The sequence below is a fragment of the Miscanthus floridulus genome, chromosome 18, assembly GCF_019320115.1.
Source record: "Miscanthus floridulus cultivar M001 chromosome 18, ASM1932011v1, whole genome shotgun sequence".
In the NCBI taxonomy this organism is placed as follows: domain Eukaryota; kingdom Viridiplantae; phylum Streptophyta; class Magnoliopsida; order Poales; family Poaceae; genus Miscanthus; species Miscanthus floridulus.
This window is the reverse complement of record NC_089597.1, coordinates 84,275,222-84,347,310: the sequence shown is the minus strand read 5'-3', so window position 1 is coordinate 84,347,310 and position 72,089 is coordinate 84,275,222. Positions and strand designations below refer to the sequence as shown.

At 44.3% G+C, this 72,089-nt stretch overlaps 1 protein-coding gene and 1 pseudogene across 1 annotated transcript; both read right to left on the bottom strand.

The window, feature by feature from the left end:
• Positions 1 to 24,406: 24,406 nt before the first annotated feature.
• LOC136522010 (protodermal factor 1-like) lies at positions 24,407 to 25,798 on the bottom strand. Its single transcript, XM_066515791.1, has 3 exons — positions 25,581 to 25,798; positions 25,269 to 25,413; positions 24,407 to 25,133 (listed from the first exon to the last, which is right to left on the bottom strand). Exons 1-3 carry the CDS (start codon positions 25,684 to 25,686, stop codon positions 24,806 to 24,808), a joined length of 579 nt encoding a protein of 192 aa, XP_066371888.1. The 5' UTR covers positions 25,687 to 25,798; the 3' UTR covers positions 24,407 to 24,805.
• A 17,821-nt stretch (positions 25,799 to 43,619) lies between these two features.
• LOC136524114 (uncharacterized) lies at positions 43,620 to 46,267 on the bottom strand (annotated as a pseudogene).
• Positions 46,268 to 72,089: the final 25,822 nt, after the last annotated feature.

The window sequence follows — 72,089 nt, the reverse complement described above, 5'->3', positions numbered from 1 at the left end:
GGTAGTTTATGAGGTAGAGCAGCCCCCGGGCGTATTTTGCAGTTCTTGTATGTCTTGCCATAGCTAGAGGGAGTCTTGTGATAGGGATTAGAGGTAGGCTAATCCCGCAGCGGCAATGTACTAGGATGTACGTGGTGGTAGTTGGAGGAAGTCTTGTGATGTGGGCTTCGTTCCTTCATCTGGCAGTTCTAGGTTGATCCTCGCCGCCTGCCCTGAGACTGTTCGGTGCAGATCAACACCATATCCAGCATCACATCAGACTTGGGTAGATAGATGCCTGCCGGCCTTCTCTGCTCCATGTTGTCCCATCGTGCTGCTGATCTCCGCCTTGGATGCACTGTGTCCGTCCTTTGAAGAAAACAGTGCAGCCGAGTGCGGTTTATTCTACCGAGTAGCAATTTGGAACACATAGTCATTCTAGAGCCTAGCTGTGTCTGGGTTCCTCTTTGTTACCTTGCTTGTCATAGTACCGAGTTTGTTGGGTCTTGTAAGATGTGTAATCTTCTATTTTTTGAAACTATTTATAATGGAGAGAATCTTGTCCTCTGAGTTCTTTCTGTAAGGATCGGGTTGTTGCGCTCCTTGTGAGTTAACCCTTCTTTGCTTTATTGTTGATGAGTTCTTTTTGTGGTAATATGATAACTCCGCCGTGGTGCTGGATGGATAAGTCTGAAATCTGCCCGTTGAAGTGTACCATTGTGTGGATTTGAGCCGTTCGCCTTTTTAGCTGCGTCGTTAAATGGACCGTTGCGTCTTCATGCTGTGTTAAAACGGGCCTGGTGGGCCATGTTTTTATTGGTGTAAAATCTATTTAAAGGCCTTTCTCCTCCTTTTTTTGGTACCCTGCCTTTGCCTTGAAACCCTAGCATTCACAACTCTGCCATCGCCATTGTCGCCGTCATCTGAGCGCTGCCATCTGAGCCTTCTCTTTCCCTAGTGCCTTTTTGCTTCTGCTAGTACATGGGTAGGAAGAAAGCCACGAGCAAGTCCTAGGCAGCCTTTGTAGACGAGGAGTCATCCCTTTCCATGATCGAGAACCAAGAGTTCATGGCCATGAGGGCTGCCTAGAAGGTTTGGCCGGCTCTGACAACGACTGAAGACTAGCTTCGCGAGCTTGTTGGTGATGGTCTGATCTAGAGCAAGGACATTGCTGAATGGAGGGCTCCGGGCGAGCATCAGGTCCCTGCTCTAGGTCCTAGTGAGATTATTCTCTTCGTTTCCTTTATCTATGCTGGACTTTGCCTCCCAGCTTCTCCTTTTCTTCATCGGTTTCCTGGCTATTTTGGGATTAGCCTGAATCACCTTGCCCCCAATGATGTCCTTCATCTTTTCGTTTTTGTTCATCTTTGTGAAACCTTCCTTGGAATTCCTCCTTCTCTTTCTCTCTTTCATTATTTCTTTCGCCTAAAGCTGCAACCCCGCCGTGATGACACCAGTGTTCTTGGTGGCTGCAGGATCCAATTTTGCCAGGGTCTTTAGAGAAAATTCTTTGACTATGACCTGGTTGATTCTGTAAGGGATTGGCATGCTAACTGGTTTTATGCTGCCAACTTGATTCCTCCTCTTTCTATTCACTCTGGATCTGGTCCCTTGGTTAATGACCGATGGGATAAGAACCCTATGATGACTACTGAGCTCTAGACGATCGAGCCTTTTCTCGAGAGGATTTGCACTCTGAAACAGCAAGGCTTGACTGGCTTTGGGATTATTTCAAGTTTTATTCGCCACCGAGTTCAACCTTTGAAGGAGCGCGAACATTACCGTTTTGAGTACTCTAGGGCAGAGGACCCTTCTCGTATGGTCCTCGCCCTTGAGTTGACCGACGAGGAGGTGCTCGAGCGTCTCCAGAAGATGCTGAAAGGAGTAAGCATTGTTCTGCTTGCTGTCCTTGAGTACAGCGCTAAGAACCCGCCCCCCTGCTGTGAGTTGTTCTTTTCCTTATGTGGGTACTCTTAATTCTCTTTCGTTGTATCCACTTTTGCCTAATCTTCCTTGACTTGTTGTTTTACTTTTTATAGGAATTGGGGCATAATTTTGCTGATCTAATTCCCCTTGATGATCTCCCTGCAAATGTGGAGGCTAGGGGTAGTCTTGCTGGGGCGTCCTTGACCAGTAAGTCTCAAACTACCATGATGCTTCCTGGTGTTTCTTCCACATTTTCTGACATATATGAAGAGTATGTTCCTCATCTAGTTCCTCGAGCTCCTCGTACTTTCGGAAAGAGGGGGCGAGTGGATAGTTCTTCTTCTACTCCATCTGCTACCAAGAAGTCTCGCCAGTCGAGTACTTGTCCAGGTACTCCTGTCGTAGCTAGCATGCTCTTAGGTGAGTATATTAATACGCTCTATCCCTTTGGTGTTTGTTTTTATCTTTGACCGAGTACTTTTGTCCTCTTTTCAGCTAGAGCTATGGTGGCCTTGGTCGAGAGTGAGGAGGAAGACGAGGCTGATGATGCGCCTCTTGTCACACGTCGGTGAGTTCTTTTCTTGTTTTCCTGTTGTTGAACCCCTCCTTTGTTCTGACTTTGGTCTTGATTTCTTTGTAGTAAGCGGTCGTTGGGTACCAGTTCTTCTGGGGCTCCAGCACTGAGTTCTTCTGTAGCTCTAGTACTGAGTTCTTTTGGGGCTCCGGCACCGAGTTCTTTTGTAGCTCCGGTACAGAGTTCTTCTGTAGCTCCTGTATCGAGTTCTTCTGGGCCTCTGGTACCGGCTACGCCGCTCCTGCCGCCGAGTGGCAGTGACGTTTTTGCTGCCGTGGTTCCCCCTGCGAGGTCTTCTTTTGGTTTTATAAAGAAGAAGATAGCTGAGTGAGTGAATTCTGGTTTTATTTCTCTGCTTCTGTTCTCCTTTTTTCTTATTCTTTTTGATGAGTTTCCTTGTCAACTTTCAGGCCTTCGTCTTCCCCGAGCCTCTAGTCGACTTCTTGTCAAACCTCTAGTGCACCCTTGCGTACTGAGTCTTAGGACTCGGAACGCACGGTCGCCGAGGTGGCTGTGAGGGGGACATAGTCTGTAGCTACTGATTTGCCGGCTCCCGAGGTGACCGTGGCTATGGCGGCAGGTTCATCTAAGGGATTAGCCTTGGCTTCCTAGGAGATTGCCCTAGTCATGCCTTCTTCGCCTCAGCTGGCTTCTCCTTCTCCTTTTCTTGCCTCCAGTGGTCCGCCTTTTGCTAATGACGTGGTGCAGCAGTTTGATGCCACTCATCGATTGTCGGAGCTAACTGTCGCCTGAGGAAGCTTATCGACCCTTGCAACTTCTTTTGGGGAAAGGCTCCAGGTAAGTTTTTCTGCAGTTCTTTCTTTGGATGTTCGTTTTTCTTCTATCCTTATGTCTTGTTTTTCTTGGTCTCTTTTTGCTTAGTCTTTTTCTCATGATCATACCGGCTTCTTTTTCTCATCTGAAAACAAGAAAAAGTTGTCCTCTAAGGTGAGTACCCTAAAGGTAGAGCTTGACCTCTGTTGGGCCGAGCTGGAGACTGAGCGTCAGATGCATCAGAAGGAGGAGAAGGCTCTTCATGCCCAAGTGGTAGAGGCAGAGAAGCAAAAGGATGCTGCGGTGGAGTCCATGAAGAATGAGTGCAAAGGTATTGCAGGTTCTGCTTGTTTCCTTTTGTATTCTGACTTCTTTTTCTGCTGACTTGTTTTTGTTGCTTGGCCTAGCTCTCTGAGTTGAAAAGCAGAAGTTCTCGGAGGGTATCGAGGAGATGAAGACACTCGTCCGCACTAACCACAACAAGGCTGAGGAGGTAATTGCTTGAGCTGAAGAAGAACTCATGCTTGCTAAGTTGATTAGGCGTGGAGCTGACAGGGATCTTATCCAGACCCAAAAAACTGTTCAAGACTTGACTGGTAAGTTGGCAACGGCTACTGATAACTGGAATGCTTTGTGGAAGTCTTTTCGGTCAGTAGCCGACCTTCTTCAGACTCCACCGGATGATGGTCAATCTTGGGCTCAATTTATTCCCCAAGTGCCGACTCATTTCCAGGAGTTCATGAAGAGGTGCGCCCATCTGTGTACTAGGAACGTTCTTGCCTAGGTCCAGGTTCTTTCTCCGGACTTTCCTTTGTCCAAGGTTGCCGATGAAGCTGAGAGCCAAGAGTACCTGGATGCTGTTGAGAGGTTGGAGCCTGAGGTCGATGACTTAGTCAGTAAGATTGTAGATAATCTTAACATTGATGTTTCTTCTCCTGATGACAATGCCTGATGTAATCAACCTTTGTATTACAGCTTCTGTAACAAAACACTATACTTGAAAACTAAATGGAGATTCTTTATTTTTGTTGATATCTTCTTTGTTTGTATTTCTTTGTCTTGTAAACAACTTGGCTTAGGTAAATCACTGTCTTGACAAACTTTCTTGATCTGTCGGGTGCTTTTTTGGCTTTTGTTTGTGTCTTGTAAACAACTCGGTATATGTAGATTGATATCTTGATAGGTTTCCTTGATTTGTCGAGTGCTTGTCTGGTTTTCATCTGTAACTTGTAAACAACTCGGTATAGATCGTTGTCTCGACAAACTTTGTGTTCTCGTTAGTACTGAAAGGCCGGCTTCTTCTTTTCAGCTTAACTCAGAGTGTGGTCAGCATCTGGTCCTATCTTTGGTTGCAAAAACATCCTATGATCGACAAGCCCCCGAGCACTTCATGGTTGAATTCTGGAAGCCTCGTCTTGTTCCTTCAAGTCTTGTTGAGCAGGAACAATCATCGTTCGAGTGCTTTTTTGAGCGAAACCATGTAGCATTTCTTCGGATCCACTGAGTGTAGCCCCCGAGCCTCTTGCTAGTTGGAACAAGGAGTTGGAGGGTCTTGTCTTGAAATTGCTCTGATTTATGCTTCAGGCTTAGTTTCAGTCATTTTGCTTTGTTGGTTCGGGTGTTAGCTTATTAGCTACCCTCATCGGCAGGCTCAAGCATGTTTTTAGCTCTTTTGCTCTCAGCTGGTATGCTCAGGCATCTTTTCAGCCATTTTGCTTTTTGGTTTGGGTGTTAGCTTATTAGCTACCCTCATCGGCGGGCTCAAGCATGTTTTTAGCTCTTTTGCTCTCGGCCGGTATGCTCAGGTGTTTTTTTCAGCCATTTTGCTTTTTGGTTCGGGTGTTAGCTTATTAGCTACCCTCATTGGTGGGCTCAAGCATGTTTTCAGCTCTTTTGCTCTCGGCCAGTATGCTTAGACATCTTTTCAGCCATTTTGCTTTTTGGTTCGGGTGTTAGCTTATTAGCTACCCTCATCGGCGGGCTCAAGCATGTTTTTAGCTCTTTTGCTCTCTACCGGTATACTCACGCATCTTTTTAGCCATTTTGCTTTTTGGTTCGGGTGTTAGCTTATTAGCTACCCTCATCGGCAGGCTAAAGCATGTTTTTAGCTCTTTTGCTCTCGGCCAGTATGCTCAGGCGTCTTTTCAGCCATTTTGCTTTTTGGTTCGGGTGTTAGCTTATTAGCTACCCTCATCGGTGAGCTCAAGCATGTTTTCAGCTCTTTTGCTCTCGGCCGGTATGCTCAGGCATCTTTTTAGCCATTTTGCTTTTTTGAAACAACTCGGGGAAAGCCATAATAAGACATATGTTTGTCGAGAAAGAATCATCTTTATTGATCATGAATATTGATAGGTCATAATAGTACATATGTTGTTGACGAGCTCTATCTTTTTTTATCATGAACATTGATCTCTTATGGCTTGTATATATATTTTCCCTTGAGTTGTTTTCATGCGTAGAATCTTCGTAGCTGGCTGATGTGCCATGTATTGTTGACTTCTTTTCCATCTTCAGTTGTCAACTTGTATGTGCCCGGTCCGGTGATTTTTGTGACGATTAAAGGACCTTCCCATGGACTGAGTAGTTTATGGTGTCCGTCGGTTTTTTGTATTCTTCTTAGTACTAGGTCTCCGACTTGTAATGATCGAGACTGGGTATTCTTGTTGTAGTGGCGTCTTAATTCTTGGAGGTATCTTGCTGATTGAAGGGTAGCGTTTACTCTGACTTCTTCTGTACAGTCGAGCTCTAATCTTCGGGTGTGTTCTGCTTCTCCTTCGTCATATTGTTCTATCCTTGGTGACGTCCAGATCAAGTCGGCAGGTAGTATGGCTTCTGATTTGTAAACCAGGAAGAAAGGTGAGTATCCGGTGGCCCTACTTACTTGAGTTTGTAGCCCCCATACGACCTTGGGTAATTCTTCAATCCATTTTGATCCATAGTCTACTAGTTCTTCATACAATCTTGGTTTTTAATCCGGCTAGTATGAGTTCGTTAGCCCTTTTGACCTATCCGTTGGCCTCTGGATGTGCGACTGATGTGTAATCTATTCTAAAGCCATAGTCCTGTGCCCAACTTTGGAATTCTGTGGCTATGAAGGAAGAACCCAAATCTATGATGATTCGATTGGGCATGCCGAAGCGGTGCATAATGTCTTGGATGAACTCGACTACTTTGGCTGCACTGTATTTTGCGAGTGGTTTGTATTCAATCCACTTGGTGAACTTGTCAATTGCTTTGAAGATGTATTCAAAACCGCTGAAAGCATCTAGGCCCCTAGTTGGTTTTGGTGATTAATGATAATACAAGATTACTATGACTAATGTGTGTTTTGCAGAGGCAATTAAGTTAGGTCATGGTAATGGAGATCGATTGGGCAATTGAGGTGGTCATGCCCCTACGATGGAAATTGTTTTGGTTTTCAAAGGATGGACGACAAGGTTAAGGATGACTAGTTCTAAGTGTCGATTGGAGTTGGAGAGACACTTAGAGTAGTTTAGGACTTTGTTTTTCCTTTGGCCGTACTATTAAGGGAGGTATGGACGGGTAGCTTGACCTAGGTGAGTCTAGTGAGTTAGGTGTGGTGCACACTTGTTAAAACTAGCTCTAGGTAGCTCCTACGAATGCCTAAGATCCTTTGGATCAAACTTCATTCACATATGATCGAGAGTTGGAAGTGAATGGAGGGTCAAATGCTGACTGGACACTGGCTCCGGTGCGACCGGACACTGGCGGTAGGGTCCGGTCAGTTTATTTGATTAACAGTCTGCGTTCGGTGCGACCGGACGCTGGACAGGTCAAGTGACCGGACGCTGAGAGGCAGCGTCCGGTTGACTCTAGTAAGGTTCTAGAGAAGGGAATCTGCGACCGAACGCGTCCGGTCAGTACTGACCAGACCCTGGGGGTTCAGCGTCTGGTCGAGTACAGTAAGATTCCAGTAAGGGTTTAATGCGACCAGACGAGTCCAGTCAGTGGTGACCGAACCCTGCCAGCGTCCGGTCAACACATTTTCACTGGTTCATGGGTTGAACTGATCGGAGCGTCCGGTCAGTATGACCGGAGCGTCCGGTCACCCCGTAGAAGCTCATAACGGTTCGTTTTTCAGGCTACCTTATAAATAGAAGCTCCGCTTGTGTGTGGAGTCACTTTTGCTCATTCCAATAGCTGAGAAACACGTTTGTGAGTGCCAAGAAGAGCAATGTCCTAGTGAGGTGATTGAGATTCATGAATCCAAGAGAGTAGCCTCATTAGTGAATCAAGAGTAGACAAGTGTGCATCCATCTTCTCATTAGGCTTCGCGTGGTCAAGTGAGAGTTCATGCTTGTTACTCTTGGTGATCGCCACACCTAGATGGCTTGGTGGTGATTGGGAGCTTGGTGATCACCCGATGGAGCTTGTGGGTGACCCAACTCAAGTTGTGAGCGGCTTTGGGTGATTCGCCGCGACGAAGTGTCGAAGAATCAACCCGTAGAGAGCACTTGATCCTTGCGCAGATCAAGAGGGAGCTACACCCTTGCGTGGGTGCTCCAACGAGAACTAGTGGGGAGTGGCGACTCTCTGATACCTCGGCAAAACATCGCCGCGTTCCTCTCTCTCTCTATTTACTTTGAGCATTTACTTTGAGCAATTCAATACTTGTCTTTACATTCATAGAATTGCCATGCTAGAGTAAGTTTGGAACATAGGTTGCTAGTCCGTTGTGCGTTAGTTTATTAGAAACACTTTTCTAGGCACAAGGGGTTAATTGGGCTAACCATAGGATTTGATTGTTGCAAGAAAATTTAGAATTAGCCCAATTCACCCCCCCCTCTTGGGCATCTTGATCCTTTCAATTAGTATCAGAGCCTTGTGCTCACATTTTTAAGCTTAACCGTTTAGAGCAAGATGTCTCATGGGGATGGACCTCCTCCTATCTTTGAGGGAGATGACTTTCCATATTGGAAAATCCGCATGGAGGCGTACTTAGAAGCTCTAGACGTTGGTATTCTTAGAGCCACCTCACAAGGCTTCCCAAAACCTTAGGATGCTACTAACCTACAAGATGATGAGGTTAATTATGAAAAATGGAATGCAAAGGCTCGCAACACCATCTTTAGAGGCCTTTGCAAAGATGTGTTCAACCGTGTGAGGAACCACAAAGACGCCCATGCACTATGGTCGGACGTTTGTACGCTCCATGAGGGAACCAAGAGTGAGCGCGAGGAACGCCATCATCTTGTAATTAAAAAGCTAAATTCATTTGAAATGCTTCCCAAAGAAAGTGCTAATGAGATGTATTCTTATTTAAATGTTCTTGTAGAGGAAGTCAATGGGCTTGGACTTACTCAAATGTCACCATCCGACGTTGTGAGAAAGATCTTGAGTGTCCTTCCCATTAACAAATATGGGCACATTGTGACTACTACATCAAGGTGATCTTTCCGCCGCTACACCGACACAAATCTTGGGAAAGATCAATGCTCATGAGATGTACATGCACATCACACCACAAGATGGCTCATCCTCTACAAAGAAGAAAGAGAAGGACTTAGCATTCAAAGCTAGCCAAGATAAGGGTAAAGCAAGACTTAAGTATGAGAGCTCAAGTGATGAAGAAGATGATGAAGAAAGTCTTGCTCTCATGGTGAAGAAGACCACCAAGATGCTAAAGAAGCTCAACAAGAGTGGCATCAAGTTCGATGGCAAGAAGAAAAAGTTCTTCACAAGCTCAAGAAGAAAGCCTATCTTTGAGATGGATTGCTATAATTGTGGCGAACTTGGCCATCTCGCTCATCAATGCACAAAGCCCAAGAAAGACAAGTTCAAGAACAAGAACAAGGGAAAGAAAGATACTCAAGCAATGAAGATGAAGATAAGAAGAAGAACAAGCCATACAAGAAGAGAGATGGCAAAAAGAGAGACTTCCACAAGAAGAAGAAGAGTGGAAAGGCCTACATCGTCGGTGATTGGCTCACGGACATTGATTCATCAAGTGGATCATTCGATGATGATAGTGACAATGAGAAGGTGGCCGCCATTGCTATTGATCTTGCATCTTCATCGCCACCATCGCCATCATCCTCTACACACCTATGCCTTATGGCCAAGGGTGAATGCAAGGTAACTAAGAATGATGATAGTAGTGATGATGAGCAAGCTAGTGATGATGATAGCGATAGCAATGATGATGATTCACCTACATATGATGATCTTGTCAAAATACTAAGAAAATACACTAAGATCATTAGAAAGAGTAGAGCTACAAATGAAAAGCTTGATGCTAAAAATGATTCACTCTTAGCTAAATGCGATACATTGGAAAAGGCTAATGATGAACTTAGAGAAACTAATGATGCTATATCATCCAAACTCAAGGAGCTCAAATCTTCTAAGAAAGAGCTTAAAGATAAACATGATAAACTTGAGTGGGTGCACAATGAGCTCATCACTAGTCACAACAAGCTAAACGATGAGTATACAACTCTTAAGATCAATCATGATACTCTTGTCATTGCTCAAGAATTCCTTCCAAATGAGCCATATGATGCTACTAATCATGTTGTTAAGATTGATATAGCTACATCATGTGATGATTTAATTGACGAGAGCATTGAGCAAGGATCTAGTGGCAAAGGCAAGCAAGTGGTTGAGTGCAATGACTATGATGAATATGTCAAGCTCAAGAACACAAATGAGAAGCTCATGAAAGATCTTGAAGAAATGAAAAGCCACAACACCATTGTGCTAGAAACTCTTGATCATGACAAAGAGTTGATTCTTGAGAATGAGAAGCTCAAAGAAGAAAACAAGAAGCTTAAGGAAGAGAAGAAAGATGATACTCTAAAGGAAGAAAATAAGAAGCTCAAGTTGGAGAAAGAGCATCTTAAGATTGGATTGAGCAAGTTTGCTAGAGGCAAGCACCTCCAAAGTGAGCTACTCATGAACACCGTCATGAAGATGGATAGAAGTGGCATTGGATATGTGGCAAGTATAGAGAAGAAGAAGGCTCAAGTTCAACAACAACAATCAAAGCCAAAGCCAAAGCCAAAGAGATGTTTTCAGTGTGGACAAGAAGGCCACTTTGCTCATGAGTGTCAAACTCCACCGCCACAACCCTTGCCCAAGCATGCTAGACCCTTTGCCTTCAATGCCTTCAACTCATAAGCATGCTAGAGAAGAAAGAATTTGACAACACAAACATTGAAGCCTATTGTGATGAAGTTGAGATCAAGCATGAAGTCTCCGCAACTTATACTCCTCAACAAAATGGTGTAGTTGAGAGGAAGAACCAAACCTTGATCACTCTTGCAAGAACTATGCTAGATGAGTACAACACCCCTGAAGCTCTATGGGCGGAAGCAATCAACACCGCATGTTATGCATCCAACCACCTATTCCTTTAAAAGTTCCTTGGCAAGACTCCTTATGAGTTGCTCAATGGGAAGAAGCCGGACGTCTCCTTCTTTAGGGTGTTTGGTTGCAAATGCTACATCTACAAGAAGCGGCAACACCTAGGGAAGTTCCAAAGATGTTGTGATATTGGTTTTCTTGTTGGTTACTCATCAAAGTCCAAAGCATATAGAGTATTTAATCATGCCACCGGCTTGGTTGAAGAAACATATGATGTGGAATTTGATGAATCTAATGGCTCCCAAGGAGCACATGAAAATCTTGATGATGTAGGTGATGAACCATTGAGGGAGGCTATGAAGAATATTCTGGTGGGAGACATCAAGCCAAAAGATGATGAAGATGATGTACAAGTCATTGATCAACCTTCTTTATCAAGTGTGCCACAAGATGGTGAAAAAGATGGGAGAAAAGAAAATGAAGATACTCATATCTCCCATGAGCAAATGGTGGTACAAGCACAAGATGTTGACACTCCACAACCCCCTCCTCAAGTGGTCAATAGAAGAAATACACCTCTCCTACAAGATCATCCACAAGATCTCATCATAGGGAGTCCATCAAAGGGTGTAATGACTCGATCTCAAAAACTTGCTTCATTTATTGCTTATCACTCTTTTGTCTCTTGCTATGAGCCTACCAAGGTAGAAGAAGCTCTCAAAGATCTGGATTGGATCAATGCCATGCATGAAGAGTTGAACAACTTCACTCGCAATGAAGTTTGGACTCTTGAAGAGCGATCAAAAGGTGCAAGAGTCATTGGAACAAAGTGGGTGTTCCGCAACAAGCAAGATGATCAAGGTGTTGTTGTGAGGAACAAGGCAAGACTAGTGGCAAAGGAGTTCTCTCAAGTTAAAGGTTTGGATTTTGGAGAGACCTTTGCACCGGTTGCAAGATTAGAAGCCATCCGTATCCTACTTGCATATGCACCACATCATGAAATGAAACTATATCAAATTGATGTGAAAAGTGCATTTTTAAATGGCTTTATTAATGAACTAGTCTATGTTGATCAACCTCCCGAGTTTGAAGACCCTAGATATCCTAATCATGTTTATAGGTTGTCCAAGGAACTATATGGGCTTAAGCAAGCCCCAAGAGCATGGTATGAGCGCCTTCGGGACTTCCTCATTGAGAAGGGCTTCACCATTGGGAAGGTCAACACCACACTATTCACCAAGAAGCTTGATGGGCATATCTTCATTTGTCAAGTATATGTTGATGATATCATCTTTGGATCATCAAATGAAGACTCATGCAAAGAATTTGGTGATTTGATGTCGAAGGAGTTCAAGATGTCCATGATTGGTGAGCTTACATTCTTTCTTGGTTTTCAAGTCAAGTAAATGAAAGAAGGCATCTTCATCTCTCAAGAGAAATACACAAAAGATCTTCTCAAGAGATTCAAGATGGATGAATGTAAGCCAATCAAGACATCAATGCCTACCAATGGACATCTCGACCTAGATAAGGGAGGTAACCCGGTTGATCAAACTCTCTACCGTTCTATGATTGGTAGCTTGAAATATTTAACCGCATCTAGGCCCGACATCATGTTTAGTGTGTGTATGTGTGCTAGATTTCAAGCTAATCCTAAGGAAACACATTTAATTGCCGTAAAAAGAATCTTTAGGTATCTCAAGCACACACCAAGCATTGGCCTTTGGTATCCCAAAGGAGCTATATTTAAATTAGTTGGCTATTCCAATTCGGATTATGCTGGTTGTAAAGTTGATAGAAAGAGCACATCCGGAGGGTGCCATTTGCTTGGTAGATCACTTGTGTCTTGGTCCTCCAAGAAACAAAATAGTGTGGCTTTGTCCACCGCCTAAGCGAAATACATTGCCGTAGGTGCTTGTTGTGCACAAATTTTATACATGAAGCAAACTTTGCTAGACTATGGTGTAGTTCTAGAAAAGGTACCTCTTTTATGCGACAATGAAAGTGCGGTAAAACTTGCAAATAATCCGGTTCAACACTCTCGCACCAAGCACATAGATATCCATCATCACTTTCTAAGAGATCATGTTGCTAAAAATGATATATCACTAGAAGGTGTAAGAACCGAAGATCAATTAGCGGATATCTTCACTAAACCGCTAGATGAGGCTATATTTTGTAGATTGCGGAATGAGCTCAATGTACTTAATTTTAGTAACTTCACTAAAAATTGAGCTTGTGTTGTCCCTTGCATTCATTGTAATATACAACATGTTTAAATTTTTGGCAATGCATATATGGCTTGTCTGACATGGTTAAGATAACCACCGAAAAGCGTGTGAAAAAGCTTAACCTTGGATCAAACTTGACAAGCAACTAGATTTATTTATAAAGTATTGCATATGCATGGATGTTGTTTTGTTGTTTTGTTCCATTTGCCCTCTTATTGCTAATTTTCATAAAAAGAATTATAGCCTAAGGCAAAATATTTTGAAAAATATGAGGGTTTGAGAGAGGTCACTTACATCAGTCCCAATTGGTGTTTATTTGGATCTTATTCAAGTTGGGACTTGATTGGGAACAAGCATCGCGAAGGAACATTGAAGATTTGCTGGAAAAGGACCACCGGACGCTGCACCGGACGCTGCTGTCCAATGTTCGGTCAGTTCACAGGAGGTGAACTGTTGCTGAAGGAGTGACCGGACGCTGTGTTTGTGCGTCTAGTCAGGAAGGGATCCAACATCCGGTCGTTTGAAGAAGGGTTGCCGTTTTGGAGGGATCACCGATGCCCAGGTGGATTTGCTTGACGCCAGCTTCTTTTGGTGGTGCTAGGATGCTGGGTTTCTTGGCTAGTATCACTAGCTCTTCTGGGCTCATTTCTGCTGCAACAGTGGCTATTTCTTTTCTTCCATCGGCGGCCTGTGCTTTTGCTACAATTTGGATTGCCTGAACATCGCAATCAAAAGCACGCTTCAAATCACTCCAAAGAGAAAGGACACCATTAGGCCCTGGCATTTTATGCAACAGGTACGGATAATGCGGTATCACCATGAATTTTGCTAGTGCTGGGCGCCCGAGGATTGCGTGATATGATGAATCAAAGTCTGCAACTTCAAACTTGATGAACTCTGTATGGTAGTTCGAGGGAGTCCCAAAAGTAACCGGTAAAGTGATTTGTCCAAGTGGCATTGCTGCCTTGCTGGGTACTATGCCATAAAAAGGCGTGCTTATGGGTGTAATCATCCCAGCGAGTTATAGTCTCATCTTCCTTAGAGTTTCTGAGAAAATGATGTTGAGTCCGGCTCCCCTATCGATTAGTACTTTCGTGACAGTCATACCAGCAATAGTTGGATCTAGAACCAGCGGGTAATGGCCTGCATTGCCTATGCTAGTCCATTGGTCTTCTCTTGAAAATTGGATTGGATACTGTGACCAGTTGAGATATCTTGGAGTAGCCGGATCTGCTACCATGATGGTTCGCTATGCTAGCTTGTCTTGATGTTTGCTTCTAGAATCAGGAACTCCGGCAAAGATTACTACTACTGTCCCCCTGGATTTTTGGAATCCCTTGTCTTCGTGATTGTCTTCTTCTTTTTTCTCATTGCCTTCTTTGGTATTTTCCTTACTATCCTTTCTTGTGTATCGATCTTTGAAGGTGTAGCAATCTCCGATGGTGTGATTTCCCTTGGGGTGCAAGATACAACGCATGTTTTCAATGTCGTCATACCTCCTGGGCTTGGAGAACTCCCTTGATTTGTCAGTGACTGCTACCGTGTTGTCTGCTCCATGTTTTCTTTCCTGATGTCTGTTGTTTCGAGGATTTTGCCTATCCAGGTTGTCTTTGTTGTTTCTATCTAGGAATCTTTCTCGTGCCTTTTCCTCTGCGGTAATCATCTTTTCCACTGTTCGTCTGAATTTTTCATTGTTTCTTGGGTTTTCTTTGCAGAAGTCTTGAAATTGCCACCTAGCCATGATTCCGTGAGAGAAAGCTTTGATCACTTCTCATTGGGTGATGTCATGTACTTGAGCTCGTAGTTCGCCAAATCGTCGATAGTAATTTCTGAGACTTTCACCTCCTTTCTGCTTGAGTCCCTTTAGCTCTGTGTGGGTGATTGGGTGTGTAATGATACCCGCGAAATTTTCACAGAAAGCTCTTTGTAAGTCCTCTTAATTTCTGATTGATCCTGGATTTAATTTGTCAAACCATTGAAGGGGTATGGTTTCTAGAGCCATGGGAAAGAACAAGGTCTTGATATCTTTGTCTCCTCCAGCCAATTCAATTGATTGCGAGTAAATCCTGAGCCACTGCTTTGGTTCGGTCTTGCCATCATACTTGGAATGGTTGGATGGCTTGAACTTGTGAGGCAGTCATATTGAAGCAAGTCTGTTTGCAAAACAGGGGAATCTATCATGTGTTCTGGCTTCTATGTATTCTGATTCAACGCCCCCTTCTTGCCAACTATTGTCTTGGTGAGAGTAGTTTTGCGTGGTTATCCGAGTAGGTGCTTTGCTTCTAGCCTTTCTTGGTTGTTTGACTCGGTCGTTTTGACTATGGTTTCTTTTACTTTGTCTGTTGTGACTTCCACTTGGTCCAAGCCTCTCGAAGGCGAACTTCCTTTGATTTTGATCTTCCTACTCATGAGATGTTGCCCATCCGTCGTGCGTCCTTAGGACTGTTGATCGGAGGAAGTCCCAGAGCTGTTCTTGTTTTTCATTGGGATGTGAAGTCGCCCTGAGTTCTTCTAGTGCTTCTCGGATCTTATCGTAGGGTGTATTCACTGCTCGTCCTTCTTCGACCTCTTGCTCTAATTTTCTTCTATTGTACTTAGCTATGTCTGACTCATATTTGATCCAAGCTTCCTTGCGCTGCTTAGCACGGCGTTGACGTCCTTGTTTCAATTTGTTCTTTCTTTCTCTGGCTTGCCTCTCACTCTCGGTCTCACCATCGTGCCCCTAGGTAAATGGTGATATGTTGGACTCAGATTCATCTGAAGACCCGACGTTGGGCGCTTCTAGGGGGACCAATGGTGATTGAGGACCACGAATCATGAATACTTCTTGAGCGTGAGTTGTTCTATCATGGGCATTGGTTTTTCATACTGTCAGAGTTGTTGATAACTTTAGTAGAGGCTTCAAGGTCGCAGATCAAGTCTCCTTCTTGGTAGGGTAGAATTGTTGTTGTCGCATTATCGACTAGTTGGGTGCCGCTATTCTCAGGAACGGAACCTGGCCAGTGGATGATGCAGTCTTGAGACGTTATAGTTAAGACGAGACCTTCCTAGGCTCCTTTCAGTGGCATTCTAAGCACTAGATTGGTGGATCCTTCAGGCCATGTCTGATAAGACGTTGCCATGTTGTAGAGTCCAAACGGAAGGGGACCCGACTTCTTTAAAGTACTCTGAGTGTACTCTGAGTTGTATTCTTAATAGGTTGATGTTGTATTCCAAAGCTTTGTCGGAAAAGAACTTGATTTTCCGAAAGAACTCAGGTAAGACTCCATCTCATAAGTAGAACTTGAGTTTGAATTAGATGCGTGAAGCCACGAAATCTGAGTCGGATCGGACATCGCGAGCTGTGCGAATCTTCCAGCAAGTTGATCTGTCGTTGTCACCAAAATGGAAAGGTCTTGATGATGATCCAAATCTTCGAGGGGATGGCCTTGGAGCTTGCCATTGTCACCTGCCTTGTAGATCCATGAGCCAAAGATGAAGGTGGATCCCTTCGAGAAGATCATGTTGTCGAGGTCCATCGAGCTCTCGGATGCAAAGTCGTCGAAAGCCCCTACCTGGCGCGCCAGCTGTCGATGTTTCACCACCAATAGCCTACCAAGGGGGTCCCCAGGGTAGTATGTTTGGGCTTCAGCGTATGCGGAACTCGACGGTTAATGGAAGAGATAGTCGATTTATCCTGGTTTGGACTCTTGATCTTTGATCAAGTAATAGCCCTACGTCCAGTCGACGTTAGACTTTCCGTTGGATTGATTGTCAAGTGTTGTGTTGCGTACAATTGTTCCAAAAGTCCCCTTTGTCTAGGAACCCTGCCCTCCTTTATATAGTCAGGAGGTCAGAATCCTAGTCGGTTTACAATGAGAGTTCCTAGTAGGATTACAGAATAATACTACTACTAAGATTACAGGGGAAGAATCCTCGTTAGACTAGGTCTTCTCCCTTCCTTGTGGGGTATCCCATGGGTCCCGCACCGTCAACTCCTTGAGAGTGTAGTGCTGGGTGGACCCACGAATTTGTTCCTGAGTTGTACCAAAGGTGACCCGAGGCAACCACAGGTTGATTGGGTGAGTGTTAGGAATAAATCCCCAGCTGGGTAGGAATCGATTTGAATCGCCGTCTCTCCCGGATAGTGAGAACTTAGCTGAGCAGCGGCAACGTAGAGTAACATAATTGAACTTGATGATTATAATGATGATGATGATGTTACAACATTATACCGGCTATGGTTACTATTGCCTGTTACTAAATGATATCCCACATGTTTGGCACATGTTAGTTGCTAATCTAGAGATGAATAGCTATAATTAACTTGGTTACTGAATTGTAAAAATGTATAGCTCAAATCTTGGCTTTTATGCAAAATGTTGTCAAGCTAGCTCCACCTATAAAGCCTTGCATACTCCTTGGTGTCACTTTATTTTTGGTTTACGATGGGTAAGTCTAGCTGAGTATATTCGAGTACTTAGGGTTTATCCCACCATGTTGCAGGTGAAGTTCTCGGCCTGCTGAAGATGGCGGCTAACCGCCGGTGGGCTCGGTGACTCTATATTTACTTCTCATCTATATGCTTTTATCTGAGGATGTCACTTATGCTATCAATGTATGTGTAACTTATATTAATGTAATCATTTGAAAGCTATGCTGTTTTCACTAATCAGTTTTGAAACCCAAACTTGTACTATTATTTGTGAACCTATTTGTAATATTATTTCCACTGCAACTCTGTGTATGTGATGTGTATTTGTTTAATCACGCGATCTTAGGTGTGATGTTGATTTACCGAGGTCCTTCGTGACACTCAGCGGACTACCAGGTTTATATAAGTGAAAGTATGCACGTGTCAACGTGTTAGCGGGGACAACCGTACTTGATCTTGTATAAATTGGGCGGTTCTGTCACAACTTTGTTCTTACTCCCAACGGAGCGCACCCCGCCACGACCTACGGTTACAAGAAGCCAAGCCCCATGGGCCATGCCCAGGTTCTTAAAAGCTGCAGCCTATGGAACGAACGGGCAGGTGCAAAAAAAAGGATAAAAATAAAGCTATGCTAGGATAAAAAACGAGGAACGAATAGTGATTCTATCACAAAAATAGAATTGATGTATTCATTGATACAAACTATTCACTCGGGGGCTCCCCGCAAACTTAATGATTACATTTGCTGACTACTTCTACTCCAAATACTACTGTGGCCGCTCGGCGGCATCAGCTGATGCCAAAGGAGAAGCCACGGACCCCGCCCGGTTTCGCTCCCTCGACTTTGGCAAGCACAATGGGTACCTTAAGGGCGTCGCACCCATAAATGCTCAGCAGAAGAGCATGGAACCACTGACCTTCTCATACAGTCGAGGCAGCTCCTAGACAGGGATGTTGCCCGCCGAGGTATGGCGACCGTGGCTGGAAGATATCTCATCAAACTTTATGAACTGGCCAGCCTGAGCAGCTGCAGGCACGGAACCCTCCACCAGCATGATCCTGGGCAACTTCCCCTCCGACAAGGCTCGCCCAATGAAGATCCACCGGAAAGAGTCCACGCACGGCTCCATCCCAAAAAAGGCCTCGCAGATGAATCCAGCACGCCACCTCCTTCGGCGGAAGCCGCCCCTTCTCAGGCAAAGACAGCCAGCACCACCTCGGGCAGCCTCCAGCTCGGCATTGCGCTCTGGATTCATGAAGGGATCTATGAGTTCTCCCCCTCGCTTACCCTCTCTCTCACTTAGGAACCGCTGTGGCATACAGGCACTCTTAGTGAGAAGGAAGAAGGAGGAGAGGCAATAGTTGGAGAATAGGCAAAGGACTACGACGAGAAACCCTCTCCCTTCCCCTATTTAAGGAGAAAATGCAGCAACTAAAGAAGGGCAAAGGATCGGAGCGAAAAACTCTCTCCCTTCCCCCATTCAATGCGGATAGGAAACAATGGGATGCACCCTGACTGATGGGACGCACACTGACCGATGAAACGGCGCCTAGTTAGACAGGACGTGGCCTGGTTATGGCATACCACTACCGCACGCCAGGCGTAGGAACCAAAGCGCCACCATGCGCAGGCAGCCCTCCACCTTCCTAGGCGGGACTTGGAAAGGCCCAACTACGGGATCTCTGCCCAAGAGAGACCGTCGGGCTTCCTGAGTTGATCGGGCGGCTCAGGCGAACGCCGAGAGACAAGTAAGGAGCAAAGGGACGCCCTATGTGGGCCATGCCGACTCCATCACGAACGACGAGCATGGATCCTGGTCGGACATTTCTGATTGGAGCTCTTCAAAACCCCGTCACTCGAGTCATCAAGGTAACATTACCAAACCGCACTATTTCTTTATATAATCATTCATACATCCATACAAGCATTCATTCCATACGCCTACGCCCTCCGAACGATTCTACCCGAATCGCCCGAGGGCTCGGGAACTAAGGCATTGCACATGCAGCTAAATGCATCACAACGCTCCGTGTTGCATCACGAAGTGGCAGTTGCCTCATTCAACATGAGCAACGACCGATCGGGGTTCGAAGGCTAGCCCATGAAGGGCTCGAGGCCGCCTCATGTCAAACAGAGCCAAGGGAGAAAACATAGATGAGCCCCGTGCGGCCCTCGCCCGGTCTGCCCCGAAGTGGATAGGGTCATCTCAACCTTCTCGTTTGATCCTAAACCTCTGCCAAACCCATAGAATTCCATCGAGGGGAGGCCAGCGGGCCACCCAGGTCGGTCTCTAAAATGACCCAGGCATCTACCGGGTTGCAGGTTAAGGAGTAGTGGAATGTCACAAGAGGGCTATGCCGACCCCGTCATGAACGACGGACCTAGATTCCACTCGATCATACCCGTTAGCGAGCTCACCAAGCGCGTCACTTGAGCCCGAGCGATCGAGGCAAGCGACAAAGCTAAGCCGTTTTGGTTGTGATAAACCGAGGATGGGGTAACGCACAAAACTCAAACCGACCCCTACCAAGCCCAATGGGGCTCAGGGGCTCAAGACACCTAAACTATCTGCCTCGGCTAAACTAACTGTCTCGGCTACATGGGCTGCACCAACGCCAGGATCCACGAGCTCTGTCTTGCCCGATCCCTAAAACTAACTACCTCGGCTGCATGGGCTGCACCGACACCAGGATCCACGAGCTCCGTCTCGCCCGATCCCAAAATGAACCGCCAACTCTGTCTCGACTAAAATGCACGCACACACACCCGTTGACAAAAAACCTCAGACGATTCTGTCCGAATCGCCCGGGGGCTCGGGGGCTACACCCACGGGTGCGCTCGCACGCACCCGCTGATGAAACAAAACCTCCCCTGCTGGCAACACGAAAAACGCCCTAGACGATTCTGCACGAATCACCGGGGGCTACACCCGTGGGTGCGCTTGCACGCACCCGCCGTCAAGATAAAAATTGCCCAAACGATTCTACTCGAATCGCCTGGGGGCTCAGGGGCTCCTGTTGGGTTCATAAACCCGAGGTCCCTCATGGACCGGCTTCCCAACAAAGGCTCGGCCCAGTAGACAACGTTGCGAACCAACGCCCAACTCTTGGGCCGGCCCAAAATACTTAAACAGCAGGCTAGAAGGCGATCCAATTTCCGACCGGAAGGCCTGGCCGAGGAGGAACGGCGCCCGCTTCTGACTCCGGCCCACCTCTCCGACCGGAGCGCTCGCTTCGGTCTCCAGCCTGCCTCCGGATGGCCTCTCCGACCGGAAGGCTTGGCCAAACACCACTTCCGACTCCGACCCGCTTCTCCGACCGGGGATACGCCGAACCCCTGCTTACAACTTCTCTCCGATTGGCGCAATCAGAGCCGACTGAGACCAGCCAACCGGGGGACGCCCGCTTGGTAAAGACCAGTAAACGAACGGAGAAAGTAAGACAGGGCACTCAAGTCAACCGCAATACCAAGGACAATACCCTGTACACCTGCAGGACCATACCCTGCGCCCAGCCTGGCATGACAGAACTGAAGCAGTGTTGTAGGCGCCGACATTTTCCCCTACAGTGTTGTGGGCGCCATCAACTCCCATACCAGACGAATACGGTAAGGCTCTCCCCACATGCCTCTGAGGCATCAACATTGTTGTGGGCGCCGACATTTATCGTGCTAGGCGAACATGGTAAGACCCCTTGCATGCCTCTGGGTATCAACAGTGTGGCAGGCACCGACATCTGCCATACCTGAAGAAGATGACACAACCTCCGACGTGCATCTGACATTTATATTGCTCTTTAGCTTCCGCATTTACATTGATTACTTTACTACGTTTGCGGTAGAGATAGCAACACACTAGCAAAACCATAGTTGCACATCTAGATAGTTTATCTATTGCATAGGTTTTGCTAGGGTTAGAAAAAGAGGCCATAGTTTTGGAGTTAGAATTTTAAGTTGCCTAATTCACCCCCCTCTTAGACGTCACGGTCCCTTCAACTGAAAATGCATAGCACACTGAATATTTAACCACACAGTCTTAGATAGTCATAAGGGTGCATTACATTTGACCTAGGTGCTACCATTCCTTACATATGGTCTTGATCTAGTTAACTATTACAAGCCACTAAGCAAGATCCATAAGAGATCTTGATTTGTACATAAGGGTGCATTACTGAGCATCACTTATATTACAGATCACTACACTACATCAGTTCCTACTGCAGTCCTAGAAGTAACTTCAAAATAACTCTATCTGTTGCAGGGATGCTGCTCCTCATTTTTTTTACTCACAAAATATTAATTTACATTGTCAAGGATAATACCTACGACAAAGGGTTTAATTCAACCTGAACCGGATGTCGTATTGAAGATCTCTTTATTCTTATAAACGGGACCAAGACCAAGGTTCCCAACAAGATTGTACAGTATCACATAGAGTTGCTCTCTTCTGCTTAGCTCACTTCTCAGTGTGGAGGTTTTAATTTGTTCTTGCCACGTGTAGCAGTAGCTCATTGGGACCTTTGCTTGAGCTGAATCTGTGTTGGGCCCTATTCTCGCTAGGTTGCTTGAGCTAGCTGGGTTCTGTTGTTGGATTGGTCCTTGTGCTCATGACCTTGCATTACAATAGAATTTGGTTGTGCGCTGTCTTGTCTTTTTTTATAGGAAAAAGTGCGCATTACCTCCTTCAACTTTTACGAAAGTCTGATTTCTCTCTATGAACTCTAATACCAGGTAAACCATCTCCCTGAACTTTTAAAACCCTTCGTTTTACCTCTCTGACCGGTTATAAGCGGTTTTCAAAGACGGTTTTGTCTTTGTCTTTTTTTATTTATTTCGGCCGAATCTTTAAAAATCATAGTAAATCACAGAAAAATCATCAAATGAAAAATCCAATTTGGTTGGACTCCACATGAGTAGATGTACACAGTGAATATATAATATAGTATGTTGTAGCTTTAGGTCTATGCTTTTCTGTAATTAATTCATAGCTGCAGTTTCTATGGTCCAATTGTGGTGAAAGTTTTATGGTGGGCTAATTATTGTATGCTTGAACTATAATAAAAATTTCATATTCATTGGATCATGTATAATTTAGTTATAGATTTATTTAGGTATATGCTTGTTAAAAAGTACTCAACGTTTTGAACTTTCCAACCATGGAGGCTGCAGCTTGTAAACGAAAAAGGATAGTAGGTAGGAACACATGTCTCCGTTTCAAACTCAGACAGACGTTAACGAAGCAGAGTTGGATATCCAAGATTATACCGACAGACGAAAAAATAGTTGGAGAAAAATTTTGTCTCTTTAATATTAGGTATAAATATAGATAGATATAATTATACATACATATTATAAATGTTTTTAGATGTATGAAACTTATCTTAATGGTGGATATACTAACAAACGAAATGTCATGGACCCACCAGCGAAGTACTCAATGCCTATGTACATACCTATAATGGTTCATCGGTTTCTAATTCAGCGGACATTTGCTGATTAAGGGAGCCTGTTGAAACACATGACCAATTTCCAACCCAATACACCATCACTTGTGATCAAGCATAGGACGTTATCCTTTCGTATTAACATCTATGAATCTTGAATTAAATATTTCAATTCATAAATGATCTCAAATTAAAAAATTCAGGTGCAAATTTTTAGTTCTCGTCGAACACTACAACTTTAGTATAAGGCATCTCTTTACTCAAGGTTGTTCGAAAATTTTTAAAATTTAATTTGCAATATCTAATAACTTAATGTATATTTCGACCCCTAGACCATGTCAAATTGAAAAACAAATCACCAACTATAGGGTTTTAGATTTGGTCGACCTCTACAATTTTGATATAAAGTCTGTCTTCATTCGTTTTCATTTTTAAAAGTGGTGACTTTATTTGCTTGGCAGCTATTTTCAAGGGCAGTTGGCTTAGTCGATTTTCCCTTAAAATCACCCATTCCTTGGGGTAAAAGACATCAGCAAACGCAGCTAACAATATGAATTTTAGGGGTGTTTTTTGTATGTCAACTGCCCCTTGAAAATCAATTTTTAGAGACGGTTTATAAGCTACAACTATATTTATAGAGACAATTGACAAAGTCAATCGCCCTGTGAAAAAAAGGAAGGGATTGTAAAAAACATTAATGTAGTAGCGTAGGTTGATAGAGTCAAAATCTATTGATCCAATAAATAAGATAGGTCAACTCAATCATTACATAACAACCAGTTTCATAATTTGTTGATCTACTTTTTTTTTCTCTCAAAGTATGATCCATGATGATTTGTTAAGCATGTCAGTCCTGGAATTAAAAAAAACAAAATCATATTTTAAAGATGAAAAATACAAAATTAAAATTATGGTGTTCACTTCTTAACGTATTTTATTCATCATATTGTGAAGATGAAAATAGATAAAATTAGAATCATGGTTGACTTCTCAACTTATTTTATTTGATGAATAACATCATATTTTATTGATATTTTTAATTTGGTATATTAATTATTTTTTGAAAAGTATTGATAGCACTTATGGTTTATGATATAACAGGAAAAAAAAAAACTGGACGGACCATTGGAACATCGAGCTATATATATAGCCTATAGCCTTTAAGTGAAATAGATAGACCCACATATAGTTGACCTCCTTAAATTGACCTTGAGTTGAGGAGGCGAGCTAGGTCTAAAGTCAAATCTAGACTGGTTTGGCAGACCTCGGCAAACAAGGTTAATTAGATCCATCCCTGACTCCCTGAGCACCGGAGGAGGCTGGATGGCCAAGCGGTCGGGGCCAGCAGCAGGATGGGGATGGCAGGCGGACAGCTAATTGGCAGCAAAAGAGCAATGCGTCGTGTTGCGTTAGAGTTGCAATGGTTGAGCTGGCGACCGGCGAGGCCACCCGCCACCGGGATGACGGGAGTGGAACTCGGTGGGGGAGCTTGACCGGCCGGCGTTGTTGCGAATACCATGGTGCGCGGGAGGTTGAAGAAAGCGCTTTGATTATAGAGTTTTGTTGACACATATATACGTGATCTAGCGGTGGATGAACGTCGCTCGAAATAATGTTGGTAAATCTAACACCTGAATTTTAGCACCTCCTCTAATTACATGATATAACGAACACCATACGTACTTGCGACAACTAACTTAATGCCTCTTGTTTGAATTTGGACAGGCAAAAACAAGTATGGACAACAGGGAAAAAGGAAATCCTTACGTAGATATGTAGTTGTAGCCATGTACAACAGCCAGTAGTGCTGACGACAGAAACAAGCGCGCGAGCGCCCGTGCATTTAGTAAGACCAACGACCATTTTCACTAGCAAAGTAAGCAATAAATCCGTCATCTTATTTCTTACATCAGGAACAACGACAAGAAAGCAAGCATCACTACTGAACCAGATAACGAGACGCGGCCTGGCATCATGCATCATCATGGGAAGACGACGACGCAGAGACGAAGGCAACGCTGAGGAGTGAGGACATACATATGGCATACCTGCACACCCATGCATCATAGAGACTCAATTATTTAAGAAACACTACATAGGTTACGTTATGCGCTGATGATAAGAGGCCGGCCGGTCTAGCTAGTAGTGGCAGGCGTAGTTGGCCTTCTTGAACATGGCGGCCTGCGCGACGGCGGCGGCCTTGGACGTGAGCGCGACGGCGATGCAGTCCTTGACCTGCTGCGTGCTGTAGGCGTACTGCTGCTTGGCGGCGACGGAGTTGAGGTAGGCGGCGGCGCCCTCGCGGAGGAGGTCGCCGTAGCAGTCGGTGCGGGTGTTGCACAGCGCGTCCTGCAGCGTCTGCAGCTTGCTCCCGAAGAAGGCGCTGCACACGTCGCCCAAGGAGCCCAGGATGCTGCCCAGCGACCCGATGCACGAGACGATCGCGTCCGGGTGGCTCTTCCAGTAGCTGCACGTAGGAGTACTCAGCAAATTTCATTTTCATGCATATTTCATATTTGTAGTAGGAAATTTATATGTCTCGATTCTTGATGCATAGAAGGCGGCGTGCGATGCATATATAGCCCGGTTGTTTGCTTCTTACTCGCAGGTCCCGGTGCCAGAGTAGACTGGCATCGGCGTGTAGCCGCCGCTTCCGTACCCGCCGCCGCCGTACCCACCACCACCACCTCCACCTCCACCGCCGTACCCGCCGCCGCTGCCACCTCCTCCGTACCCACCGCCACCGTCTGTTTGGACAAAACAAAATAATAGACAGCACGGCACATGATTGTTAGCTCATCAGCAGCAGACGGAGCACAGGACACAGACGACACTAGACACACATGCATGCGTTTGTTACACTACGGAAAGGGAATCATATATTATATAGCAGATTACGAGACACAACACGTACACTTCTGTTCAGCAACGTGATCTCCCTGCAGGCCCCTGCTGCCTGATGAGCACCGAGAGGCTACGCCCACCAAGAGGACGGCGACAAGGAGAACCTTGCCGCTCATCTTGCTAGCTCGCTCTCCTCTCCTCTCCTCCCGTATGTTTCAGATTGAAAAAGACTAGCGACTGGAAGAGAAAGAAAGAGAAGAGCACCGGCAGATGCTCAAGCGAGTGTGCACTGGGACACTGAGCCTGCAGGGTTTATATAGAGGCGCTAGCTGCAGGCGCCGGGCACCGGCACTTGCACTTGAGCCTTGCCGCCGTTGCATGCGCCGTGCGGTCCTGTGGCATGCTGCTACGGCTTTGTAGAGTAGTTGGCTGGCATTGAACGCCTACTTGGATCCATGACGAATTCTCCAGGATCCACGGGCGATTGATTTGGAATTTTGTGACTTCGCGTCTGAGTCCGTCAGTGCACCGATTCAGACAATCAGTAACATTGCATTCATCAAATTAGAAATAGAAGAGGCATGTGCATTCAGTAACAAAATATGCCTGGGAAATTTAAGTTCACGTGTAAAGAATTCTGGTAATAACTTTTGTAATGGAGTACAAGCTGGTGTGTGCATATTAACTTGAGAACCATATGCGGGTGTGCCGGTGTGGCATTCTAACGCAGACTGCTTTCATGGCAAGAGACGACGGGCCGCTATCAGCACTAAAATGGGTGTCGCTCCGATCCAATTGAGCTGATTAAATTGCTTTCGGCGCTTGCCACCTACTCGACGATCACTGTTTGTATGTACCACTTCATTAGATGCACGGAGCGACACATGGAGTGTGCACGGCGAGGCCTCCAAATCTCCAATTGCTAGCCAAGCCAAGGTATGTAAGTAGCAACACGACGGCGTGTTCCTTTATTAGGAGCTCCATCTGTGCATTGCGTGCAGGCTGTGTTGTCCGTCCCAGAAACAATACGCACAGTGCAGGAACCTGCCGGCGTGATCCAAAAGTAATTAAGAGAATTGTATATTTCTGTGAACCTGAAACACGTACGTTAGATATTTGAAAACAAATAGAGGTCGTCGTCGTCGTCGTACAGACAGAGTTTTGACACAGCAAGACAGGAATACGCCATCATCACCATCACGAGCTAGCGACGGCTAACAGCAAGCCAATCAGGGCGGCGACGCATAAATACCAGCGTTTAATGGCTTCAAATACTACATATGCTAGATGATATCCCGCGCGTTGCTGTGGGGATTTTGTGGCATTGCAGATGATCACAAATAGAGGAATATTACTTTGTTTCTTCATGATTTTAGCTGAAAGTATAAATGGAAAACGATGATCCATCTTCAGTAAAACCTAACAAAATGCCTATCAATCAAATCCATATCTTCATAAAAAAAATACACGTATATGCACATTCTGCGGTAGCGCTGTTTCTCATGTACCATCTCGGTTTGGAGACCGTACTTGTAGTTTAAATTTTGTTAAAAAAAAAGCGCACACATAAATAGATATAACAGATCGGGTATCAGTTGGGTGACCCAACAGAAGTTCTGTTTTCAAAAACATCTTTCATCTCTTGTAAAAAGGAAAACCTTTCCGCCCCTGTCAAAAAAATGGGAAAAAAAATCAGCCGCAATACCTCACGAAGTGAGGCCATCATCAGCCCATCACACGTAGATGGACTCTCACCCACTCATTCGGGTCTCCCCCTCGCGTATCCTTCGGAGTTCGGACTCCAGCGCGGAACGGCCGTTCCATATGGGAGCTCCAGTCGGATCTCCTTCCTCCGTTCTTTCCCTTCGAGTTCCAGACGTCACCCTTGTCACGTGCATGGGTGGTTGTCGTTGCCGACAGCGTGGGCGCCACGCCGCACATCTCCGCGTCCCTCGTGCGGCCCCGGCACGGAGATCAGACCATAGGTGAATGGGCGCCGGTGCTAGGGACGCCGCCAGCAGGGAGGGCGGGCGCGGCGAGCAAAGCGCCGCGCGCGAAGCTCTGCAGGCACCACCAAGCGGGACGCAGCCCGGCGGAGGTGATGTTGAGTCCCGGAAGTCCATCTTCTCCTTCCATAGCGGGGTGATCACGGCGCACGAGCCACTAAGGTGGAGCGCAGTATGCTGTCTGGGACGGCACGATGGTTGAGCTAGAAGAAGCCCGGCAGAGGTGGTGCGGCGCTGCCGAGCGGGGCAGGACATATGGCCGGAGCGGAGTTATTTAAACGTGACTGCAACGGAGGCGGCGACTGTTCGTTTTCTTCTGCATGCGTGCATTTGGAGTGGCGGTTCCTTTTAGGTGCATTTATTTGTTGTGATCGAGGAATCGGTGATGCATTGTGGTAGATGAATCGATTGACGCAATAATTTGTATGGCTGATTGGTTAGTGCGCGAGAAGTAACGATGGGTGGGTGTGGGTGAGGGTGACGTGGCTTAAGAAGATAGTTATAGAAGATTGCAGAGAAAACGTGGCTGTCTGTCTGGCCCGTTGACGCTGACTTGCAGTCTACCTAGGTCAAAAGGAGTGTCTTAATCTATGGAGATGAGTTCTCATGCAGTACCGAAAACATCCGATGTAGATATCACCAAGTCCCATACATCACAGATTCACAGTGACGGAATGCATGGCGACAAATTAAAATAAACTCATGTCAGATGTGAGATGTTATCAGCCTGTTCGTTTGGCTGTGGCTTGTCGTAAACGATCATAAATTTTCAGCTGAAATAGTATTTTTCTCTCACACAAATCAGCCAACAGTAATTCTTTAGGAACCAACAACGACAGCCAATCGAAAAGGCTTATATACTCCTATGGAGAACCCCGACCATCTGACAGGAGGGAAGAAAAGTGGGTGGAAAAGAATCATCGATCTGCCGGTGAGTCCATAGCTGCGCGCGCAGGCTGCAGCAGCATGATTTGCTTGGGACAAGAGCCATGTGAGCTTCCAAGCATTGGCAGAGCAAACAGTTTGGAAAGGCAGCCAGCTAACAACCAGGAGATACTCTGAGTCTGAGGCTATAGTGATCACGATATAATGTATTAATGCTGCCCACTTTAATTCAAGATCAGGTCTATCTATTTGCAAGGAGATTCCGCTCAGCATTCGGAAGGAACCAGAAACAAACTTCGGGGGCAGTCATCAGTAGTTAAACGCCCTCATCGCTCGACTTATAAACCATATTTTTCAGTCAACGAATAATATTTTTATCTCACAACAAATCAGTCAACAGTACTTTTAGTCATGGTTTATCAGCCAAACGAACAGGGCAACGAATAATATTTTTGTCTCACAACAAATCAGTCAACAGTACTTTTAGTCATGGTTTATCAGCCAAACGAACGGGGCAAAATTCAACTTGGCTGTAAACACTGTCCCCCCCCCCCCCCCCCCCCCCCCAGTTGTAATGGAATTTCTAGACAAGGGTGAGAATTAAATGGTGCACATAATGTAAATAGTAACAGTATAATTATAACACCTATTCATCACGCACATCAGTCATCTATGATTGTCTTTGCTATATCGTCGTACCCTGTCGACAAGACAAGAGGTCAAAAGAGAGACACCGGCGGAGTCAGCAGCAACAACCACTGGCATGCAGGCGATTTTTATAGACGGTTAAAAACAAATTTTAGAATCTTAAACGGTTGCTATACCATCGATTGTACAAATAAATCATTTTTAGGGCGGTTCTCTTAGCTTAAAACAATCCAGTTTTATTAAATCTAGACACCCCTATAAATTATTTTCAGTCCTTTTTAAAAAAAATGATTTAGAAGTCGTAAGAATAAAGATGACGTACTACTTTTAATGTGGTCGGAGGCCTACAAAACTAACCACAATCACAATATTTAATTTCCAGTTTATTTTTGCACAAGTGCGTTTGTAGGTTCTAGCCCACGACATCTCCTCACGTGTACAGCCACACCACACAGTCCTATATATAGATGCTATTCTTTTGTACTAACATGTCTAAATCTTGTATTCAATATTTTGACTCGTAAGCGATTTTAAATGGAAAAAATTTTAACTACAAGTTTTAGATCTCATCAAGCACTACAAATTTTACGTAGAACGTGTCTCCATCGAAGGTCATTTAAAAAATTCAAAATTTTTAAAATTCAAAAATATGAGAACTTTATGTATGTATGTATGTATGTATGTATGTATGTATGTATGTATGTATGTATGTATGTATGTATGTATGTATGTATGTATGTATGTATGTATGTATGTGGGCCCCCAAATGATCTCAAATAAAAATTTCATCAACTAACAAGTTTTAGATCTTGGCGAACTATATAATTTTGATATAAATTTTGACTTCGTCTATGTCTAGACCGCCCCTTGTTAGAGCCGGTGGTTAGACTAAACTTTCTTCCCTTGACAACACTTAGCCTAAACCCCAACCCACACGATTGTCCTAGTGTGCTACCCATATAACAAACAACTGTCTGACCTTCATCTAGGATTTTTGCAAGAAAATTAGACCACGTGGTTCACATTACATTAATAAAAGGCGCTTGAGTTTACAAGATATTGTTCATCACTTAATCATAACACATTCATACATGTCAGAGTCTAGCGGAAGTCTTTAAGATAAGCAACATAGTTTTGATACATGTCCATGGTCGTGCCACCACAATGGACCTACGACTCACCAGGCCGGTGTCTACCACTCCCAGTCCGTAGAGGATAGGCACATAGAAAAGCCCATAAGTGGAGGCTACCTCAACTGTAAAACTCAACAAGTAGTATCATGAGTATACGACTGTACTCAACGTGTCTTACCCTAGTAATAACAAGGATGACGCAATTAAGCTATACCAAGGAACAATCGTTGGTTTTGCGGTTGGTTTTGCATAAAGGAATTTGTAAGAAAAAGTAAAGTTATCTACTCAACTAGACAAGCATATCTTGATAATCCACAAGTCCTTCAGATCATCAGTAGTCCGAATCTAGAAGAAAGGAACAAGGTATAGTTCAAGACTCTTCAGAAGGGTACAGGTTTACCGGACCAAAGATAATGATCACAACCCATACGAGAAGTTGGTACATAAGGAGTGACTCATGCCTCAACCTTTCCCAAGTTCGGCCAAAGCGCCCACGATTGGTTAGAGAGTCCGCCTAGGTACTAGCCCTCCTAGCTACCCCGGCCCGTGCTACACCTCATGCCGAATCCATAGGACATTCAGTCGTAACAAAGTACTAGGTTTAGCACACCCATTGATGACAAAGTGATTTGTACAAATTTATGTTTTAATCCTACTACCACGGATACACGGTCCTTAATATGTCCAGCAAGCTACACCATCCAAAACCTCTCCGTCTTGCCTCTCTTCCCCCTCGCGTTGGCCCTATGTTGATGCCTAAAATCAACACAGGAGTCATCGATGACTAGATGGCTTCACTTTCATAGAAGCACACACGACTAGTTTTCGAGCAAACTAGTAAAAGAATAATTTCTTCGATTACGGCAAAGAATCGAACTATCTGCTTTTGAGCAAGAACAACAAAAGATGATACTCCGATGATGCCGGAGCTCGCGGCTTGTTTATAGTAAACTAGAAAAGCATGACTTTTGACCTAGATGCAAAAAGTAAAAGAAAGTAAAGGAACATGATAATAGTAGATTGTTTTGTGTCGATTGTCTTTGATAGATTCAATAGGCCTTTGACCATTTTCTTTTATATAAGTATGTCTTGGTTTCCCTTTTCGGATAACAGGGTCGGTGCGGTTCGCGGCATGAAGAGCCCGGACACCGTTGGATTCGCCAAGCAACAGACTTGCCAATTCGTGTGAGTATCATGATCTCCCATGTAATTCAGTCTAGGATTTACAGCTGCACCCTCCCTTTTCTACTTCTTTACCGCGGCTAAGTCCCTAGCCCCAGGGCGCGCACCGGCGCGACGGCGCAGGCACAGGACAGCCACGCCGGCGCCACCCAACCTGCCACTACATAACTAAGATGTCGATGATTACCTCGGAGACAACACACGATGACCGGAAGCGCTACGGCGGACAGGGGCGGCGCTCCGAACTCCCTCCCCGGCGGTGGCTCTTGACCTGCAAAGGCGGGCGCGTTCCCGTAAGCAACAACGAAGGCAAGGCCAGCACACGAGCTAGCGAGCACCAGGGAGTACTCACGGATACCTTCGCGTTGACGGTTCAGTCGGAGGTGGTCTGAGCAGAGCTGGCCACATGCGCTCGCGGCGGTGCGGCGGTGCCCGACGGTGGCACGACCACGGTAGTGGGGGCTGGCCTGCTACGAAGCTACGGCTGAGGTGCGCGGGGTGCTCAGGAGGGTACGGTGAAGCTGTGGGTGCACTGAATCGCTACAAAGGTGCATGGAGTGACTGGCTTGCCATCGGGAAGCGTCCGTGCGGTCTTATGGACCCGGTGGCGCGGGATTACGAAATTGCGCCCCTGTGCAACGACATACATAGCAAGGTGGGGACGGGACACGGCCAGATACCTAACGAAGCCGAGCCTAAGCCGAATTGGAGTCTAATGCTACGGTCATGGCGAATTGAGAAGAATCATATCGGCGACCAAGGAGACAGCTGGGCAGGGGAGGTCATGGCTTGGCTTGGTTCATCTGCGGCATCAACGCATGGGCCAACAGCACCACTACGGGACAGCGGGACAGGCGAGCCATCTACATGGCCACTGCGGCAAGGCGACGAGCGCGGTATGGCGCCATCGCGTCGGGTAGCGCCAGACAAAAGAGGCAGCGCGACATCGATGCCGAGGTGATGGCGGGGTAGGCTGTCGCCCAGCGCAAGAGCAGCCAACAAGATGTCAACGGACACAGGACCGGCGGGATGACGGGTGGCGTGTAGCGCGGGCCTGGCACGCTCCCAGCCAAGGCAGTGCAGAGCAGGGCATGGCGCGGCAAGGTTGGTCGGTGGGCAGCAGCGTGGCCATGGCCGGCAGCGGGGCAGTAGCGTGGCCGAGGCCGGCAGCGGAGGCAGGCAGACCTGGCGCGCAATGCCAGAGCCGTGCGCGTGCCCGGCGGGATGGTGGAACATGGTGCGCGCACGAACGCGGACGGCACGGCAGAGCGCTGGCAATGCCAGCAGCATGCCAGGCTAGCGGTGACCGCGCCCAGTGTCAACTCCAGTGATGCGCACGCTTTTTAAAGCAAGCAGAAAACTTGTACACGATGCTCCAAAAGCCGAACTAACTATTCGATGCACAAGAGGGTACGTTGGGCTATCTAACGGAGCCAATATATTGTACCACATCCTAAGCCGATCGCTCTACAACCATCGCCCAAGGTGGCTTCGTCGGCCCAGTTGTAAATCTTCGCGAAACGACATCGCTCCGAATGATTTCACGTCGAATCCCCATTTCGGCCTATGAACCCACTATCCAACTATCCTTGCCCACGACTAGCTAATCATCGTCGTTCACAAACGTTCTATAGCACTTGGATTTCGACAACCATTCGATCATAATACTAAATAGTATTATATGAAATGTAACCACGGACTCATGTTTCGCATGACTGTTTCAAGAACCGAACTTTGATTTATAATTCATGCTATACACACATGCACATACTTATGATGCTCGTGAAATGTTTTAGCAAAGCATTACAATGTAACACCAGTGTGTTACAAATCTATCCCCCTAAAACAAAATCTCGACCCAAGATTTCATGTGCCTAGTGTGAGAAAGGGGTAGGGAGTACATTTGGCGCAATAACTAACTATCCGACCTAGAGAGGAGATGGGGGGTAATGCTTTGATATGTAGCTCTCTTGCTCCCAGGTGGCTTCGTCTTCTAAATGATTTTGTCATTGCACCTTATAAAATTTTATCACACTATTCCTAGTCACTCTCTCCTCTTCCAAGATTTTTATAGGATGGTCCACATAAGACAGATCAGGTTGGAGCGAAAGTCCTTCTATTTCCATAGATTCTTCAGGAACTCGTAGGCATTTCTTCAATTGCGAGACGTGAAATACATTGTGAACCGCTGAGAGAATTTCAGGGATTTGGAGATGATAAGCAACGGGGCCACACTGCTGCAACACCTTGTATGGACCCACATATCGAGGGGCTAACTTGCCATGGACACCAAACCGATGTACCCCTCTCATAGGAGATACCTTGAGATACACATAATCCCCAGCTACAAATTCCAAAGGCCTTCTTCGCTTGTCTGCGTAAGCCTTCTGTCGGCTCTGAGCTGCCTTCAAGTGTTCACGAATTATATTTACTTTCTCTCGAGCCTCCTTTATGAAGTCAGGCCTAAAGTACCCACGGTCTCCTACTTGAACCCAGTTTAGTGGCGTCCTACACTTCTACCCATATAAAGCTTCAAATGGTGCCATGCAGATACTCTCTTGATAGCTGTTATTATATGAAAATTCTGCCAGCTTCAAACACTGATCCCACTTCTCAGGAAAAGAGATGGTGCAAGCCCGTAGCATATCCTCGAGCACCTGGTTCACCCTTTTAGTTTGACCATCAGTTTGTGGGTGGTACGCCGAGCTTCTGAGAAGACGAGTACCCAGACATTCCTAGAGTTTCTCCTAGAAACGAGAGACAAAAACTAACCCTCTATCAGAGATGATGGTGAGAGGAACTCCATGTAGGGTCACAATCCGATCAAAGTATATCTCCACATACTTCTTAGTAGTGTATCTAGTATCCACTGGAAGGAAGTGGGTAGACTTGGTGAGACGATCCACAATGACCCAAATAGAATCAAAGCCCGTGGAGGTGCGGGGTAAACCCACAATGAAATTCAGGGAAATATCCTCCCATTTCCAAACAGGAATGGGCAAGGGCTGCAGATATCCAGGAGCACGCATATGATCTGCCTTGACTCTACCGCAAGTGTCACACTCCGCAACGAACTGGGTGATATCTTGCTTTATGTAGGACCACCAGTACAGTTGGCGCAGATCATGGTACATCTTGTTGCTACCAGGGTGGATAGACAACTTTGAATGATGGGCTTCATTCAAAATCTTTCTTTTCAGCTCTTCATTGGATGGAACCACTAGTCTATCCTTGTATCTTACGACCCCCTGCTCATCAATGCTAAACTAAGGTCCACGCCCTTCAGCTAGCAACTTCCTGATGAGGAATCTCTTCGGGGTCTTCCTTCTACTCCCGAATAATTTGCTCCAGCAATTCTGAGGTCAATGCAATCTGAGCTAGCACCTCTGTGTGGTGGAGTGACAAGGGTATTTCCTCAACCTGATGCGACTTACGACTCAAAGCATCAGCTACCACATTAGCTTTTCCTAGATGATAATGGACTTCCAAATTATAATCCTTTATCAACTCCAACCATCTCCTTTGCCTCATGTTCAACTCAGACTGAGTGAAAATATACTTAAGGCTCTTATGGTCAGTAAAGATATGCACTTTGTTGCCCAACAGATAATGCCTCCAAATCTTTAGAGAGTGAACTACAACAGCTAGCTCTAAATCATGGGTGGGGTAGTTCACCTCATGCTTCTTCAGCTGGCGCGAAGCATAAGCTATCACACGCCCATCTTGCATAAGCACACATCCCAATCCCATCTTCAAGGCATCACAGTAAACATCAAAGGGCCTCTCAATATCTAGTTGGGCCAACACAGGAGCAATGGTCAGAAAGGTCTTCAGGGACTGAAAAGCTTCTTCACAAGCTGGACTCCAATCAAACTTAGCTTCTTTCTAGAGCAGCTTGGTCATGGACTAGGCTATTTTGGAGAAATCAGGGATGAAACGCCGATAGTATCCAGCTAGCCTAAGGAACTGATGGATCTGGTGCATAGACTTGGGAGACTTCCAATCTAATACATCTTGCACCTTGCTGGGATCTACAGAAACGCCTTCAGGTGTCCACACATGCCCCAAAAACTGCACTCGATCTAACTAAAACTCACACTTGCTGAATTTAGCATACAGCTAGTGCTCCCTTAGTCGAGTCAGTACTATTCGGAGGTGACGGGCATGCTCTTCATCATTCTTGGAATAGATCAAGATGTCGTCAATGAAAACCACCACAAACTTATCCAACTCCGGCTTGAAAACTAAGTTCATCAAGTACATGAAGAAGGCCGGGGCATTGATGAGACCGAAAGACATCACTAGGTACTCATACAACCTATACCTAGTAGAGAAAGCTGTCTTTGGTATATCCTGTGGCCTGATCTTGATCTGATGATAGCCCGATTAGAGATCTATCTTCGAGAACACCTTGGCACTAACTAACTGATCAAACAAAGTATCTATGCGGGGCAAAGGATACTTGTTCTTAACTATTACCGCATTGAGGGGGCGGTAATCCACACACATCCACAGAGTACCATCCTTCTTCATGAAAATAGCTGGGCAACCCCATGGTGAAGAACTTGGGCGGATGGAACCTTTGTCCATCAACTCTTTCAGTTGCTTCTTCATTTCTACTAGTTCTCTCGGAGCCATGCGGTACGGACATCTAGAGATAGGAGCAGTACCCGGCTCAAGCTCAATGGAGAATTGTACCTCATGGTCTAGTGCCAATCCAGGAAGATCTTCAGGGAAAACATCTGGGAACTCACATACTACTAGAATGGAGGTAAGATCAGGAACGGCTTCAGCATGGGCAGCAACAGGTAAGACTAGTTCTGAGGGTATGATAAGAGACATTCTATCCTCAGAAGAAGGAAGCCATAACTCCACACTTCTTCTCTTCATATCCAATACTACCCCATACACCCGCAACTAGTTCATTCCAAGAATAGCATCAATGCCTTGCCTAGGCATTATCATGAACTGTAGACAGTAAGTGTGGGTGGCTAATACCAAACTTACTGTATCCGTGCGGGTATTGATGAACATCTATGAACCCATAGTATGGATCTTATAGGCATATGGTATAGCCAATAGTGATAAGTTGTGCCGCTCTACAAACCCCATGCTCATAAAGGAATGCGATGCACTAGAATCAAACAACACCAAAGCTGGATGGGATTTGATGGTAAACATACTAGCCATAACTGTCTCCTGCTGCACAACCTACTGAGCATCCATGAAGTGCACCTGACCAGATCTGCTGGGCACCTTCCTCTTGATGATAGTCCTCTTAATAAGCCTGGAATTTGCAGATGGCTGAGACGACTGAGTTTCCTACTGCTGAGGACACTCCCTGGCATAGTGGCCATCCTTGCCACACTTGAAACAAGCACCAGGCTTGTTTCTGAATCCCTGACGGGGTGGGACCTGCTGTCCCTAAGTCTGCTGGGGCTGCACCTGCTGCAGAGGTGCCTTGTACTGAGTAGCGGAAGTCTACGATGTCTGCTAGGGTGACCGGAACGGAGGCCCGCCGGATGGTTGATAGGGCCCCCACCTAACAATTTGTACCTTCTGTGTATGAGGGTGGCTGGAGGATGCAGCTGCCACCCGCTTCTGCTTCCAATCCGCTTGAGATGCCCACTGAAACCCCTCAAGAGCAATGGTGGCATTCATTAGAGCCCCAAAGTTCTGATAGTTCCCCAGATATAGCTTCTCCTGAAGGGAAGGAGTGAGACCACGAAAGAAGCGGTCCCTCTTCTTGTCGTCTGTATCCACCTAACTACCAGCATACTGAGCCAAGTGGTTAAACTGGGTCACATACTCCATTACCGTCCTGCTCCCCTAGCGTAGCTCCAGGAACTCGGTCACCTTCTGGTTGATAACACCAGCAGGTATGAAAAACTCGCGAAAGGCGGTGGAGAACTCCTACCACGTTGTCAGATGATCCGGTAGCTCCATGGCCTGGAATGTTTCCCACCAGGCACCTACCGACCCCAAAAGCTATTGGGACGCAAAGTGCACCTTCTGCTCATTGGCCACTCCGAGCAGCCAAAACTTCTGCTCCAGCGTGCGAAGCCAGTGCTCCACCTCCAAAGGCTCGTCCAACGATGTGAACATGGGTGGGTGGGTCTTGAGGAAATCCTGGTAAGAGGACTGTCCCTCAGAACGGCGAGCACCACCCCCATTCCCACCGTTGCCCCCGGGGCCTCCACGGGCAAGGCCCGCGATGGCCTGTGCCATAATCTCCATGGCACAAGCTGTCTCCTGACGAGCAGCGGCTGACTCCCGATGAGCAGCCAACAACTCCACCATGATCTCCATGGGGGACATCAGCGGAGGCGGTGGCGGCGGCAGGAAAGGATGAGGAACTAGAGGTGGAACCTCCTGAGCTCCCCCGTTGCCATGCTCAAAGGCTCGAGCACTGTCACCATGGCCCTCGTTGGCCACTCCCGAACTGGTGCTCCCACGTCCGGACCTTAGATTCATCTGTAAGAGAGACGAACCATCCAATAGGACACCTTCCCGATCAGAATCCAGGGATTAAAGAGATGACAACACATTTATTAAAGTATTCATTTAGTTAGTCCTACCAATTTACTACTCACTTATACATGAAGGGGATTTATAGTTCAAGTAAGATGCTATAATATGATGCATGCTTCGACCTATACGTTCACTCAAGCCAGAATATAGCGGCATTCGTAAAATTTTTGGCACATCGCACACTCACTTCCCGTATACTAAGCGATTTCTTACACAACGTAAGTCAGTGTACCTGTAGAAAACTGATTAGATAAAACCAGTGCCGCTATCTTAGATAGACCATATAGCTAGGGCTTATACTTATATAACTTAACTTAATTGCATCCTACTTTTCGCAAAACTTTTGTTGGTCAAATTTTTAGTTTTATAAAAGAGTGAGGAAACTCATGACCATTATTGGCTCTAGTACCAACTATGGTAGAACCGCCCAAAGTAGCGTACTTACGAAGGCGCTCATCTTCCACCAGACACTAAGCACCCCGAAAGCAACTACCGCGAGCGGTGTCCGTCGGGCACACCCCGAGGGAGAACCCAAAAGATCCATATTTTTCCTAAGGATCCAATAATGAGAACGAGTTGCAACACAAGTCCATTTCATACATTAGAGTTTCTTAAAAAGTACATTATTACAATACCAAATACAGAGTGTGGAATGATAAACAGTGGAATATTAAAAGATAACATCTAGCGATAAGATAACGAGGATTCTGTCTGAGCCCACCAGAAGGATCCTCCACACAAGGTACTCCTCAATCATCACCTACAACAGGGGTAAATAAACCCTGAGTACACAATGTACTCGCAAGACTTATCTAACCAGTGGGAATACTTTCCCGACTCCAAGGAATATGCTAGGCTTTATGGTTGCTGGTTTTCTTTAGCAGAAAGCAATACTAATAGTGAGTCCTTATTGATGCTTTATTATCATTAGCCGTATTAAGTTTTCATCTAGTCAATCTATATAAGCACCTATTCTACTTTCAAGCAAGAGTTGAGCAATCAATGATGTTCCTTCTCCTTTTCCACTTCTAGTTCTTACTACGGTGCTAAACCACAGACAAGCCGTACCGGATAGCCCAGCGATTCGCGAATCAATGTGCCCAGCTGGGTGCCCTGAAGACACACGCCCCGCTTGTACCCTAGGCACAAGCAATACTGACCCACCACTCTCCTATCCCGGGTGTCCAGGTCCTCGTCCAAACTTGGACTCCAAGCCCCCGCCCCTGAGTCCAGACTTAGTGCGATGCAAGGACCTCCACCACCTCCTCTTCCCATCAGTCGGTCCGGAAAGAGCTGGATCCACGACAAGAGAGCAGCAAGCCTTCCCTGCGCCCATACCCAAGTATGTGCTCAGGATAATAATCTGTGACTTGCCTAGAGTCATATGCAACGATCGGCCCTTAATTGACACATACAGGGAAAAAGTGTAACCAGGCTATGCCCTATTGGCCACAGGACACAACCCCTCACACCCACTAGTCACAATTCCACATCCCTGCCTGGTCACCATTTTCCTTTCCATTATTTCATCATGATATCATAGCTTAATCACCTATTTGCGAGTAACGGCAGGTTACTCACGATACCGACATCCTGACCATAGCAACTACTCGACCTAAACTAGTAGGACTCATGGGTAGATATACTTATGCATGTAGTTTCCACAAAATGCCTGTAATGTAAATTCATATCATATAAATATATATTCAATGATTATTTAAAAATAGGGGTTATGCACAAGGGCTTGCCTTGGGCAGGTGCTAGGTGAGCAAGGTCAGTACCAACAGGCTCCTGGGCCCCCTCCTGTGTGAAGAGCTCATCCTCGTACTCCTCGATCACCTCGTCGTACTCCGGCTCGCAGATGGGTACGAAGTCTACCTGTTCGTGATCTACATGAAATGATGATGCAATGATTAACACTACGGCAACAGCAACTCTAAATTCAAAAGTACATCTATTACACTACTAAGTGAGATCTACCGACTAAAGGCTAAGCTACGTATTGTCGCCACCAACAAGTATTAACGCATGGCATCTATTCTTATAGCAATTACCAATGTTCCTACTCCGAACGCTAATTTACACTATATGTGATAAAGCAAAGGTAATAGCCACTCTATCTAACAACTCATTCTAAGGCTACAAAATTTACAGCAAGCCCATAATATCCTAGTGAACATACTGTAAAATTTCTAAAGCTAAAACTATTACCTATTTGCCACAAGAATTCCTACAAACATTAATCTACATAATGCTAAGTTTTCTGATTAGAATTTATGAGCCTATAATCATAATAGCTAACTGTGAACTAACTATACTAACAGATAGATGGTATTTTTATGAACCTAACAAAATTAGTTTCACTATTTTTCGACAACCCCGCAATTTACTACGATTTATCGAAGTTGGATTCATAACAAAAATAAATAAGCATTTCTATCCTCTGGAAAAATAAGAAAACCGAATTCTCTACTTTGGCCCACATCGCGCGGCTCAGCCCAGCGCGCCATCCCGCCCGCGCGCGTCAGCAGGCCACCGCGCGGCCCACGCAGAGGCGCGGCCCAGCTGGCCAACGGCCCGCGACGGGGGAGGCCTGCGCGCAATGGCAATTATGCACAGGCACCCCCGAAGTCCTAGATAATTTCTGCGAGCGCTAGGGCATTATTTTCTCAGTCTAGGATTTACAGCTACACCCTCCCTTTTCTACTTCTTTACCGTGGCTAAGTCCCTGGCCCCAGGGCGCGCACCGACACGACGGCGTGGGCACAGGATAGCCACGCCGGCGCCACCCGACCTCCCACTACATAACTAAGAGGCCGATGATTACCTCGGAGACAACACACGACGGCTGGAAGCGCTACGGTGGATAGGGGCGGCGCTCTGAACTCCCTCCCCGGTGGTGGCTCTTGAACTGCAAAGGCGGGCGCGTTCCCTTAAGCAACAATGAAGGCAAGGCCAGCACACGAGCTAGCAAGCACTAGGGAGTACTCACGGATACCTTCGCGTTGACGGTTCAGTCAAAGGTGGTCTGAGCAGAGCTGGCCATGTGCACTCACGGCGGTGCGGCGGTACACGATGGTGGCATGACTGTGGCGGTGGAGGCTGGCCTGCTGTGAAGCTACGACTGAGGTGCGCGGGGTGCTCAGGAGGGTATGGTGAAGCTGTGGGTACACTGAATCACTACGAGGTGCACGGAGTGACTGCCTTGCCGTAGGGAAGCGTCCGTGTGGTCTTATGGACCCGGTGGCATGGGATTACGAAATTGCGCCCCTGTGCAACGGCATACATAGCAAGGTGGGGATGGGACGCGACCAGATACCTAACGAAGCCGAGCCTAAGCCAAATTGGAGTCTAATGCTATGGTCATGGCGAATTGAGAAGAATCGTCTTGGCGGCCAAGGAGACAGCTGGGCAGGGGGGGTCATGGCTTGGCTTGGTTCGTTTGCGGCGTCAACGCACGGGCCAACAGCACCACTACGGGACAGCGGGATAGGTGAGCTGTCTGCACGGCCACTGCGGCAAGGCGACGAGCGCGGTATGGCGCCATCGTGTTGGGCAGCGCCAGACAAAAGAGGTAGCACGACATCGACTAGCTAATCATCGTCGTTCACAAACATTCTATAGCACTTGGATTTCGACAACCATTCGATCAGAATACTAAATAGTATTATATGAAACGTAACCACGGACTCATGTTTCACATGACTGTTTCAAGAACCGAACTTTGATTTATAATTCATGCTATACACACATGCACATACTTATGATGCTCGTGAAATATTTTAGCAAAGCATTACAATGTAACACCAGGGTGTTACACTGCTCCAAGCCATCTAGGTGGCGGCAACCACCAAGAGTAACAAGTAAATCTCACAGCGAAATACGAATGCCAAGTGCCACTAGATGCAATCACTCAAGCAATGCACTTGGATTCTCTCCCAATCTCATAATGATGATGAAACAATGATGGAGATGAGTGGGAGGGCTATGGCTAAGCTCACAAGGTTACTATGTCAATGCAAATATCCAAGAGAGTGAGCTTGAGCTAGCCATGGGGCTTAAATAGAAGCCCCCACGAAATAGAGCCATTATACCCCTTCACTGGGCAGAACTCGGGGTAACCGGACGCTCTGGTTGGATCGACCGGACGCTGGCCCTCAGCGTCTGGTCACGTAATACACGCCACGTGTCCCCTGCTTCAAATACTATTCGTCAGATTTCAACAGTCATCAGTTGACCGGACGCAGCGCACAAACTAACCGGACGCTCAGCCTCCAGCGTTCGGTCGTTTCTAGTAAGGTTCTAGAAACAAATTTCTTCGACCAGATGTGTCCGGTCATGCTTGATCGGACCCTACCAACGTCCGGTCTCACAGTGACTTTCTTCTGCATTGCCCGACAACAGGACTGAACACAGCCTTCCAGCGTCCGATCGCAGAGCGACCCAGTGTCCGGTTAGTTAACTGATGCCAGTGTCCATGCTGCTACAACTGACCGGACGCGCCGGTCCCTCTGAGACCAGCATCCGGTCACCTTGTGACCAGCAAGACTAACTCCTTTTTCACCTCTAACTTCTTCACCCTTGCTCAAATGTGCCAACCACCAAGTGTATCACCTTATGCACATGTGTTAGCATATTTTCACAAACATTTTCAAGGGTGTTAGCATTCCACTAGATCCTAAATACATATGCAATGAGTTAGAGCATCTAGTGGCACTTTGACAACCGCATTTCGATATGAGTTTCACCCCTCTTAATAGAACGGCTATCTAACCAAAATGTGATCACACTCGCTAAGTGTCATGATCACCGAAACAAAATGGCTCCTACTATTTATACCTTTGTCTTGTGCCTTTTGTTTTTCTCTTTCCTCTTTTCCAAGTTCAAGCATTTTATCATCACCATGCCATCACCATCGTCATGATCTTCGCTATTGCTTCATCACTTGGAGTAGTGCTACCTATCTCATAATCACTTTGATAAACTAGGTTAGCACTTAGGGTTTCATCAATTAACCAAAACCAAACTAGAGCTTTCAATCTCCCCCTTTTTGGTAATTGATGACAACCCTTTCACAAAGATATAAGTTGAAATTTAATTGAATCCATGTTGCTTTCCCAAGCATATTTACCATGTGTAAAGGATATGGACAAGTTTCATGAATCCCAAATGGTAGCAATTGCTCTCCCTACATATGTGCTAAGAGTTTGGATTGTAGCTTGCACATATGCTTAGATAGGAAATATAGGAGACAATGTCTACCAAATGATGCTAAGGTATAAGAGATGGACCTTTGAAGCGTGATACCAATCAGAGTGCACCAATATACCTTCCTTAGCACCATTAGTAACTTAGGCATACACAAAAACTAGAATACCCTATGAGATCAACATTACAAGCAAGGGTCTAGTTTCCATAGAATGAACATAAGTCTAGTTACTTTAGCCTATGCATGCTAGTTTTTCATTTCATCATTCAAGCCTATAACTAGCATCACCACACAAGCATGAATATTGAAATTTTGAACTTGTGCCATGCAAGCAAATATACGAAAGGCATATTCAAATGCAACATACAAGTTTATGAGCTTGCTCCCCCTACTTGTGTGCAATATTTTTTTATATGATCCCTTTACAATGTCATTTCATTTGTTTTCTCCTCCTATCTTACTATCTTTATGAATTTCTCTCCCCCTTTGTCAACAATTAGCACAAAAAGGTGAGCTCAAACATTAGGACATCCTTCATTCTCCAACTCTTTCTTGTATATCCTAAAAATGATAGTTAATTCAAACATTAGGGCTAATAACTAAGTTACAAGAAACAATGAAAATAGTAGATGGGCTGACATACTCAATATATGGCTCAACCTCCAGACAATTGTTTAGTACGAACCAAACCATTTTTTCATAATCATGCTCAAGATATGTAAGACTTGGTGCTCCAAGAACATCGGCTCCATGCTGGAAAACAGATAGGTCTCCTCTCACAATAGCAACACGCTCTCTATTCCTACCCTCTCGATTGTGTCGTGTCTCAATATCATCATCAAAGTACCTCGAGCAAATAGTCAAGCACTCAGCGGCAACATATGCTTCTGCAATGGACCCTTTAGGCCTTGCCATGTTCCTCACAAACCGTTTCAATGTTAACAACCTTCTTTCTACTGGGTACATCCATCCATATTGTACTAGACCTCTAAGAATTGCCTCTTCAGGTAAATGGACAGCCAGGTGTAGCATCACATCAAAGAAAGAAGGAGGAAATATTTTCTCAAGCTTGCACAAAATGATTGGGATGTCAGCTTTCAGTCTTTCCAACACATCTAACTTCAAAAATTTTGCACAAAGTTGCTAAAAAAATTACCTAATTCAGCAAGTGCTTCATATATGTCCATGTGCATGATTCCTCGGATAGCAGTAGGTATAATCCTTTGAAGAAGAATGTGACAATCATGAGTTTTCAGTCCTTGTAGGTTGCATCCATCTGTAGTAACACATGTTGCTAAGTTGGAAGCGTATCCATCTGGAAATTTTACACTCTTCAAAAAATCACAAAAATGCTCCGTTTGTGTTTTAGTCATTGTGTAGGGGGCATGAGGAGTACTATATGAATCTCCATCACGAATCAAGTGTAAATGCTTCCTAATGCCCATATCTTCCAAATCAAGCCTAGAATTTATACCGTCCTTTGACTTCCCAGTCGTGCCTAGAAATGTACCAAGGATATACTCACATATATTTTTCTCAATGTGCATCACATCAAGATTATGCCGCAGCTTCAAACTTGACCAATATGGCAAATCCCACAAACATGACCTTCGCTTCCAACATTGGCCCTCTTCATCCTGCTTTCTTTTTTTGCTTTTAGGATGCTTTCCTGGTCTGACATCCTTGACCCTCTCTAGTTGCTCCATCAGCTCATCCATGGTAAATTTCTCTGGCTTCTCACGGTTTTCAACATTACCAACAAAAACCTTGCTCCTCCTCCATGGATGGGCCCAATGAAGGAAACGCCGATGGCCAATTTAACATATCTTATTCCTTATCCTTTTGGAGCAAGGGTTTTTGTCACAATGCACACAAGCATAATAACCTCTTGTGACTCTACCTGACAATGTGCTCAAAGCAGGATAATCATTAATGCACCATATTACAGTAGCATGTAAATCAAACTTCTTCTCACTAAGTGCATCAATAGTAGGGACGGCTTTCCAAAGCACTAGGAACTCCTCAACAAGTGGCTCCAAGAAGACATCAATATCCTTTCCTGGGCATTCTCGACTAGGGATAAGCAGGCCCATGATAAAGTTGGATTGCTCCACACATTCCCATGGAGGAAAGTTGTATGGGATAAGAAACGCTGACCACATGCTATACGAGGAGCTCATTTTACAAAATGGATTGAAACCATTAGTAGCGAGGCCAAGCCTGATGTTCCTTGCATCTTCTGCAAACCATCCATACTTCCTGTCAAAGTCTTTCCATGCCTCGCCATCAGCTAGATGGTTGAGCTCATTCTCCACTGGCTTCCTCTTCAACTTGTGCCATTGCACCTCCTCTGTTGTTCTTTTGGAAGAAAAGATTCTCTTCAGCCTAGGAATCAATGGAAAATGTCACAAAACCTTCTTAGGAATCTTCTTTCTTGCATCATTGTCTTTCCATCTTGATGCACTACAAACTGGACAAACATCATTTTTTCTAAATTCTTCCGAAATAGAACACAATTATTTAGGCACACATGGATTGAATTGTATCTGAGCCCCAATGCACGGATAAGTCTCTTTGCTTCCTGGTATGATGCAGGAATAGAGCAATTTGGGAATGATGATGACAACAACTTCAGTATCGCTGTGAATCCACCATTAGAAATCTGGTAAAATAACTTGATATGAAGTAACTTCACCACAAAAGAAAACCTTGTGCAAGGACCACCAGGGGACAATTGTTGCTTCATCTCTTCCAATAGAATTGCAAACATAGACTTTTTCCCTTTACCTTCCTCTTCAGCTGTGTACAACTCCTCTACCATACCACGAATTCCATCATCAGGGTCATCTTCTTCATCCACATTCATGCCAAAATCCTCATTGAGACTAGTATGTTCATCAACATGGTCATCAATTTCATGTGGTACAACCTCCAATGGTTCTCCATGATGTATCCATCTAGTGTAAGTAGTACCTATCCCATAAATATACAAGTGATCCTGCACCTGTCCTTTAGGTTTGCGAACACGATTCAAACACTTACGACATGGACAAAGCATCTCTTCATCGTCATTGAATCTCTTGGAAACAAAGGTCATGAATTCATTCACCCCATTCATGTGTTCCTCGCTGAACATCCTACTGTTGATCTAAGATCTATCCATCTGCACAAAATCATGAGATACACTTGCTCAAAATTTTTTACATATATATGATACTTGACCAAAATTATCAAACATGTGACATGTCATTATTTATATGAAATCTGTACACAGTAGTTGAGCATTGTTTTATCTCCAATAATGGGTTAAATAAATCTACACTAACCTTTATTTTAATTCTTGCTAACAAACAAACACTAAGATACAATTTGGTATTATCATGAACTGTTGCCCTGCAATTGGCGCAAAGCTGTGAGCAACTACTAAGCACTAAGATGCAAGACTACTTCAGTAAGCAAATCAGTACCTTTCTTGCAGGCTAGAACTACGAGCAGAACAAATCAAGGGAGTTCTGCTAGCTTCTGGGGAGATCTACGCTGCTCGCCAAGCCGCTCCACGTCGTGCCACTGGATGCTGAATGCGGTCCGTGCAGCTCCGCGCCGCCGCCCGCTGCCAGCCTGGACACGCAGCTCCGCGCCGCCGTCCGCAATTGGTCCACCTTCGCCACCGCCCGCTGCCGGCCTAGACGCGTAGCTCCGCACCGACACCCGCTACTGGCCTAGATGCATAGCTCCGCACCGCCGTTCGCTACTGGCCTGGCCGCAACAGGTCACGAAGGTGGATCCGCCGCTGTCCGCGTCCACAACCATTCACGAGCTAAAAGTCTACGAGGACATAGGGTACATTACCTTGTAATATTTGGATATATAGTATCACGTGTGCCAATCAACAAAGATATCTTCGTAGCTCAGTGGTATGTTCACTTCCTAGGATCCACGAGCGTGCGTGTTTGAGTCCTCCCATCTGCACTTTTTTAACATTTTGCTGGGGTGCGAATAGGTGCCCATGGCCTCTTGGGCCGAGCGGCTAGGGCGTGGCCTGTTGGGCTGAGTATGCCAGATGGGCGTGAACAGGCACCCTTTCAGCTAGGGCGTGGCCTATATTAAACAGTAGAAAAAAAGAAAAATCTGACCACGTGGCAATAGGACATGCCAACATGTACAAGTGTATTTAAAATAATTCAATAAAATAATTTGTGACGCACAACCTTTGTCATATACTTTTGACATTCAAAAATTAGTCCTTATGACATAGCAAATATTGTCACCGGATAGAATTAGACTAGTAATATGACATTTGTTGTGACATACAACTTTTTATTGTCACTAAGTCAAAATGCCTAAAATAGAATGTCATAAACCGGATAATATAATGACATTATGACATGTTGTCATACTAAATATGTCAAAAAACCACATATTTCTTGTAGTGCAAGTAAAGGAATGTGTGCGAAGGAAGCCTTAGCAATGTTTTTGTGGGCATGTGGTGCACCTCAATCATTTAGGCAAGTAAAGAACAAGTTCACCCACTCATTAGAAACTATTAGCAGGAAATTTACAGAGGTACTTAAGTGTGTCATGCAGTTAGATTTTTACATTGTGAGGCCTACATATCCACATTTTGGTTCTATACATCCTAAGCTACAAGAAGCTATGTTTTAACCTCATTTCAAAGATTGCATTGGTGCAATCGATGGCACACATATACCAGTAACTGTTCCATTGCATGAGCAACCTAAATACATTTGTCGCCATGGTTATGCTTCGCAAAATGTAATGGCGGTCTGTGACTTTGATATGTGGTTCATATTTGTTGTCACTGGTTGGCCCGAATCTGTGCATGACAGTCGTGTCTTATTGGATACTCTAGTCACATACAAGCAACAATTCCCACACCCTCCCGAAGGTATGTATATTTTGGACTCAAATCATTTTTTTTAATTGACAAGGATATGAGGTGTTAAGTAACCTACAATTACAAAGTGTAGGGAAGTATCATCTCATCGATTTAGGATATCCTAATAAAAAGGATATCTTGCACCATACAAGGGACAAAGGTACCATGTTTCTAAATAGCAACATGGTCGTACTCCAGTGGGATTCAAGGAGGTGTTCAATAATGCGCATTCAAGTTTGAGAAACGTGATTGAGAGGTCATTTGGAGTCCTAAAGATGAAATGGCGCATTCTCTTGAAGATGCCCAAATATTCAGTGAACAAGCAATAAAAAATTATAGTTGCTTGTATGGCCCTTCATAATTTCATTAGAGACAATTCCATAAATGATGCTCACTTTCAATCAAATATCCAAGAAGAAGGTATAGATGGACCCAAATCTAGCTCGGGTGAAGGATGTGCTTCTGGAGATGATATGGATACGAGTGCTTTACGTGATGCTATAGCCACGGCTATGGTTGGTTGATTAACTGTTGTATCGATCTCAATTTATCCAGACTTTTGTTAATTTCATGTTGCCTACTCATTAGTTATTGTCACAAACTAATTATTAAGGAAACACCAAAAAAAATAGTACCATAAGTGTTTTCAGCTTGTATTCAGTGAACAAATGAGGTGTCATCAGCCTCAGGGGCATACAGGTCATTTTGCACTCAGGACAGACAATCTAAGGGCAATAATGGCATTGTTCGGCTTACCCTATATTTGACTTTTTCGGCTTCTTTTTTCAGCCGGAACAGTGTTTTTCTCTCACAACAATTCAGCCGGAACAGTATTTTTCAGCTAGTTTCAGCCAAGTTTCAAACCAGGGAACGGGGCCAATCAGGATTGCCAAACACACTCGATTGTTTAGACAGCAGATTCTTTTCATCGCAGCTTATCAAAAAATCCTGATCAGATTAAAATCGATTCTCGGATAAGCGTTCCTAAACAGGGCCTATGTTAGTCATCGTGTTTGCTTATGCGAGCAGAACACACAAGCACATATACGATATCATAAATGTTTTGCTATTTTTTTGGATTAAGTGGAAATTGTCTAAATATCTAACACTTCACCCAATAAAATTTGAATTCTGAGCTTGGTTGCTTAAGAGAAAATCCATTAAGCCAAGAACTCAACATATTAGGTATATCAGAAGGTGGTTGAATGCAACACTTCTAACATATACGATATCATAAATGTTTTGCTATTTTTTTGGATTAAGTGAAATTATCTAAATATCTAACACTTCACCCAATAAAATTTGAATTCTGAGCTTGGTTGCTTAAGAGAAAATCCATTAATCCAAGAACTCAACATATTAGGTATATTAGAAGGTGGTTCAATGCAACACTTCTAACAATTGTGTACAGGGTAATCCACTGTTTTCAGCTAGGCCTAGCAATTGCTGGTAGAAGTCCGACACCACCCCTACCGTTTTCCTTCATGAGATAGATGTGATAATCTAATCACCATGTAGCAATTTATCAATAAAATTCCTTCTCTAGCGGCAAAAAAAAACATCACCATGTTGCAATTTATTAATAAAATTCCTTCGCTAGTCGCAAAACAACTTCTCTTTCGATATCTAGTACGCCGGTTAAAGAATGAGGTGTTTGCATTCCCCTCCCAAAAGTAGAGGATTGGATATGGGGAAAGTAGTCTTGCAAATGTTCCCTCGAGAGAGGCTAAGCCCCTATGTTGACGTCGAATTAGATCACACACCAGTCAAGGTTAGATCGTCTAGGTCTCATAGATCAAAGAACACATCGACAATATCATCCTTTATCGGATTAAGGGATGAACGACAACATGGATGTTTTTTTATGTCTCAAACTCTTCATATACAAGCTGAAGTATCTGAACTTATGTACTTTGACGACGGAGTCCATTATACACTTTCACTGTTAAGAGAATCCGACGATAGACGAGAGGGTTTGAGGGCAAGAACCGGAGAAGGCGATGAGAACGCGGCTACACGAGGTCCCGACTGTGTGTCCGCGACGCGACGTTTTGTTGCTCAGACTTCGATCAACGCACCTTTTCCGGTTTTCCATGGCCTCGTACGTGTGGGCCCCTAATTTCTTGGGCACTTGACCGTCGCTCCGGCCACCTAGGCTCAGAGCTAGGCCTGCTTTGTCTTGCGCTGAGCACAGCCATGCGTTGCCTTAAGGACCTGTTTAGTTCTAAAAATTTTTACGCAGTATCGAATCTTGCGGTATATGTATAGAGTACTAAATGTAGACGAAAAAACTAATTGTACGGTTGGGTGAGAAATCACGAGACGAAACTTTCAAACCTAATTAGTCCATAATTAGACACTAATTGTCAAATACAAACGAAAGTATTACAGTAGTCAAAACCCAAAACAATTTGCATCTAAACGCGCCTTAGTGCTCACCACTGGCAATTGATCGGCCTGTTCGCTGGTTGGTTTCTGGGCTGGTTTGTGCTGGCTGATGCTGGTTTATTGTGAGAGAAAAACACTGTTGGCTGGCTGGTTTGAGCTGGCTGAAACCAACAAGCGAACAGGCTGGATATCTCTTCCGCCATTAAGTTGTTGCTATTGAACGTGCGGAACTACTCAGGTGCTGGCATCCGTTCCATCGGACGAGGGAAAACACATATACAGTGAGGCTGTGTTTAGTTTGCGAATTTTAGGAATTTAGTTAGTGTAGTATTTTCGTTTTTATTTGGCAATTAGTGTTCAATCATGGACTAATTAGGCTTAAAACGTTCGTCTCGCAATTTTCAACCAAACTGTATAATTAGTTTTTTTATCTACATTTAATGCTCCATGCACGTATCGTAAGATTCGATGTGATGACTACTATAGCACTTTTTAGAAAACTTTTTGGAACTAAACAAGCACTGACATTTCCCCAGCACGAGGCGCCTTGCTGCGTCCTTCTCCGGCATGAGAGTGCCTCACCGTGGGAGGCCGTACCCGTGTCGACCACCGCTGCTGCCTCCACCGCGGGTGCTCGCTCGTCGGGGGCACTGCATCCACCCTATGGTCGGGGGCAGCGCAGTGGCTCACCAAGGGACGTGCAGCCACCTGTCAGGTTTTGCTGAAAGCGCATGTTGAAAGGATATGTTTTAAGTGTTTCAGATATTTCATAGATATGTTGCAAGTATTTCATAAGGATGTTGCATGTGTTGTAATGGCTATACACGTACGTTGCAAGCGTCTGTTCCAAATGTTTCATCTGTTTTTCAAATGTATGTTGCAAGTGTTTTATCTGGAGGTTGTATATGTTTCGCACATATGTTGCAAGTGTTTTGTCTGGATGTTGCATATGTTTTACCATGACTTTTAAGTTTTTTAGGTGTTTTGCAGGTTTGACACATATATTACAAGTGTTTCAGCTATTTTCCACATGTTATAAGTGTTTTATTTGGATGTTATAAAAACAAATCCAGTGTTGCACGTGTTGCTACAGGACTCACCTTCTACAGCCGCTGCTGCCGCCGCTGGCTGCCGTGCATGCACACGTGGGAAGCGAAGAGGGTGCAAGCGGTTTCCGCGGTGGTGTGGCAGCACGGGCCCCACGTTGGCGCGCGAGACGCAGCGCAGCGTAGTGCAGACGCGTCGGCGCTAGAACTGCCGAAGAAGTGAATGGCTTCTGTTGAATTGAATGCGACCATTTTTGCGCCAGAACCCGACGTGCCACCCACTCTCACGTGCTACTCCAAACTGAAAGCGAACAAGTAAGGCAACGCTGCTCCTTCTACATACACTGGGCCTCTATCGTGAAGGCCCAACGGGCTTACGCTTTAACAGTTTGCTGCCACATTTGTGTGGAAAATCAGAAACCCTTGTAACAACGAGAGGTTCAATCATGCGTTGTGGCATCACCATCTTGAGATCCTAGATTGTAGGAAGATGTCATAAGAGTTACACAAGTTTAATTTTCATTTACTTCTTATCTGATAGAATGTCAAATGACAATACTTGTCATCTATAGCACTAGCCCAAACAATATTGACCATAAATGACATGCATTGTTTGTTTATATTTATATTTATTCTTTTAACATGTTTTCATCTCTAATTAATGATAATTCAATCTTACTTGAAGTATCCCATGTTTATGGTAACATTGCTGAACTGTCATGTAGATATAATAACTTAGATCTAGTGATCATGTGACATTTGATGGGACCATTAAGTGGATTTGAAGTACTACACTTTATTTTGTTGGCTCTAATATTAAGTAAAAAAAAATTATCTATGCCACTGAAAGACCACATTGGTTTTGACGTGAGATAAGTTGTCCAAGACCGCAGCACCGGCAACAATTACAAGGCGAGTTGTTAGTTGCATTGTTGGGCTCTATTTGGTTAGTCGTGCTGTGAGTTGCAGTCCAGAGCGAGTGGAATTGCTGAGTCGTTGGTTGGGCCGTTGTTTCTACAAAGTTGATTCAGAGCAGCAATGTTTAAGCAAGTAGTCGTGGTCGTCGCTGTGCGTTGTGATTTGTGAGGCAGTCTAGTTCAAGTTACTACGAGCTTCGTCAAAGTTCAACGTTGGTCCAATCGCAACTGCCAAGTGGTGATAGTTAGGGACTTAAGGTTGGGATTTTAACCCCATAGTTGTACGGTTTTGGGTAAGATCTCTCTTATAAACTACTCCCTCCATTTCATGTTATAAATCGTTTTGGATTTTCTAAATATATAGCTTTTACTATATATCTAGATGTATACTGTGTCTAAATATATACTAAACACTATAAATAAATCTAGAGAAAACAAAAACAATTTACCATTTGAAAGAGATGGAGTATGTCAATTCTCATTTTCTAATAATATTATTGTGAAACAAAAACTTCGTCGTCCTTTTTTGCATAAACATTAGCAGCATTCCCACTTTCTTTTTTCAAATCTAGGATAATTTGGGCTGCTGTAATGTTGAGAAGAAAATGCAACACGGCCCTTTGCATCACTGGAAGAAGCGTTTTTCCCCCCTTTTACAGAGGCAGGCCGGCAGGCCGCATGTGCCAAATTGGTCTAGTAAAGGTGAGCAACCCAGTAGGCTATTTACAGAGACGATTTGGTCTAACTGCAACAGTCCTCTAGTTTTACATGAGACATCTCTACCACTACACTCAAATTTATGATTGAACATAATATTTTATTCTTTTATATTACCATTCTATAATCTTGTATTGAATATTTTAACTACTAAATGATCTCAATGAAAAAAGTTTCAACTACAAAAATTTAGATCTTGTCAAGCACTACAACTTTGATATATAGAGCGTGCCTCCGTCCAAGATTGTTTAAAAAAATTAAAAATTAGAATCTCAAAATATGAGAACATAAAACAAATATTTGAGATTCTAAAAAAATTAAATAAAAAACTTCTAACATCAAGGCTACATATCACACTGACTACTATAAATTTGATATTTCAAGGTTGGCTACAATTTTTAATTTGAATTACAAAATCCATGAATTTTAAACAAATATTTGACACTCTAAATGACTTCAAATCAAAAACTTGTTAACTACAATGTTGTATATTGTGCTGATAGCTAAAACTTTGGTGTATACTATGTTAACATCTGAGATCATTCAAAAATTTAAAAAAAATTCAAATTCTGAGAAATTGAAATACAATTCTGGGACTATAAATAATTTCAAATAAAGAACTTATCAACTACAAAGTTGTAGACTATGTCAATATCTACAATTTAGATATAAAACCTATCTCTATTAATGAGGGGATCTGTCTCCTAAAATTCTTTTTGTAGTAGTGTTACTATTATATTTTCAACAATCAATAATTTAAATTGGAATAGAATTTAGATGAAAAGAAGTCATTTGTCTTTAGTTGTAGGGAAAGTGTGTAGTGGCATGTAGATTTAGATGACTATGCTACTGATAAGCTATTAAACAAGTGTTCTTCATAAACAATTTTCTTTTCTTTCATGTTAATGGAAGACTTGGTGATATTGGTCACAGTGATGATTCGAGAGGGATCAAGATGAGGGGACCAACATTACTATCACAAATGGTTAGAGTTAATCGTCCATATCCCATGGCGGGTGTGTGACCGTCTCTATAAATCGATTGTATTAATATAGGCAAACACCTTAAAATGACTGCCTACCGAACCTGCGACCTACTGCACAACAATAACACCTCGCTAAACTACACCACACACTTATTTGTGACTTTGCATAGTATGCTATCTTTTTATATCAACATTTCATAATCTTATATTGAATATTTTGGCTACTAATTGAAAGTTGATGAAAAAAGTTTCAACTACAAAGTTTTAAATCTTGTTAAGCAATACAACTTTAGTATAGTATGTGTCTCCATCTTAGATTGTTTGAAAATAATACAAAATTTTGAATCTCATAATATGTGAATTTGAAACAACTATTTGAGACACTAAAAAACTTCAAATCAAAAACTTATCAACAACAAACATGTAGATCAGGTCCACTAAAACTATAGTGTTAACTATGTGAAAACTCAAGGTTGTTTAGAAATTCTAAATTTTGAATTTCAAAATCTATGAAATTAAAGCACTTATTAGGGACTCTAAACGACTTCAAATAAAAAACTTTTCAACGACAAAGTGATAGATTGAATTGATTACTACAACTTTGGTCTAGACCAAGATTGTTTGGATTTTAAAATTTTAAAATCTATGAACTTAAACAATATTTTCAGACTCCAAATAGTTTCAAATAAAAAACTACTCAACTACGAAGTTGTAGATCACGTCTAGAACTATAATTTTGGTATAAAGATTGTCTTCATGTTACTTCATATGAAAAATTTATGAATTATATTTTTGGATGAAACTATATTTAAAGACGGGCAGCTTAAGATGTCCACCCTTGAAAATGGATTTTTAGAGACAAACACTTAGAATAGCTATCTCTGTTAATAGAGATTTTTAGAACGGGCATCCTAAGACGCCTGCCTCTGTTAAATAATGATTAACTGTTGTTAACCAAATGATTAACAACTATTAATCAATGATTAACAGAGACACCGCCTTAGGACGCCTGCCTCTGTACATAAATTTCAAAGGCGAGCATTTGCCTAGAGGCTTGTGAATGAGGTCTCTAGATGTGCCCATCTCTGTTAATCAGAGATGTTGTCTCCTAAAATATTTTTTGTGGTAGTGCAAGGGAAATCATATGCATTTGCAATCCTCCCTAGCAGTGTTTTTTCTAGACACTAAGCGCTAGATGGTGGATCATCCTTTGTTTCGCGTTTAGTCAATGTAGACGATAAATTAGATGGTTTAAACTTTGCATTGTAGCAGTAAATATGAATGCAAACATATTCCATACTAATTTTGAAAATTTGACTTGAGACATGCACAAAATTGCATAATAAGATAAACAATTGGACATACATACCAATATAGATAGTAGATAGGTAGTTCTCACATAGTTAAATAATTATCATTATGCAATTCTTTAGATAATGGAGGGTTTCTAGCTTCATACATTTTCTAACGAAGGACGCATCGTGCCATAATTATTGCCAAAATGGAGCACATTCTTTAAGAATGAAACATGTAGCCAAGACATTAGAAACTATGATGTACCAAAGAAAAACAACAAACTAATCCTCCTTTCATAGCGTATTCTCTAATCTCCAAATGAGTCAAATTCAAAATAAGGGGAGAGAAAAGAAAAACTCCGTCTACTGCTTGAAGCTCTTACCACCAAACCAAGGCCATTGATATAAGCATCCTCACTTCCACCTAATAGGCAGTTAGAATATGTCAGATACCAATCCTCCAAGGAGGATAACAACACCTAATGTGTTTTCAGGATTTGAACTCAAAACCTCAACGTTTCTCAAGCGTCCATACCATCTAAGCTAAGCAACACTTGTGATCATACAACTGATGTCATTCTTTTAATTACATATTTATGAATCTTATATTATACATTTAATACTCTAAATGATCTAGAATGAAAAAGTTGTTAACTACAAAGTTATATATCTCGTCGAATACTACAACTTCGATGTTGAGTTTGTCTCCATTCGACATTGTCAACAATATCAAATATGATAGGTGAACTCATTTTGAATATTTGGATATATAAACCATCTCAAATTAAAAAAATTGTCAACTACAAAATTTTAGATTTATTTGAACTCTACAATTTTGGTATAAAGCTTATCTTGATCCAACTTCATATGAAAAAATTATGTTTTCTTGTGCAAAAAGCAGTCTATCACTGTGTCGGTTGTACTATCTCTGCAATTTAAAACCACGAACCGGCAGTGATAGTCTGTCTGTGATTGCCTATTCTATGGTAGTGTAGAGGCATTCTCACCGTCGAGACTAGCATAGAGACTAGCTTAGCTATCGACAGTGCACACCAACCCACCACAATAATGGCCACTGAGTTGACAAAGCGCGTCCCATACCACGCCGCTGCGCCCAACATAGCATCCTGATTAGCTTTCATAATAGTAAATAATGGGTATTTTTAGAAAATAAAATAGATCCAATGTCTATTATTTCTAATAATGATCATTAGAGTCCAATGAACTGATGACCAGATGTTTTCTGATTTTTGTGAGCATTTATAAGGTTTGTCTTTCTTTTTCCTTACATGTTTGGCCATGCAGTCTCCATGCGAAGATCATAAAAAATGTTTAGCTATGCATACAAGACTACACCCCGCAAAAAAAAAGTATACAAGACGCTATCTTTCATGTAAGAACTGGTTTGTCTTGGCTCTTAATTACACTATTGGAGGGGTGCTATGGCTGCAGCTCTACCATGTAGTGACTATTCAACCGATGTGTTGGTGTAATGCTCTTTGGCTGTACCACAAAACAATAGCTTTCATATGTACTCCAATCCTACAGCCTGTTCGCTTGCTCGTAAATGATCGTAAATTTTCAGCCGGGAACAATGTTTTTCTCTCACATCAAACCAACCAGTAATAAATAATCTACGATCGTTTACGGCCTCCTGAACAGCCCGCCAGTTGAGAAGAATCTCCACTCTTCTGAGAGTCCAGATTATTGCCATACTGGCATACTGCTGCTAGTACTAGATTATAGCAGACACGTCTCTGTTAGTACGACGACATGCAGCACCAGATCTAGAATATTTTTGCTCGCATATCATTTAGTTTGGAGCCTAGCTAGCTAGGGTTGAGCGACAAAGGAAATAAGGTGCACGTCGCGAACGTGCGAGGAGCGGCACCGTCCAAGTTCTTACCCTCTCTTTGCCTTCACTATCGCGGTGCAGTGCCAAGTGACCCTCACTGGCCAGCTTTTGCCGTGCCGGCACGAGCAAAAGATGGAGTTTGTTACATTGCCGCAGCGTCGTGTCGTTCCGATCCCTATTGTATTGACGACTCTGCTTGCTGCTGGGGCCAAAACTTGAAAGGCTATATTAAAGATATGAAGGCCAGAGTGTTCACGTACGTTCTGTTTAATTAGTGCGTTAGATAGAAATTTCATGGCTCAGATAAAGCACGTCACAATCGGTCTTCCTCCGTGAATTCGGCAGTAGATAGATCAAGCAACTGAACGCATTCAATGAAGTAGGGCTTCCTGGTGACTGTACACGGCACACAAATAGACGGTGGCGCGTAGCAGGGAACGGTGGATTCTCGGCATGCATGGTTGGTGCCTAACTAGCATGGTGGTCGGCACGCATGCGAGTACGCTTGCGTGCATGCTGCTGGGGCCTTGCTTGCTTTGCATGCATGCATGCATGGTCGGTGGTTGGGGTTGACAGTGCTTCCTTGCTTCCCTCTCACAGATCCATATAGATCTACAGGACACATGCGTGAACCGTCCGCCCCTCTGTACCTTCGTCCTTCATGTACAGTCACCGTCCATGTATCACGGCTTCTGGAACCACCAAGGCACACCAACCTGGCCAACCCACATCAACCTTATCCCCCTCCCATCGTATACATACACAGGGACCAAACAAAATCCCCATCCCCATCGACCCGCGCCTTCCTCGCACATTCTTCTAAATCCTCTTCTGCCTCGCTCCTTCCGTTGTGCCGCCGCTCCTCCTCCTCCCATAGTGCCCCCTTCTCCATCGCCTGTGCCCGCGCTGCGCCCGCTCCAGCTCCGATGCTCCACCCTTGCTACGCCTGTGGACGACCCCCCACGCTCGGGAGGCCCAGGTTTGTCTTCATCTTCCTCACCAACACCGGCATCCATCCTGCCGGAGCGCCCAGGGCCCCAGCATGGCTGGATCCCCACGATGCCAATTACTCTCTCGTCTCTCGGGTATCTCTCGTCTTCCCCATCTCTCTCGTCGCCGCCGCCGACCTGCTAGTCCGCCAACGTAGCTCCCTCCTATCTCCTCTCCTTTTCTCCTTGCTCTCTGTCTTCCTCTCTCCTCTCATTTCCTTCCTCTTCTCCAATCCACAGCCACAAGCGGTAGCGAAGGGCATAGGGCGGCGGGATCCCGGCGTGGGTGACAGCAGTGGTGGCGGGCGGATCCCAGCGGTGGCGGCCGGATCCCAGTGGTGGCTGCTTCTGGATCCCAGCATGGGCACCGCCATTTGCGTCGCCAGGATGGGCTCGATCAAGGGGGCTAGATCTATGGCAGCTCGGTCGAGGGGGGCAGGATCTACGACAACTTGGTTGAGGGCAGCGGGAACCATGGCGTCGTATCCTGCTCTAATCCGGCCGACTAGGGTTTTTGCCGCTGCGAATCTCGCTGTCCACGCCATGGAGGCCTCGCCTAGCAGCCCAGAGTCAAGCTCACTACCCCAGCCCCGGCCACGCGGCGGCGGCCCTCGTGAGGCCACATGGAGCTGTGCTCACTGCCCCACCCTAGGCCGTGCGGCGTTCCCCTCACCAGATCTCAGTGCTGCTTGTCGAGAGTTGCAGGTACTTCTCTACGACTCCGTCTTCTTAGGTGTTCATCATCTGCAAATGCAAGTGGTAATAAATTATGGTCTTCTGCTAGTGCGAGAGGTCCTCTGTCTTCTTAGATGTTCACTCTTGTGTCTTGAACTAGGAACCAACAAGTCCACCCTTGCCTTATATCAATCATGTACATCTATGTGAAATGTTTGAATCATCTTAGAAATTGCAGTGATGAGAATATTAGTCAATGATAGTATCATCGAGAGTTGCAGGTACTTGTCTACGACTCCGTCTTCTTAGGTGTTTATCATCTGCGAGTGCAAGTGGTAATAAATTATGGTCTTCTGCTAGTGCGAGAGGTCCTCCGTCTTCTTAGAGGTTTAGTCCTGTGTCTTGAACTGGGAACTAGCAAGTCCTCCCTTGCCTTATATCAATCATGTACATCTATGTGAAATGTTTGAAACATCTTAGAAATTGCAGTGATGAGAATATTAGTCAATGATAGTATCATCGAGAGTTGTAGGTACTTCTCTGCGACTCCGTCTTCTTAGGTGTTCATCATCTGCGAGTGCAAGTGGTAATAAATTATGGTCTTCTGCTAGTGCGAGAGGTCCTCTGTCTTCTTAGATGTTCACTCCTGTGTCTTGAACTGGGAACCAGCAAGTCCTCCTTTGCCTTATATCAATCATGTACATCTATGTGAAATGTTTGAATCATCTTAGAAATTGCAGTGATGAGAATATTAGTCAATGATAATATTTGGCTGTTGTTTATGATAGCTCCTTATTCCGTTATTTTCCCCTTTTCTTGAACTGACTTATCTCAAATGTGCATATCTTGCAACAGATGTGTCGTGATCATATAATGTGCGTATCTTGGACATTTTAGAACCAGTAAGTTCTTTTTGTCTGTTCTTAGTTCATTAAAAGCTATCTACTTCTCACTAGGCCACTGAGAAAATGATTTGTGAATGGGAAAGTTTGCTCAATGAAATTAGGCTAGCCTATGCTCTCTTTTTACTAGATGACTGATTCAGGCATCTTAGCCTATGTTTGCAATTCTGATATTGTGTGGGTTCCATAGTTGATATATGATGTGCACTGCAAATTAATAGTAAGCGTCTAATTTATATTGAAGAATTATGCCTGTGTTGTTCTTGTTAAAATTAGCCTCATCGCCTCTTCCTATGATTTGCATCAGCTATAGGTTAAACATGCCTAGATTTTGGATAGTTGTCATACTCTATGACCATTTTGGTTGTTTGTGAATCTAGATGCTTTTAAAGTTACTCAAAGTTAATACTACATTTGTAGCATTGGTCTGCACTGAGAGTACCTCTGATTGTAGAGGGTCTGGTGGTGTCCATTGGTCTACATTGATTCAGAAGATGGTGAATCTAGCGATAATGACGTTTGTAGAAGTGTTGAACTATGACACAACTGCTATTTTCTGAATACTTTAGTTCTTTCTCTTGTTCTTCTAGAATACCTGTTGACATCGGTAAAAAAAACTCAGTGAACAACCAAGTGCCAGCCAGTTTATAGTATTATTGAAGTGCATGTCTAACGGCTGATCTTGGAAACTATACCTTGTTCATGATTAAAATTGGCACTGAGTGATGAGTCCATGGATCTAAGCCCATTCCGTGTGCACTGATTACATTTTACTGACACTGGATGTTACCTTTCTTTTGATCATTTTTTTTGTGTGTGACATGATGTTCAGGATTCCAGTGATGAGAATGATAGTGCAAATTTAGATGGTGATCACGACGACTCTCCAAAGGTGCAACATTATTCATGCTGACCTTTAATGTTGACATGTTGTGATTGCTCGTTATTTTTTATGGTATCCCCAAAACTGTGTCTTTAACATTTTTTTGACATATATGCAGAATGCTAAGGGAAAACGTAGTCCACCACAAACACCCTTGAATTCTTTAACACATGGGCTTTAATTTCTCATATCCTGGGCTTTCTACTCTTATATCGCTCTAAAAACTCATTGCAAGGTGAAGAAGCATAAGCATAATGCCCGCAAAGTATTTTCTGGAGATTAGTCTTTGACTTGGGTAGCTTGTCACTTGGCTTTACATAGGGGTGGATGTCAGGGTCCTGAATTATGATATTTGTCTTTTGTAAAGAAGTTTTTTAAGAGCAAAGCTTTATTACTCATTGGTCGCAGCGCAATCGCTGGCCACCAAACCCTCTACAATCAGAGGTACATCTACCTATTGGCCAGGTTAATCGAGGGGTAGTTTCTCCACTAGACGTATCCATGGACAACACCAAGCTAACCCAGATTCTTGGTACCAAGCCAATCTCATTTCAAGATGGAGTCAGAAGTACACTTGATGCAGAAGCCAGTACATGACACTTCCTCAACAGTTTGCTTTAGTTCCTAGGGAGTTGCTTGCATTTAAATATGAAAGTGTGACATAGAAAATCACATTTAATTTGTGAAATTTCAGTAACGGTAAATTATGTTGCATCTATGTGAAATATGTAACTTTGTACCTACTAGACACCAGTGGCATCATCGGTGTTACTGCCTGATTGTACTGTATCGTTATGAAAAAAATGACATTCATTTCAAATCGTTTTTCCCCAGCAGTATGTAATTGTATTGTGCATGTATATTACAATTCACAACTAATGTTACCCTCATGTATTTTTTAGAGTTTTAGGCCTTTGCCCATCTTAGCATTAAACAAAGACAATAGCATTCAATTACAACATTCAGGTGGATCTACCCTCATGTATTCTGTTTGGTTGGTATTTTTAGATTTGTTGCTGCCTAATATTTGGCTTTAATTTCTAATGCTACATTGGTGAGTTATTATTCTATATAGTGCATAGCCATGTATTGGATTGAATAGAAGTGTTGGCTTTGCTACTGCATTACTCTTTCTTTTCTTTTTAATATGATACGCAGCTCCCCTGCGTGTTCGAGAAAGGAATATATGCTCCACCATATAAATTGGAAGTTGTATAAATTTAAGTGTAAGTTTGAAGGTGTATAAGCTCTTTGTGGTCCTAATGGAACATATAACTTTGGTCTATCCAAATGAGTTCATAACTTAGAGCTTCTCACTATCTGACAAAGAGTACGGAAAATAAAGATCACACAAACCATTGAATAATTGGCAGACTCAGGTGGGTTACCAAAACCTTTTATTTTATATTTGTTTTTTACTATTTAGCTTGGATACAAACTGTTACAATAAAGGTTAATACAGATAAGTGATAGGCATGACTAAGTTTAAGCCAGCCAATAGGGCATCAGTATAAGTATTTGTCACTTTTACAGGTGAAGCAACATTACAGGAATCTCAGAGCTATCTTGTGACAAATTCAGGAAATTGTGTATTGTGTAGATATCAGAGACACCAGCACAAAAGAAAATATTAAAATAATTATTCTGAAACAATGATAAGATTACATAGGATACACATACAGGTTAACAAGTATTATTGGGGGCAACGAGATTGGAAACCAACCTTCTAGATGAAAAATGGCCTTCTGAAGAAGCAAAGCCATCACCTGTACTGATCTTCTGAGACGTTTTCTTTTCCTTATTCCCATTAACCTCAAAGTATGGGAGGACATGGTGGTAGCAGGCATATAACCATGCAAATGCATTATCGCTGGCATATATATGGTCTAAGTACTACCACCTGAAACGGTTCCACATAGAATGATACCCCACAGTAGAGTGAGTAAAAGTAGTATTGCATATTATAGTCACCATAGTATCCCTCATAAATGTTAAAGTGTAGCCTATATGAACTTTATTTAGTTATTACTAACAAGGAACTCACATGGATACCCAGCACTGATACTATGCTAGGTACGTAAAAACTTAACCACAATGACAATTGCAAATGACCTCGCATCACAATATAGCTGGTATAGGAATTGCGCCGCTATTTATTTGGTGAATGTAAGAAATAACTTAGTCATGCGTAGTCAAGTTGTGGATAGGCCCTATGCCCTTGAAATTTGAATAGATCCACAAAGCTTGAATATTTATTCAGCTCTTCTTATTTCAACAACTATCTCAAGGCCTCTCGTAGGGTAGCGGGCGCCTTACAAGGATATACAATATGATTGATGCCACCATAGTAGGAGTTAGGATAGCAAACATGGTCATGGTGACCTCATCTTCATCTAAGCACATCTTGAGAGTGTCAGCTTCTTGCTTCTAACAATGTACTATGGCTCATGCTTGATGTTTTCTTCGATAGTCTTCAGCCTGTAGCATTTATCTTAGGCTTCTTCTTAAAATGTTGAAATAGGTTGGCATTTGAATAGGGGGCTTGTGCGGGTGATTAGTGTTGAGTGTGGAGTGCCTTGTTGTGAAGGGGGAGCTAGGGGGCGTTTTATAGGCGATTGACAATGGGGTTAGAGGGTGGGTATGCGCCATTATCAGCGATACTGAGCAACATCGGGGGCTTAGGGAATCAGGTTTGTGGGGGACAGCAACGGCAGCATCGGGCCAATGGAGGTGACATCATGAGCGGTGTCATGGGGTGGTGGTGCGACGTGCGGTGGGTGGCGATGCAGAAGAGACAGCGGCGTGACGCTGAGAGTATGGCACCAATGTGCGAGAAAAGGAGCACGGATGAGTGGCCACTGGGGGTGCGCGTGGCTTTAATTTGCATGCGGTCTTAGGTCAAACGTACAACTTGAAAATGAAAGCCTACACCATGTTAGTGGGAGGTCTTTGATTTGTGAAAAGGCGGCTTTAATTTGTTACCTCCTTTGCGATTCATTTCCAATCATAGCTGGTCTGCTTGCATCTGAATGGTTGCTTTTCTTGTAACCCATTTGATTTTTGCCTCGAGAACCCTAAGTAAGTCTAACGAGGTCTAAGGGTAAATCGACATAACAAACACAACGGATAAAGCAAAATGCACATCCAAAACACCCTTATACGAGTACAACATACAGGCACTCCCTCTCCCATTCTTGACACATCGTTTGGCTCCTACGACCCGATGATTCTTAACATCTACGGATGAAATACAGTGGAAAGATTACAACACTAGAGGATGGCAATGAAAAGCACTACTAACTATGGGTACATGTCCCCTAGGACAACTCATCTACTTCGTCGGACCAAACGGCTTCATTCCTGGCCTCAGTTGGTTCTTCTTCTGCACTGGCTAAGGATCTGTCTCCTCTTATGGTGGTGGCTGAGTGAGGGGAAGCAAGGACTCTACTTCTGATACCTCTGAGGGTGGAGGTGCTGGTGGTACTACAACACCGGTTCTTCTTCTTTCCGGTGGGTGGATAGGGATTCCCTCCAAGACCAAGGGTTCCTACCTTTCTGTGTCAAGCATCCTATGCTTGGCCCTTGTGACAAGATAAGCATCCTCCAGCTGCTGGGTGTGCCGATCTTCAGCCTCTTTTAGGGCTTCCGCCATGGCAGTCTCACGACTTTCTATGGCTGCCACATTAGCGTGCGCCTCAGCGAGTTGCACTTCGAGCATCCTGGAGAAGATCTCAACTTCCTCAGCTCGGCGAAGGCACTTCCTCAGCTCTGAGGCCTACCGGTCATACTGCTCATCCAAAGTAATCAAATATGTGGCCAGATGTACCACAGTTGGGCTATCTTCTTGTGTGTCCCGCCCTTACAAAGCCTCCATGCGAGCCCTCCATACACGTTGATTCTTTTCCAAAGGTGAAAAGAACTTCATGGGGGTATGAGCAATTGGCTCTTCATAGATCTAACAAAGATCTCACAAGGCTTTGCGGGCCATAACTTGGTAGGTGTCGATAAAGCGAAACCCGATTGCGGTCACATTCCAGGCTTTAGTGATATCAAGGAACTCCTCACTCTTCCCAATGTAGACGATGACCTCACATCGCTCAGTGCCATGTTTCTCATACTCACGACCCTCATACTCGGGGTGATCCTTAACTCTGAGTTTTTGTAAGGTGGCATATAGGATTTTGGGAAAACCCTTAGTGTTCAAGCAATAGCTGCTAACCCAGGCTCCTACCATCCTTGGTGGATGATGGTTACAAGGAAGGATCGAGCGAGAAGCTTGCTTGGGAGAAAGGCTAGGTGAGCTGAGACACACCGAGTGGTGGTACCAAGTGGCTAGGCTAGGCCTTTTGTAATGGAGGAGCAGTCATTGGGACTAGCATAGTCCACTATTTAGTCTAGCGCGGAGAACAATAAAAGGAAAGCGGTAGGATTTTTATGGGCACAAGACGAGTAGTGTCTGAGGCCATTCCCTAAGCTATCCAGAAATTCACTCAGTAAATTTAAAAGCACTAGACATCTTCACCTACGCAGGGTGGGTCAAAAGCAGGTGGACACATTTAATGCCTTCCCTCCATGCTACCATCAGATAAAAACAAGTTGGGCAGGTAGACACATTTAATGCCTCCCCTCCATGCTACCATCAGATAAAAACAAGTTAGGCAGGTGAACACATTTAATGCCTCTCCTCCTTACCATCAGATGAAAATGATTCATCGACCATGCAAGAACATTTGTACTTACACATGCATCTATGCATCTAAGACATGACTTGGTTTGTGTGCATGTTGCTCCTGAGGTGGTCGGTGGTTGGGGTTGGTCACCATTACTACGGCTACCATACTTGCATCTACACCCATGCATGCAGAGGCGCTCGTTCCTTATGGCTTTGTGCTTCGCGTCGCCTATGGTTCATGCCTTTCATGACCCGTGTCTCCCCGTACTCTTTTCTAGGCTCTTATCGGAACCTTGTCTTGCAGTCGTATTAGTCATTAATGGCCTCAGACATTGCTCGCCTCGAACACGCGAAAAATTCAGTCAATTCATTTATAGTGATCTCATGCTAGAACCTTGGTGGATCATGCCATGACCACTGACCGCTCTGCCTTTATAAGCAGGGTCTGGCTTACCCGTTGTTACCACACTCGGTGCACTTTAGCTCACCTAGCTTTTCCTTTTGATCTAGCTTTTCGCTCAATCCTTCCTTGCAACCACCGCCAGCGATGGTAGGAGCCTGGGTTAGTAGTTATAGCCTAAACATTGAGGGTTTCCCCAAGATCCTGTATGCCACTATGCAAAAGCTCATAGTCAAAGATCGTCCTGAGTATGAGGGCTGTGAGTATGAAAAGCATGGCACTGAGCGTTGTGAAGTTACCGTCTATATTAGGAAAAGTGAAGAGTTCCCCGACATCACTGAAGCCTGGAATATTACCACAACTGGGTTTTGCTTTGTCGACACCTACCAGGCTATGGCATGCAGAGCCTTGCGGTACCTTTGCCAGATCTATGAAGAGCCCATTGCCCATACCCCCATGAGGTTCTTTCCACCTTTGGAAAAGAATCGACAGGCATGGAGGGCTCGCATGGAGGCTTTGCTAGGGCGGGATGTGCAAGAAGATAGTCCTACTGTAGTGCACTTGACCATGTGCCTGCTTACTCTGGATGAGCAATATGACCGGCAAGCCTTGAAGCTGAGTAAGTGCCTTCGACGAGCCGAGGAAGCCAAGATCTTCTCTAGGATGCTCCAGGTGCAGCTTGCCAAAGCGCATGCTAGTGCGGTAGCCGCTGAGAGTCAAGAGACTGCCATGTCAGAAGCTCTGAAGGAGGCTGAAGATCGACATGCCCATTAGTTGGGAGAGGCCTTCCTTGTCACCAAGGCCAAGCAGAGGACGCTGGCTGCTAAATGGCAGGATCCCTTGATCGTGGAGGGGATCCCTATCCGCCCACCAGAAAGAAGGAGAACCAGTGTTGCAGTACTACCAGCACCTCCACCCTCAAAAGTGTCAGAAGTAGAACCCTTGATTCCTCTCACTCAGTCATTGCCAGGAGAGGAGGTAGATCTATAGCCAGGGTGGTAGAAGAATCTGTCGAGCCTGGGAATGAAGATGCACGGTCCAAAGTAGATTAGTTGCCTTGGGATAATGTACCCATAGTTAGTAGTGTCTTTTGTCGTTGTCCATCGGTATTGTAATCTTTTTGTTGTATTTCGTCCATAGTTGTTGAGGTAGTTTGATCGTAGGAAAGGTGAACGATGTGTCGAGAATGGGAGAGTAAGTGCTTGTATAACCGTTCGGAATATGTATTTTATTTATTTCGCTGTGTTATTGCGTCCATCTACCTTAAGTCTCATTAGACATGCTTAGGGTTTTCGAGGGCGATGTTAAGTGGGTTACAAGAGAAATTACCATTCGGGTGTGAGTAGACTAACCGTGATTGGATAACATAGGACATTGTATCAACTACTTGTGGGTGTCCTAGTAGAACGCTTGAATCTCTTTAAATCAAATTTGTTGTTGTATTTAAAGTCCTTGTCCCATGTTGCGAAATGAACCCTTATTTGAATCTTCCCTTGCAATACTCCTCTAATTCTGTGGTCTATGACCCCACCGTCTTCATTGCAAGTAAGTTGGTAGTAGTTGCTTAGTTAATAGCTTATGGTGTCACAACGAAACCGAGGGCCCCTGTGAAACAACTGCCACATGGTGACGCTGCTCGACACGCACTCGTATCGAGGTTGTTGATCAAGTATATTTACCAAGTTACACCGCCATACCACTTTTGATACAAATATTAGGGTGTTTGAACGGAAAATCTACAACATGTTGATGAAATAGTGTTCTCTCAAAGTAAATAAGAGGAGGTGGATTTAGAGGAAGCATGTATGTTGCGATCTCACTTCATACAAAGGTTGGCGCATATTGTGGACAAGGAAGGCAAGGAAAGAAGAACACCTAGGAAAAGTTAGCCTTGGGTACTAGGGAGTGCTTAGAAAGCCTGAGTGGATGTCAAGTCCCAGGCACTGTGCCCAGCTCGACCATGCTACACACGACGGGTCGCTGTCACCGCGTGCCCCGCGGACGCCGTCGGTGTCAGGCCCATTAACACCCTATCCTCGCATGTCCGTGACATTGTGCTGCACTCGCCGTCCTCATGCACCGTGCGCTTCTCCTTTTCCTGGCCTCTAGTCCGCTCTTGATCCTCGCCCTCATCCCCGTACCGGACCCCCCCTTCCTTCTTTCTTCTTTAGGGGACATGGCCACCCGCACGACTCCCTCGTAGAGCGAACCCTCTCTTCTCTCCTTTATTCCCCTCCTCTGCTCACTTGCGTAGGGAGCGCACCATGCCCAGCTGTATCCCCACAGCATGAACCGGCAGTGTATCCCATCCATGCCATCTCCACTTTTGGTGCGCTACGCCCCATCTCCGTTCGCCACTATAAGATGCCCTTGGTCCTTGCTCTTCTTCTTCATCCCCATCCCTCTCGAATTCGAAGTAGAGCTACGAGATCCAGTCGTCATTATGGAACTAGATTCGTCTGACAGAGGCGATGGTGTAATCTGAGAAGAAGGGATTTGGTTTTCGAAGAAGTTCAAGTCTACCGTTGGTTAGTTTGGTCTTAGGGTTCACGATGTTTGACTTCTTAGTCTGTTGGTCATACGCCATATTTTAGATAATCATTATCTTGTTATTTCTCCATTGCCCTCATCTATCCCGACTTCTGGAGTAAGACTTGGTAGTACTAGGTTGCTCTTAACCATGTAACTTTAAATCCCGGTGTAATTTAGTGTTCGACGCCATATAATCTTTCATGTCATTCTAGATTTATGAAATGTGTTGCAGTTTCGCCTAAGGAGAGTGGATCCTACTTGTATTGTAGTTTTTGTTCTTTCCACCTATAATATAATCCTAGCCAATGTTGTGCTTTGAATCTAAGCGTGTTAGTTGCTTGAGCCTAACTCTATCAAATACTTCTTTCCACTAACATGTCATTGATTTGCTGGCCTAGAATAGGCACCATGTAATGACAACCAACCTTTATGTTCATTTACAACATTATAATGAAAAGGTCATGTTACCTTTCCTTCCCATATTTTCCCATTTAATGTACCAAATAGACCAACATTTCGTAGTAACTGTTAGTAATTTAGGCATTTTCATTATTAGTTTAATCCAGAAATATAACATCAGTAGGTTTGTGACAGCATATATGTGCCTGTGTATATTTCTTATGAACGCTACAGCATGCATAGATGACATACTAATTGATACAATAAGAATACAAAATACAGTAATCACATAGATTAGACTATACCCAGCGGAGGGTCCTATGCCGAGGGCATCGGAGGCTCCATTCGCACTAGTCGACATAGTGCGTTGCTCGAAGTCATAGACCACAGTCGATGTAGGAAAATGTTCGCAGTGCAGTCCTATAAACGGATCACTAGGAAGAAGACACCTTGACGTTCAAGAGAGAGGATGGATCCAAGAGCAATCTCTAGGAAGAAGATGGACGAGCAGTCGTGGATTACTCTCCAAAAACCTAATCGCTGCTCACCCCGTACAGGATTCTCAGGTGGATGAGGGTTCTGGAGGCACCTACTCTCCCGCTCCTCCATGCGTGCAGAGGTACGGGACGGGGAAATAAGAAGGCTGCTGATATGTGGTTCTCTCGGGAGTGGTTACGGAAGATGGGGTCTGGACTGATGGAAGACAAGATATATGGCTGCTGATGGGGAAGAGAAGACGAAGGCAGTGGAGAATCCTAGGAGACGGGAAGCAGAAGCAGAAGGGACGGTAACTGACGCAGTCAGTTCGCCTCCACCATCAAGAAGCGAAACTCCTATGATAATGTGGATTTAAGTGGCAAAATACTAGCCACGCCCACCCGCTCACCGCCTACCTGCCTCACCTTGCCTCACCACGCCACGCCACACCACACCCATGGCCTCGGCCTCGGCCCATGCCCACGCCCACGCCCACACCCACGGCCTGGCCCGGCCGGCGATGGCGGCGGCGCACGCGCACGCGTGTGGCACGCCTTTATTCTTTTCTTAGCTTCTCAATTTAGATGAATAATTTCCAACCATATAAGCTGAGTCAGCGTTCAGTTAAAATCCCGCATGGTATTAAACCATACAACACTTAATGTTACGCACCATAGAGTTTTATTTAATTATTAAATATTATATGGGTCAAGCCCATATTATATCCAACAATCCCCACCAAACTCTAGGGTTTGTAACAAAGTAGTCTTAGAACCATATTTCTTTTATATACCAGTGTTTCGATGGAGACTGTTAAGTTGAACATCCATCTAGAACAATAGTTTCACTCAGTCACAACTAAACAATGGACTAAGCCTTGAATTGACAGTTTTGTGTGAGGTGAATATCACTAAAGTCCTTAGTTGATACTAGGCAGCAAAAGACATCCCCTCTATTTGAAGCATATAAGTCATACTTCAATGCCTTTCATGAGTATTTAGAGATCACCCAAATCTCATAGACTGTGACTAGTAGTCTGACTCATATAGGTGTGTTCCTCAAAAGATGTTCTGTAGGACAACATCTTTGCTTTGACAAGCCACTTGGAACACATTAAGGCAAAAGCCAGCCTGCCTTACAGAAAGGAAAGATATGCATCAGAAATGAGTCTTACTAAGGATCTTTCCTCACAATTTACTACTAGCTTGTTTCACCGTCCTACTTCATGGGATCTCCGATCACATAGAACAGGTTATCACTATAGTAAATTTCAAGTGGGTCTCAAACCCATCTCTCTCGATGCACTTTCTATCACATTGCGTGACAGACTCTTAGTGAACTAATCTACCAGATTGTTAGACGTGTGAACATAGTCCAACGCTATTACTTCAGAGTTTCTCAATTTTCTGATAGATTTTAGTCGTCTCTTAACATGCCTTGTGGACTTCATGTTATCCTTAGAACTGTTAACCTTCATAATCAGTCTGGTTATCACAGTTCATAGAAATAGCTGGTATGGGTTTTTCAACAACCAGTAAATCCATAAGGAGATCATGAAGCCACTCAGCCTTAGATCTAGCAGTGTCTAATGCTATGAGTTCTGCTTCTATTGTAGACTTCGTTAAGATAGTCTGCTTGCAAGACTTTCAGGAAACAACGCCACCTCCAAGCAAAAACACATATCCACTTGTGGCATAAAGCTCATCAGCATCAGAAATCCAGTTGGCATCACAGTAGCCTTCTAGCACTTTTGGATGTCCGGTATAACAAATACCATAGCTCATGGCCCCTTTTAGGTAGCGCATTACTCTCTCAAGAGCACGCCAGTGATCATCTCCTGGGTTTGACATAAACCGGCTCAGCTTGCATACTGCAAATGAGATGTCTAGCTTTGTTGCACTAGCAAGATACATGAGCGAACCAATGATCTTGGAATATCTCACCTGATCCCTTGCTATTCTTCGATTTTTCCTCAATAGCACACTAGGGTCATAAGGTGTAGGAGCAGGTGCACAGTCACTAAACCCAAAGCGACTCAGCACCTTTTCCACATAGTGGGTTTGTAACAGAGTTACCCCACCATCACCTTCTCTTAGAAGCTTGATATTAAGAATAACACCAACCTCTCCCAAATCTTTCATCTCAAAATTATTAGTTAAAAATCCCTTCACCTCTTCGATCACTTTGAGGCTTGATCCAAAGATCAGTATGTCATCAACATATAAACACAAAATGACTCCTTCACCCCCACCATACCGATAGTACACACATTTATCAGCTTTATTCACAACAAAGCCAGCAGATGTTAAAGTTCTATCGAACTTCTCATGCCATTGCTTAGGAGCTTGTTTTAGGTCGTATAATGACTTTAATAATTTACACACTTTGCCTTCTTGACCATTTGCCACAAACCCATCTGGCTAATCCATATAGATCTCCTCCTCCAACTCTCCATTTAGGAAAGCTGTCTTAACATCCATTTGATGAACGATAAGACCATAAGAGGCTATCAGGGAAAGCAAAACTCGAATTGTGGTCAATCGGGCAATCGGTGAATAAGTATCAAAGAAATTCTCATTTTCCTTTTGAGTATAACCCTTGACCACGAGCCTTGCCTTGTACCTCTCAATAGTACCATCAGGCCTAAGCTTTTTTTTGAACACCCATTTTGCACCCTATAGACTTGCATCCATAGGGACGATCAATAATTTCTCAAGTTCCATTGGACATAACAGAATCCATCTCACTCCGTACTGCTTCCTTCTATAAGTCAACATCAGGAGAGGAATATGCCTCTTCAATGGTCGTTGGTGTGTCATCCACAAGGTACACAATATAGTCATCACCAAAAGACTTTGCAGTCCTCTGTCTCTTGCTTTTCCTGGTGGCTATAGTGTCATCCTCCTTAGGATTTTGCACATAGGGTTCCTCAATTTGTTCTATCAGAGTAAAATTT

What these genes read in the sequence shown, in the direction of transcription:
- LOC136522010 (XM_066515791.1), bottom strand. Translation starts at nt 25,686, where the DNA reads ATGAGCGGCAAGGTTCTCCTTGTCGCCGTCCTCTTGGTGGGCGTAGCC. An exon ending in TCACGTTGCTGAACAGAAGT is followed by an intron (nt 25,414 to 25,580) that starts GTACGTGTTGTG and finishes TTGTCCAAACAG; the next exon opens with ACGGTGGCGGTGGGTACGGA. An exon ending in TCTGGCACCGGGACCTGCGA is followed by an intron (nt 25,134 to 25,268) that starts GTAAGAAGCAAA and finishes TCCTACGTGCAG; the next exon opens with CTACTGGAAGAGCCACCCGG.